The 72,089-nt window shown below is 45.3% G+C and overlaps 2 protein-coding genes across 2 annotated transcripts; both read right to left on the bottom strand.

Annotated features, from left to right (window-relative positions):
* Window positions 1–23,184: 23,184 nt before the first annotated feature.
* LOC142922850 (exosome complex exonuclease RRP44-like) lies at window positions 23,185–30,072 on the bottom strand. The gene is made up of 4 exons (XM_076063793.1): window positions 29,715–30,072; window positions 29,037–29,180; window positions 27,332–27,454; window positions 23,185–25,330 (listed from the first exon to the last, which is right to left on the bottom strand). Exons 1-4 carry the CDS (start codon window positions 29,757–29,759, stop codon window positions 25,253–25,255), a joined length of 390 nt encoding a protein of 129 aa, XP_075919908.1. The 5' UTR covers window positions 29,760–30,072; the 3' UTR covers window positions 23,185–25,252.
* A 4,502-nt stretch (window positions 30,073–34,574) lies between these two features.
* Window positions 34,575–41,135, bottom strand: LOC142922864 (exosome complex exonuclease RRP44-like). The gene is made up of 6 exons (XM_076063807.1): window positions 41,091–41,135; window positions 38,566–38,682; window positions 36,809–36,910; window positions 36,080–36,144; window positions 35,343–35,427; window positions 34,575–34,586 (listed from the first exon to the last, which is right to left on the bottom strand). The coding sequence occupies exons 1-6, from the start codon at window positions 41,133–41,135 to the stop codon at window positions 34,575–34,577; spliced, it is 426 nt and encodes a 141-aa protein (XP_075919922.1).
* Between the last annotated feature and the right edge of the window lie 30,954 nt (window positions 41,136–72,089).

The following is a 72,089-nucleotide window of genomic DNA, read 5'->3' as shown; positions in this document are numbered from 1 at the left end:
TCACTAAAGTCGTGGGAATGTGCCTGGAGAAAATGCAGGATTTTAACAATGTTAGTATGTCCAGAAATAAGGTTGTGCGGCGAATTGAAGACTTGTCGGCTAACTTAAAACAGCAAGTGTCAGATAAAGCTTGTGCTTTCGATTTTTACTCGATTGCATGTGATGAGAGCACAGATGCCACGGACACTGCACGGCTGTTAATTTTTTTGCGGGGAGTTGATGAGAATTTTTGCATTACGGAGGAACTGCTTGATCTTCGGAGTCTAAAGGGGACAACAACTGGGAAGGATATGTTTTGAAGCTGTGTCAGATTCAATTAACCAGGCTGGACTTAAATGGGACAAGCTGTGTGGAATTACAACGGATGGGGCTCCAGCAATGACAGGCGAGCGCAAAGGAATGGCTTCTATGGTGAGTGCCAAGGTGCAGGAGAGCGGAGGTGAGACTGTTAAAATGCACTGTATCATCTACCAAGAAGCCCTCTGTGCCAAGATAATCCAGCTTGGCGATGTGATGAACACAGTTGTGAAAAATGTCAAGAAAAATCATGGCCCGAGGGCTTTACCACAGAGAATTGCAAGCGTTCCTCTCTGATGTCGATGCTGAATACGGGGACCTACTCTACCATTCTCAAGTGCGCTGGCTCAGTCGCAGCTCCGTGCTGCAGTGGTTTTATTCCCTGAGATCAAATATCGACAAGTTTTTGAAAGAAAAGGGCAGACCTCTCCATGAGATCAGTGACCCTTTATGGTTGGCAGGCCTGGCTTTTTTAGTTGATCTCACTGATCATCTCAACACCCCGAACAAGAGACTACAAGGCAAAGAGCAGCTGGTACCACAGCTGTATGTGCACATGAAAGCATTCCGTGCAAAGCTCCGTCTCTTCGAGTCACAACTGCGCAACTTCAATGTAGCGCACTTCCCCACGCTGACCGAAATCAATGCGCATTTCCAAATGCCAAGCTCTCTGCAAAAATGGGAGAATATGTGTCTGTGATCACATCTCTCATGACAGAATTCAGTCAGCACTTCCAATATTTTTCTGTCATTGAGAAGGAAATCACAGTTTGCGGCTCCGTTTTCAATGGATGCAAAAGAAGTGGAGGAGAGTCTGCAATTAGAACTGATCGAAATTCAGTGTGATGATTCTCTGAAGAATCAGCATCAGCTTCTCTCCCTACCTGACTTCTACCGGAGTTTGGAAAAGGCCAAGTTTCCTCTGACGAGACGCCATGCAAAACGAATGATGAGTCTGTTCGGCTCAACATACATATGTGAGCAGACATTCTCTCTGTTAACGCTGAACAAAAGCAGGCTGAGAACCAGAACGACCGACAGCCATCTCCGTGACGTCCTTCGCATCTCAACCACCAAACTTACTCCTGACCTGCCAGCTATCCTTCAGACCAAAGCGCAGCATCACTGCTCCCACTGAGCGTAACATTATTCCCATTACAGGTGAGTTAAAAATATACACACCGTTTTCATTTGTTAATAAGCCCAATTACTTCATAAATTCAGTCAATTAAAGTTGATGACAATTTTTTTTTACAAACGTTAGTTGATGTGTTAACAAGCCCAATAATTTATTTGTGTAATAAGCTTGAAATATCCACATCCCCTATTTGTCTTCTTGTCTCTCTCTTCATATGGACAATGAAGGGGGATCAGCACCCTAAGAACAAATCTGAGGCTGTCACTGAGAGAATTACCTGCCAACCTTTTTGTAAAAAATAAAATTAAAATCTACTAATGAAGAGCTATGATGGAGGCTTTTTTTCTTCAAACATGTTCAATAATCAAACGTAATTTACCTGCATTTGATTGATTTTGACAATATTAGTGCATGAGAAGTGAGGCAGTATACCTCACGTCTAGTGAGTGGCCCAATCCTTCGTATATTTTTCTCTATGTGGCCCTGGGGAAAAAAAGTTTGGACACCCCTGCTATAAACCATACCATTGACCGTCGTGTGAAAGGTATTAAGAGGCAGTGGCAGCGAATGGACTGCGATCTGAAAGTCACCATAAAATACAATCAATTAAGTACCAAAATGGTTTATAACGTCTTTCCAATGGTTACTAAGCCAGAATCCATCTTCTCGGTTGAAATTGTTTCTGTGTTTGTATATGTGGATGGCCTCATGAATGAATCTCTCATGGTAGCCGGATGGCTTCCAGAGAACGTCCGTCTTGGAGAAGTCAATGTCATGTGAGCCCACTGAATTATAACAGTGATCTGCCACGGCTGAGGTGCTCGTCCTACCGTGTTTCAAGTCTGCTTTATGTTCACGGATGCGGTCCCAGATATGTCGTTTGGTTTCTCCAATGTAACTGCTACCACAGAGGCAACTTAATTTGTAGACGCCCGGGTACTGTATGTCTGGAACCACATCTTTTACAGCCGGGACCAGATCACGGATTTTATGTACTGTGTTGAATCGGACCTGGATCTTGTGTTTATTCAGGATTTTGGAGATCTTTTTTGTGACCCCCGCAATGTAGGGTAAGGTGATGGTTTTGAATGGCTCCTCAAGAGGATCCTTCTTCATGGCTGGAGTGATGGCTTTGCGGATTGTGTAGTCGGAGTAACCATTAGCCTTGAGAGCTTGGTGTACGTGCTTAAGTTCACTGGCAATATGTTCCTGGTCGGAAATGCATTGGGCTCTATGGTATAGAGTCTTGATGAGGGAGTTCTTCTGGCATGGATGGTGGTGGGAATCCGGTTTTAAGAAAGCATTCGTATGCGTAGCTTTCCTGTCGACAGAGTGGCTCATTGAACCATCAGGTCTCCTTTTAATTAGGACATCCAAAAAGGGTAGCTTGCCATCTTTTTCGACCTCCATGGTGAATCTGATGGCTGGGTGTATGGAGTTGATGTGGTCGAGGAATTGGTTTGTGTTATGGTCGAAACGTCGTGAGAATTTGTATTGTTTTATATATATTTTATTATTTTGTTGTTTCCCTTCAACATGACTTTACCGAAAGAACTAAGATTATGAATCAGTTTAACACGTAGGCTTTCGCGACCAATATTATTCATAATAACGGTTTTTGGGTTAGATCGCGTTTATTTATAAATGTGTCGTAACCCTCCACCACCCGACACGGTCAATCAGCAAAAAAAAGTGTCACGTTGACAAAAGACAAATAATTCACAACTTTAGCCCACCGGTGTGTTGAAGAGTGAATCCACATTTACAGTTTGAGTACGACGTTTCGCTGGTAAATACTTCCAGCATCATCGGGCAATTCGCCAGAATGGTAAAGCCCTCGCTTGCTCCCGGTTTTATATAGAGCAGCAGGGTGACGTCATCACTTAACTCATATCAGGTGCAGTGATTAGAGGCGGAGGGGGGGGTATTGTAATTATATAATCGATTAGTAATCAGTCATTGGTTATGATTAGTAATGAGTTGTAGATTAGTAATTCTTTAAATCAAAATGTAATGTGTATTATTTAATAATACGCTTCCAGGCCGCACTAAGCCGGTAGCTGTCAGAGCGATTAAAGTTATTCTTGTTCCTCTCAATTTCAATGGATTCTCTAATTAGTCTTTGCCAGTAATAATTAGTTTTACACACCACTGCAACATTGTCAAAATCAATTGAGTATCCTTGTTGACAAGCATGTTCTGCCACTGCCGACAGTTGTGTTTGAGATAATTTAATATTTCTCTGATGTTCTTTTAGTCTTACACTGATGTTACGTCCCGTCTGCCCAATGTAGCAGCTGCCACATGAACAATTAATCCGATATACACCTTCTGTTGATGGTTTAGGTAATGCGTCTTTAGTGCAAGATACTAGTTTTTGAATTTTGTGTACTGTACCAAATCTTACTGTAATGTTTTGTTTTTGCAAAACGCGGGCTAATTTGTCAGTTACTCCTGAGATATATGGAATTTTTATTGTTTTAACAATCTGGTCGCTTTCAGCAGTATTGCTTTGCGATCGTGATTTGGCATTCAGTGCTCTGTTAATTTGAGCATTATTGTAGCCATTCTGTCGTAGTGCGTCTTTAACGTGTTTAATCTCTCTCACTAGACTCTCACCATCTGACACTGTTTTAGCCCTCTCCATAAGAAGTAAGTGTTATTTAAACAATGGCCAGCAAGTTTAGGAATATCTTTTGGTAAACCGGTATTCTTTACTGGTGTATCAAGTAATTTAAGCAATTCGTCCACTGGAACCTTAGTGAATAGAGAAATCACATCAAAACTTACCAGAATATCATCAGGAGTAAGTTTAATATCTTTAATCACATTCACAAGATGTTCTGAATTTTTTATGAATGAAGATGTCTTACCGATGTAGGGCTGTATTTGTTTGGTTATATATTTTGCTAATTGATATGTGGCAGAGCCAATTGTACTGACTATGGGTCGTAATGGGATGCCGATTTTATGAATCTTTGGTAGCCCATAGAGTCTAGGTGGTTTTGAGGCCCTTGGCTTAATTAGGTATTGCTCATTTTTAGGGATTAATGAATTTGCAATTATTGCAGTGTCTTACGTTCTAAAGTATTAGTTGGATCTCGTTTAATTTTAATATAGGTACTTTCCTCTAGTAAATTTCTAATTTTATTATCATAATCGGCTCGTGACATCACTACAGTAGTGCGGCCTTTATCAGCTGCTAGGATTTGGATATCCTTATTTACACGCAGCTCTCTTAAGGCTTTTGCCTCGTTAGAGCTAATATTTACTTTTGGAACTTTGCTATTCTCAATTATTTTAGCAACCTCATGTCTAGTCATCTCTGCCTCATTATGTGGAAGGAGTCTAACTGCTGATTCTACCTCAGCAATTATCTCATCCACTGCAATTTTGCTGATTGGCCGTGTCGGGTGGTGGAGGGTTACGACACATTTATAAATAAACGCGATCTAACCCAAAAACCGTTATTATGAATAAGATTATGAATTACTGCAGTCACGAAAGCTTTAAATCAAAATTTCATTGGAAAGACGTTATAAACAATTTCAGTTCTTAATTGATTGTATTTTATGGTGACATTCAGACTGCAGTCCATTCGCTGGCACTGCCTCTTCACACGACGGTCAATGGTATGGCTTATAGCATGTTATATAATAATAAATAGTATAACATTGTAATGTTTAACATAATTCATAAGGCAATATATAGTATTGTAATTGTATTGTGAATATACAGCAGTGTGGTATACAGTAGGGTTGGTAGAATAATACATAGTGTAATATTACAAGTCTAACATTTTAAAGTCTAAAGTATAGGGTAGTCTAAAGTAACGCATTGTGTAATTCAAGGGTGGGTTTGTCTATGGTAGTGTATATTACGGTGTATAGTCGTGTAATGTAGGAAAAAGTTTAGTTGAAGACATATAAATATACTGCATAATGTTCGAGCTTACATTGGGCTGTGTATACGATATTATACAATGTAGTTTGGATTGGAAGGTATAACGTTACAATGTATAGTAGTCTAGTTTATGGCATGGTTGTAACGCAACACAGGACAGAGCAGCATACGTGGCTGTTTCTCCCCCCTCCTCCGTTCCGAGCATGGATGGACTCGTCCGTCTGAACGAGGCTCGTCGCTCTCCGTGGTGCTAACGTTGGAAAGAAGGAAAAAACCGCCACCCATTTTTTCGCCATATGGCATTGTAATGTATAATGACTTATTGTTAGTAGCTCAGCTGATTGGAGAGTATATAGAGTTTGTTGATAACATTGATGTAGTTTATATTTTAGTTTTATTAATTCGTTTACTATATGGTATTCATTATATAGTGTAGTGTATACTCAGTTACTTTATGTTTATAGCTCAACGTATTGAAGAACATATTGAGTACATTTATTATATTGATGTAGTTTATACTTAGTTTTTTTCACATCGGTTAATTGTATAATAGTTGGGTAGTTGCAGTCCTTTAGCGTCCATATACTAAATGCATCTGTTGAGATGTAAACTTTGACTTTAACATAGCTATTTCCGTGACCAGTCACATGTTAATCACTCACATTAACATGATGCTAATCTCCCAGTTACATGCTAATTTCTGACTTTAACACCCTGCTGATCCAACACTCTAACACAGCGATTTCAATGCTAAATTCTCCTGTTTGATATGTAAACTCCTTTGTCAAGGCGCTTTACCTCTCCCACCTAGCTTAAAAGACGCTGCGAATTTTAGCAGCAGTTATTGAAGCGCTGTCGTCCCGACAGTTCTGTTCCTTAACCTGAAGAAGGCTACTTGTGTTGTGGCCGAAACGTCGTGAGAATTTTATTTTATATTATGTTTTATTTTTATTATTTTATTTCCATTCTATGTGACTTTACCGAAAGAACCATGAAGTTGCATAAAGTTGTTGCATGCTTGGGCTCCAGACGCCGAAATTACCTTTTAAAAAACGGCTACCAGTCTCATCAGATCTCAGAAGCTAAGCTTGCAGCGCCCAGCCCTGATGGTAACCCGGGGATACAAATTAATGTGGAGAAACAAATGTTCGCTTGTGACGACCAAGACTTCGCCTGTCCTCCCAAGGACAGGCCTCACTGATTCCGAAGACTTTTATTTTTAGGAGGGTCCTGCCGAGTTTTTTCCAGTAGGGAGGCGATGTTGTGCTGTGCAGTGCCGGAGAGTAAGCTCATGCAGCCGGTCCACCCTGTCCTCTCTCCTCCCGTCGGGACGGGTCGGTCATAATAGCGTTCAGAAACACCCTCCACGTCACAACACAGTTCAATTTCTCAATCCGGAGGTCAGTTCAAATCTGTACTGTGGGCGTTCCCTTGTACTCTACTGTGTACGTGGGGCTCTGGGTCCAATCTCCTGATCACCATTGCATTCACTTAAATAATAAATTATCCTGGCTACCCAGAGAAAATGAGTGCATTATACGTGTGATCCATCACAGTCGAGCTCACACTGGGGGGGCTCTAAATACGAAACAAGAAATGGACACGAGGTTTCGAGTTTTAACATAATTTTTAAAAAATAAAGATCGGTGGGAAAAAAAGACTCTCCAAAGCAGTTATTTTCATTCTGCTGACAAAAATATACAGTCATTCATAGAAGGGGCCTCTTAAACTTTACAATGGCATAGGGCCCCAGCAATGCCATCATCCGCCTCTGCTGCCGAGTGTCATCCCAATGAAGTAATTTGCAGGTAACTTTAGCATTGGGATGCTTGGCCAATACCCAGTTACATTGTGATTGTGTGTTTTCTAGCTATATCAGCAAACTGGATAACCCATACAGAACAAAGGGGAGAACGTAGAAAACTCCGCAAAGTGCCAGTCGGATAATTAACCAAGGCCCTTCTTGATGCTGTTCCAGACATACAGTACACGGGCGTTTACAAACTAAAGTGCCTCTGTGGTAGTAGCTACATTTGAGAAACCAAACGACATATCTCGGACCTCATCCGCGAACATAAAGCAGACTTGAAACACGGTAGAACGAACTCCTCTGCCGTGGTAGATCACTGTTATAATTCAGTGGGCTCACATGACATTGACTTCTCCAAGACGGAGGTTCTTTGCAAACCAACCGACTACCATGAGAGATTCGTTCATGAGGCCATTCACATATACAAGCACAGAGCCAATTTCAACCGAGAAGATGGATTCTGGCTTAGTAACCATTGGAAAGATGTTTTAAACCATTTCGGTTCTTAATTAATTGTATTTTACGATGAGCTTCAGACCACAGCTCTTTCGCTGGCATTGACTCTTAATACCTCTCACACCACGGTTAATGGTATGTTTTACATCATGGAGTATAACAGCGCGTCGCAGCTGTCTCTCTCCCCCTCCTCCGTTCCGACCATGGATGAACTCGTCCGTCTGAACGGGGCTCGTAGCTATCCGTGGTGCTAAAGTTGAGGGTAATAATCCACCCATTTTTTCGCCATATAGCATTGTGACATATAACGACTTATTGTTGGTAGCTTAGCTGATTGGAGAATATATAGAGTTTATTGATAACATTGAGGTAGTTTATATTTTAGTTTTTTATTGGTTTACTATATGGTATTCATTATATAGTGTAGTGTATATCCAGTTACTGTTAATAGCTCAGCTAATTGAAGAATATATTGAGTACATTTATTATATTGATGTAATTTAGACTTAGGTTTTTTCACATCGGTTTACTATATGATAGTCGATTGGATGCAGCCCCCTTTGGCGTCCATGTACTAGGTGCCTCTGTAGATGTGTAGGCTTTGACTTTAACATAGCTATTTCTATGACCAGTCACAAGCTAATCCCTCAGTTATTTCAATGCTAAATTATCCTGTTTGATTTGTACTAGGTGCCTCTGTGGATGTGTAGGCTTTGACTTTAACATAGCCATCTCTGTGACCAGTCACAAGCTAATCACGCAGCTATTTCAATGCTAAATTATCCGAACCAAACATTAAACTAATTTTCAATGGTACAGTATCTTTTTCAAGTAATGGTATCCCAAACTTTCGCAGCAGCTTAAATTCCCTTTTCACACCATCAATATGTAAACTACCCCTCCCCCCCTCGCCTGTCCGCACATGTTCACCCCCTCTACACCGTGCATCATGCTAAGTCCGCCAATTAAATGCTAACTTTTTATGCTAATTCCTTTGTCAAGGCGCTCTGTTTCTTCTCACACAGCTTAAAGGTCGCGGTCTGAGCTTGGCTGTGTTCGCTCCAGCGCTCTCCTCCAGACAGTCTCGTCCCTTCACCTGATGAAGGCCACTTGTGTTGTGGCCGAAACGTCGTGAGAATTTTATTGTGTTATTTTATTTTATTAATTTATTGCTTTATTCTCATTCTACGTGACTTTACCGACAGAACCAAAGAAGAAGGCCCTTCTTGTTGCGAGGGTCAAAGATCACCGCTGCACAACCCTGCCACCTGAAACGACAATAGTTCGCTTATAATTATGATTTTTTTTATTTTAGTGTGCACATTTACACGCGATAATCACATCTCATCTCAAGCATTTGAAAAGAGCACCCTAAGTGGCAACTGTTCTCTGTGTGACACACGGTTATTCAGCACCTAACCTGCAAGCAGGTCAAGTGCTGTCTGCTGCGAGCAATCCCAATTGAGTGTTTCGCAGTGAAGTTTTTTTTTACATGACAATTTTCGCCTGTGATGCTGACACACGATGGCCATACTTTATTTTAAATAATGTCTTGGGATCGTTTTTATTTTTTACGTTGAACTTTATTGAGTAAATCACGAGCCCGTTAGTGCGCCACGGGACTGCACGTCATTCGAGTGGTGCATTCACAATGCAACCGGACCATTTATTAGGGGGGGCTGACGCGAAGGGGGGAGTGAGGCCCGCGGCTCCCCATAAACGGGGGGGGGGGGGGGAGAGGGGGGCATTGTGACAGGCGTAGAAGAGTTGTAGTTGTAATCTGCTCCACGTTTGTCTTGATAAAGGAGACCTGTGCAACCTGCTCGGTGTGTGACGTGCGTGCCGCTGGATGTGTGATGTGCGTGCTCCTTGGTTTGACGTGTGTGCTCCTCGGTGTGACGTGTGTGCCGCTCAGTGTGATGTGTGTGGGTGGTGGAGAGGCCCATTACCCTGGCGAATGGCAGTCGATGACAAGTTCTACTGCTTGATCTGCGATGGCTACTGCATCCAGCCACCCCCCTGCTGTCCACCGCAAGTGTAAGCCGCCCCCCCCCATACCTCCCACGCCAGGTTTTATCCACTGCTGGACTGATGCGTTTCTATTGTCGATGCAGGTGGCTGACGGAGGAGAGTGCGAAGTGTTTGTTCTGGGAGATTCTTTGGTTTTAATTGTAGTGATTCAATTAATTGATTGAACAATTGCTTGAGTGAATTATGTGATATGTGTTATTGGCGGTGAGTTTTGCTGGCTGGTTCAGTGCCGTTGACATTGCCATCATGAACCCTCTTAGTCTGGAATGTCCTACTTCCAGCCGTACGTGATGTTGCGACCCACAGACTCCTCACATACAGTGAGGGAAAAAAGTATTTGATCCCCTGCTAATTTTGTACGTTTGCCCATTGACGAAGAAATAATCAGTCTATAATTTTAATGGTAGGTTTATTTGAACAGTGAGAGACAGAATAACAGCAAAATCCAGAAAAACGCATGTATAAAATGTTATAAATTGAGTTGCATTTTAATCAGGGAAATAAGTATTTGACCCCTCTGCAAAACATGACTTAGTACTTGGTGGCAAAAGCCTTGTTGGCAATCACAGAGGTCAGACATTTCTTGTAGTTGGACCACCAGGTTTGCAAACATCTCAGGAGGGATTTTGTCCCACTCCTCTTTGCAGATCTTCTCCAAGTCATTAACGTTTCGAGCCTGACGTTTGGCAACTCGAACCTTCATTTCCCTCCACAGATTTTCTATGGGATTAAGGTCTGGAGACTGGCTAGGCCACTCCAGGACCTTAATGTGCTTCTTCTTGAGCCACTCCTTTGTTGCCTTGGCCGTGTGTTTTGGGTCATTGTCATGCTGGAATACCCATCCACGACCCATTTTCAATGCCCTGGCTGAGGGAAGGAGGTTCTCACCCAAGATTTGATAGTACATGGCCCCGTCCATCGTCCTTTTGATGCGGTGAAGTTGTCCTGTCCCCTTGGCAGAAAAACACCCCCAAAGCATAATGTTTCCACCTCCATGTTTGACGGTGGGGATGGTGTTCTTGTGGTCATAGGCAGCATTCCTCCTCCTCCAAACACGGTGAGTTGAGTTGATGCCAAAGAGCTCCATTTTGGTCTCATCTGACCACAACACTTTCACCCAGTTGTCCTCTGAATCATTCAGATGTTCATTGGCAAACTTCAGGCGGGCATGTATATGAGCTTTCTTGAGCAGGGGGATCTTGCGGGCGCTGCAGGATTTCATTCCTTCACGGCGTAGTGTGTTACCAATTGTTTTCTTGGTGACTATGGTCCCAGCTGCCTTGAGATCATTGACAAGGTCCTCCCGTGTAGTTCTGGGCTGATTCCTCACCGTTCTCATGATCATTGCAACTCCACAAGGTGAGATCTTGCATGGAGCCCCCAGGCCGAGGGAGATTGACAGTTCTTTTATGTTTCTTCCATTTGCGAATAATCACACCAACTGTTGTCACCTTCGCACCAAGCTGCTTGGCAATGGTCTTGTAGCCCATTCCAGCCTTGTGTAGGTCTACAATCTTGTCCCTGACATCCTTGGAGAGCTCTTTGGTCTTGGCCATGATGGAGAGTTTGGAATCTGATTGATTGATTGCTTCTGTGGACAGGTGTTTTTATACAGGTAACAAGCTGAGATTAGGAGCACTCCCTTTAAGAGTGTGCTCAAAATCTCAGCTCATTACCTGTATAAAATACATCTGGGAGCCAGAAATCTTTATTATTGAGAGGGGGTCGAATACTTACTTCCCTCATTAAAATGCAAATCAATTTATAACATTTTTGACATGCGTTTTTCTGGATTTTGTTGTTGTTATTCTGTCGATCACTGTTCAAATAAACCTACCATTAAAATTATAGACTGATGATTTATTTGTCAGTGGGCAAACGTACAAATCAGCAGGGGATCAAATACTTTTTTTCCTCACTGTAGATCCCTGTCACACCCCACTGTAAACAGGAAATTGCTCTGACTCCCGGGCACGCAACTTTATCCGGGCCTGCCCACCATCGTGAAGGTCCTTAATCATTGTGAGCAGAGGGTAAGGAACTCTGAAAACACGAATAACAATCCAGAGCCCTGGCCTACTGATTGTATCATTGGCCTTGCCCAGGTCGACGCTGCAACACTACACATGTAACGCATGGATTTGTTACACTGTTCAACCACACACACAGACACATTTTAATTAAAACAAGTCCCTTATTTGCAAAAAATAATCAGAGTACCAGTCATCAAATAGGCAATTGACACTTGGTCCAAAGAATATGTGATACTGTAATAGAAATACATGAAAAGCTAAATTCAGAATTTAGGTTAATAAGGCATAACCCAGTGCCAATATGACATTTATGAAAAGACAAAGTGCAGTATCCAACGTATAGAGGTGTCTTCACCATGAATATTATTCACAAGCTTGTTGGTTTACAGTCACGTTTTTTAAACTCATGTGATTCATGGCACGTGACCTTGCAGCACAGTTTTGAGCAATGCCTTTCCTTCTCCAAGAGGCACACATGTATCCTCTTTCCTCCAAGATTTTTTTAGCAACACACTTCAAGTCTTCTTTATTTCACTTGCCATATGGATCGGCTCAATATAATTTGACAACTGCAAATCTTAAACTTTGCTTCAGAAATCTTCACTGTTTTTCTACTATACCGTCTCCACTGCTTAACCACTATACCTCTGAGTGGTTACTCAGCGTTTCAGCCATTCTCGTGCAAGGAACGACTTCTGTTGAGAGCAACCTCACATGCACGGGAGCACATGCTATCCAGCCAACATAAACATCAGGGTTGCCCCTGGCTCTCTGGCCCCTCTGGGCACTCTCTGGGCTCCGGGCACCCCGGCCCTCCTCTTCTCCTCTCCTCCCTTTATCTTCTCTAATGTAGCCCACTAATATACTAATTGTATGAATGGACCAGTGTATAAGAATTAATAGTGTATTTCTTTTCCGATTCATGCTATCTCTTGTGAAACAATGGACATCTTATAAATTTAGGCAGACCTCCACAGCTTGGTCATCAATCCATCTTACTTTTTCGGAGATAACGGAAGTTTATTTATGTTTGGCCTGGAGTTTCAGACCTCGCAAACTTAATATGGCCTCCCCAACCAGCCAATAAATTTAATGAAGTTCCGAAATGGTTTAAAACATCTTTCCAATGGTTCTTAATTAATTGTATTTTACGGTTACTGTCAGACCGCAGCTCTTTCGCTGATATTGCCTCTTAATACCTCTCACACCACGGTTAATGGTATGGTTTATAACATGGAGTATAACAACGCATTATGGCTGTCTCTCTCCCTCTTCCGTTCCCGAGCATGGATTGAGTCGTCCGTTTGAACGAAGCTCGTTCGTTGTCCGTGGTGCTGGTCGTTGATGGGAAGAAAAAACGCCATTTTTTGCCATATGGCATTGTGATATATAACGACTTATTGTTGGTGGCTCAGCTGATTGGAGAGTATATAGAGTTTATTGATAACATTGAGGTAGTTTATATTTTGGTTTTCATTGGTTTTACTATATGGTATTCATTATATAGTGTAGTGTATACCCAGTTGCTTGGTGATTAATAGCTCAGCTTATTGAAGAATATATCAAGTACAATTATTATACTGATGTAATATACACTTAGTTTTTTCTTACATTGGTTTACTGTATGATAGTTGGGTAGTTGGAGGCCCTTTAGCGTCCATATACTAAATGCCTCTGTTGATATGTAAACTTTGACTTTAACACAGCTATTTTTTGTCACAAGCTAATCCCTAGCTATTTCAATGCTAAATTCTCTTGCTTTCTAGGTTATTCACACCTATCACCGAGCTTGAAAGACGCCACGAATCTCAGCAGCACTCATTGAAGCACTGTCGTCCCGACAGTTCTGTTCTTTCACCTGAAGAAGGCCGCTTGTGTTGCGGCCGAAACGTCGTGAGAATTGTATTGTCTTCTTTTTATTTTATTATTTTATTCTCATTCTACGTGTCTTTTCCGAAAGAACCAAAGAAGATAAACAGACACTTTAAACACCTTCATTTGGAAGTGCACTCTGCAGTTTACTATTTGCAAAACATAAACCAGGATCAATCCACTGCTGGATGAAGCCCTCTCCATGCTGCGATTCCTTGCGTCCCTGTGATGTGGCAATCCATTCAGCTCCTGTAAGCGACCTATTTTTATTTGACCAGGTAAGGCCCACTGAGATATATAGCTCTTTTCCAGAAGCAGCCTGGCCACATATGATTGCTCAACGAAGTGGCTTATGTAAATATTTATAGCAGTAATTATCCTAACGCATGTTTTTAGATGTGGAGAAAAAAACCGGAGGACCTGGAGAAAAGGATACGTGACCATGGGGAGAACATGCACACTCCAAATACGGGAGACCCTTGAATATCACGAGTTCATAGTTCGTGGCTTAGACCTATCGCCGGCAAGCTCTATGTATATCAATTTACCTATCATGGGGATTAGTTTTGGTCTTTAGCGGGTATACTGCACAAGGAAGTACTGTATCATTGTGTGATATCGTTGTGGGGAACGGGCGAGGTGATTATTTGTTTACCAGCCTTTTGCCCGTCCAAGGATGGGTGTATTACAGTAAATCTATTGCAGTAAATCAGACCGCGAAGTGATATTCATTGCATCCATTTGTGTTCAAATTGTAAGGCCGTGGTGACAGACCTATTTCGTGAACACAAAGCAGACCTTAAAGCAGATCATTGTTATAATTCAGTAGGCTCACATGACATTGACTTTTCCAAGACAGAGGTTCTTTGTAAGCCATCTGGCTACCATGAGAGATTCGTTCATGAGGCTATCCACATATACAAGCACAGAGACAATTTCAACCGAGAAGATGGATTCTGGCTTAGCAATCATTGGAAAGATTTGATAAACCATTTCAGGTCTTAATTGATTGTTCACGCTTACAGTGGCTTTCAGACAGCATACATTACATTTTTCGTCTCCCCCCTCCTCTTTTCAGAACATAGATGGACTAGTCCTTCTAAATAAACTGCCAAATCACTGCACGTGGCGCTAACGTTTTTAATAAATAAATACACCGTTTAAAAATAAATAAATTTATGCAAACCGACACACCTGATGACGACCGTTTGTGTTATGGTCGAAACGTCGTGATAATTTTTATTGTTTCATATATTTTATTATTTTATTGTTTCCCTTCAACGTGACTTTACCGAAAGAACTAAGAATAAGACCTATTTCATTTAAAGGTTATAATCCCTTGTTCATCATGACTTCCTTTTTACTTCGATGTCTCAATAGCGTTAGGGAGATCGCGTGACGTGAGGGTTCTGCCTTTGTAGTGAGTTTCTAAGTTGACGCTGAGGAGGGGGGAGGAGGCACCTCGCCCCCCCCCCCCCCCCATGTGGAGTGACGTCACCCGAAAGTTGCTGAGACAAGGTCTTACATAGGCCTGAGATGAGTGCATCAAGGTAGGTGGGTGGAGCTAGAGATGGTCCAACCACAGAGGCTGGGGCAGTGGCCTTTGTATTGTGAGATTAGCATGTCAATGGCTGTGGCAGTGGCGTTTGTATTGTAAGGGATTAGTCTATTCATGAGTATTAATGAGGGGGCCTGCTCGACGTGGAGTGACGTCACGTGCGGGACACAGACATTCTTGGCTCATTATAGTAGTAAATTTGGCATTCAGTACAGCACATTTCTATTGTGATGTGTCTATTTTTGGTTACGTGTATGTAAACTCATTATTTAGGTCAAGCTTAAGTATTGAATATCACGCTTTTGGCTTTTGCTACACTTTCCAAAAATTTAACCACCTCGATATCCAAGGTACTCCTTATAAAGGCATCAGGGTCGGGATCAAACCCTCGGCCTCCTCCATACCAGGTGAGGTAGTTAACATCTCTTAGCCACCGAGCTGATTCTTGCACTGTGGCAATGATTGTCCATGCTTTGCACAAGCAAATACTGTAGAAGCATAACTCGCTTTTTGTGTCTCCACATAAATCAGAATACGATGTTTAAATACATCAGCCTAATGGCTTTTCCCACCAACAGTCCCCAGCAGCATTTGTTTTAAGCAATATAATTATACCGGCTTCCATTTGGGTTTCATCAGTTAGGCTTGTTAAACTAATGGTGGTTGTTATTCAAAAAAGAGCCGGCCATTTGCGTCAGTGCCACAGTCCAAATTTACCAGACTTTAAATAATACTTTCCAATTATCCAATTGGTTAAAACCACAGAGCAGCATTACCCTTAATGTGAAACCATGGCACACTCTACCCGTCTGTAAAACATATCACCTTCGTGAGAGCCTTGCATTGTAGGAATGGTGCAAATACATCTGGTAATGATTTCATCTAATTAGATCTGAGGAAGAGTCATTACTATAAATCTTGAATTAAAGCTTTCGTGACTGCAGGAATTCATATTATTTGGGTCTTTCGGTGAAGTCACGTAGATAGGTTCAAATTAATAAAAATAAAATAAACAAAAAACTCTGACGTTTTAATCACAACACAAGTGATCGTCATCAGGAAGAAGAAAGAGGAGGAAAGCTGCTGAGGCAGACTGTTTTAAAGGTTGAAAATGTGTGTAGCCCAAGGGTCATAAACGACGTGGCTAGTGATGTTAATGCGAGAAATTAGCACATTAATGTAAGATCAGAGAGCGGCCTCCATGACGAGGGCACGGAGGTGGCTATGTTAATGTGAGAGATTGGCATGTTAATGTAAGATCGCAGAGCTGCTGCCACCTCGAGGTCAGCACGCGGAAGGGGCTATGTTGGTGTGAAATTTGTTTCACCTGTTAATGTAAGATCGGAGAGCCGAACCTACGGGGAAAATAAAAACTAACATCGGAAGGTGGCAGGATGAGAACAACACCAGTTATGACTTAAACTGGTTGATGACGTTCTTCCAATGATTGCTGAGTTTGTACCCATCCTCTCGGTTGAAATTGTGACTGTGTCTGTATATGTGGATGGCTTCATGAACGAATTTTTTTGAGAGCCAGTGGGCTTACAAAGTACCTTTGTCTTAGAGAAATCAAATGGCGTGTGAGCCAATCGCATTAAAACAATGATCAGCCGAGGCTACCGTGTTGGTCCTACCGTGTTTCAAATCTTCCTTATGCTCATGAACACAGTCCGAGACATGCCGGTTAGTTTCCCCAATGTAACTACTGCCACAGACACGGCTTAGTTTGTAGACGCCAGGGTATTGTATATCAGGGACCCAGCGCGTCCGCAGGTGGTGGATAGTGGAACGACCTTCTGTGAACGTTAGCTGCAAAATAAGCAGTGGCAACCCTGGCGGATAAGCAGTTGTGGACCAAGCAGTGACAGCACCACCAGGGTGTGGTTAGGACTGAAAATGCCTATGGTTTTCCTCTTGAAAAGCAACATATACCCTTTAACGATGCTGCCACATGGCGAGTATAGGCCGCCATTATAATAAGCATGTCTGCCACCAGCCATGGGTTAACAAGTCCTCAACGGCAGAGCAGGAGGAAGAAGATGTTAGCATCTCAACAGCTGTGAAGGCGGACCAAGACTGTAGCAGAACGATATCTCCAATCGTACTGGTCTCCTTGCCATTGGTTTCATGGTCCCATTCTCTAAAGAACTGTGGAAGCTACTGTACAACAGCTTTTTGGCGTCATCTGGTCCAACACCATGTGAGACTAGGCTCTAAGGAAAGCTGTCTTGGGTGTGGACCATTCAATTTCAAGGACAGTGCATACATTATCAGAGTTATGTTTTTTGTTTGCATTCTGACCGCAGGTATTGTGGTCAATGCAAACATGACTCCTTGTAAAAAAAACTGTCAGTTTTGTTGCCAGATAACAGGGTAAAAAAACAATTATCAGCTTCTCCACAATACATAAATCATGCACAGGCATGTTTCATTAAAGGAACAACATCTTGTGGCCCATTCGAAACAATGTTTTTGGTGACCAGCTAGTGACGACGGGAGCATGATTGTTAAGTCTGGAAGCTTCTAGTGGCAGCTACAAGAAGGTCGTCTAACACTCAGCAGAAACAAGAGTGTGTTTCTGCAGCTGTGCCTGCGACTAAGAAGTCCTTTCCAATGATCCACTCTGCTCACCCCACGTGGGGAAGGAGCTAGGAAAGTGGCCCTAAACATAGTCTGTCTCACTCCTTCCCGACTGGATAACCACGTTCAGAAGGATCCCCATTACTGTGGTGGAAAAAAAACTAAAATTCAGATAATTACCTTTGGGAACTGGAATGTCAGGACCCTTATGGACAACACTAAAAGTGAACGCCCAGAATGCTGCACCTTAATCGTGGCCCGGAAACTCAGACGACACAACACTGACGTAGCTGCCCTCAATGATACTCGACGAGAAGAGGAGGGGCAGCTCAAGGAACAAGGAGCTGGCTGTACCCTCTTCTGTAAAGGCAGACAGGAAGAACAGCGGCGGCTGCATAGAGTTGGTTTCTCCATCAAGAATTAACTTGATGATTGAGCGCCTCATGACTCTATGTCTCAAATTGGTGGGGAGCCAATATTCTACTGTCATCAGCGTATATGCCCTGATTCTTCACTCCGATTATGAATGTTATGTCAACCTTGATCAGGTCCTTTCTACTGTTCCTGTGGGAGACACACTTATTCTGCTCGGTGATATGCATGCCAAAGTTGGAAGAAACATAAACCTCTGTAATGGAACCATCGGGAAAGAAGGAGTGGGTAAAGTCAATTCCAACGGCATCCTTCCCTTGACTAAATGCACGGAAAATGGAGTCATCATCATCAACACCCTGTTACGCCAGAATAACAAATACAAAACATCATAGCATCATCCGTGATCTAAGCACTGCCACTTGATCGATTACGTCATTGTCCATGCCCAGGATCCCAAAGATGTCTGCATCATCCAGGCTGTTCTAGTAGCTGCTGGTGGCTGGACTGATCATCGACTCATCTGCTCAACCATGCTCATAAAACTGGCTCCCAAGTGACGGCTTCATCGGAAGAGATGTCTACAGAAGATTAACATTAAAGCTTTATAGGACTCCATTAAGCAAGACCTCTTCCACCAATGCCTCAATGAAAAACTGTCAAACTTGATTAACCAGAAGTGGGAGAATGTAGTTCGTCAGAGAAAGTGTTTCAAGGATGTCCTCAAGTCCAACATGAAGAAGTGCTCCATCGACACTAACTCAAGGGAGTATCTTTCCCAGGATCACCTCAGATGTAGACAGTCTATTTCAAGAAGCCAAACATTTTAAAACTTAACAGCAGAAACAGAAAAAGTGGGAATGGCGGAAACAACAACCTGCAGCCCGACTAATGCAGTTCCACCCACCACTATTTCTGGACACATGTGCCAGAGTTGCGGCAGAATCTGTCGATCCCAGATTGGCCATCTTTGGACCCACAGAAAATCAAAACTTTCTCTGGAAGGCAATCCTCGATTGCGAGGGAAAGCCTATGATGACACTTGGGTCCCTGGTTCCATTGAAAAGGACGCAGTTGGGTTCATATTTTCACTACCACCACACCGTTCCGGGCCCTATCCACTGCTATTTGTAACTCAGTCTATGGGCCTCTGAGTCTATGAGTTGTATGTACAACGTTAGTTCATGGGCTTCTCTGGACAGGCAAGATATTGGTAATACGAAGCCGTAATTTTCACAGCCCGATGTGTTATATGTAATTTTTGTTGTGACTGAAATGATGTGCATTATATGAGCGATATACTTTTAAGAGTTGCGATGATTAGAAGGCTCGTGTAGGGGCTAATGTTGACCAAACTGTCGATGATTTCCCTGCACTCAAGTATACAAACGGGAGAATGTGGAGCGCCATCTGCAGTTGGAAATGATGCGTCGATAGCTCAAGGAGCTGGAGAAAGCCACGGCCACGGTCTCCACCAACACCACCAATGCCTCCAACGCCATCCTTGCAGCCACATGCAGTTCCGCCGCCACCACCAGGGATGCTGTTGGGAGATGCATCGACACCCCCACCCGGACTGCAGCTGGCATCTCCAACACCGCCACCACCACCCCGGCTGCTGCCGGGAGATCCAACGTTGTCATCCCAACCCAGCTCATGCTGGCAGATGCACCACTGCCTCCCCAGCTTTTGCTGGGAGATCCACCACCACCACCGCCTGTGCCAAAGCCACCAGGTTCGGAAAATTGCGTAAATTTATTCGAGAACTTCACTGGTCGGCTACTGCTGGAAGATCCACCGCCGCTACCCCTACATCTGTAGGCCGATCTACCGCCGACACCCCTCGGTCTGTAGGCCGATCCACCACCGACACCCCTGCGTCTGCAGGCCGATCTACCGCCGCCACCCCAGCGTCTGCAGGCCAATCCACCACCACCCCAACGTCTGCAGGCCAATCCACCACCACCCCAACGTCTGCAGGCCAATCCACCGCTGCCACCTGTGGGTCTGCAGGCTGATGCACCTTCACCACTCCTGGGACTTCATATTCAATACCCGTTGAGAAATACAACTGAGATTCTTGCATTACGTGTAGTCATTACACTTTCGGTATTTTGCTTTCAATAGTGTTTGTCACGCCAAAACAAAGGTCACATGTTGCTTTCGGGAGGTTATAGCTGGGAGGGAGAGGACAAGTTTGGCAGAAAAGAACCAGAGCTTTGTATGAAGTGATAGGCCATGTAACTTTTATACAGCGCTATGCAGCTGAAAAAAGGGATATGCCACTGAACTAATTCAGAGTAAGACCTCCGCTCTGAAATCGGAGCTGGTCATAAACAACTGCCCAGATATGGGAATACCTCCACTCTTTCCACAACTACCTATCATGCGGAGTTGAGGGGGTGGAGTCCTTGAAGACATACAAAATATCAAGGCAGGTACTGCTTTGATTTATTTGGTAGGGCGAATGGTAAGGCCCTACCTCTTATTGGCACGATCCAGGTTCACCATCAGACTCTCCCACTCCTCGAAGTGAACAGCCATTACGAGATCATCACCAACATCATCAGCACACAGATCATCCGTTGTTCTCTCCTTCCAGATAAAAAAAAAACCGTGGGGCATGTTACACGTTAACATTATTGATACATTACGATTCGTAGATCAAAGTAGATTTTAATACAATCAGTCCTCGCTTAGAATGCCCCCGTAGAACACTGATTCGTTACAGTGATAGGTGTGGGGCCAAATGTTCTGGACTGACTTCTACCACCAAGCCAGCTTCACAACATTTGCGCGTTTCTCCGGTTTCCTCCTATGTGCCGAACCCTGATGCTTGAAATTGTCCAAACATCTTAATGCAGCTCGGAGCTAATAATGAGTCTCGAGACTCAATGTGGCTCTCCTGGGTACATAAAGGATATTTCTAGATTTGATTGTTTATTCATATGATTCAGCCTAGCAGCTGCACTCCTCTCTACTTCCGCATAGATGTAGCGTAATAAATGCACATCCTATACCGTCGGTATACTTACCTGCAGTTGCGGGCACAGGCCTATAGGGGGTGCCACCCTGAGCTGGGGAAGGACAGAGAGAGCCAGGCCCCAGGTGAGGGGTTGGGGGGTTCTTCCAGAGCCCCCTGGAAGGTTCTAGAGAGGGAGCGGTACCGGGGGCGGAGAGCCCCCGAGAGGTGTATTAAAGGGGCACCTCTTGGACAGCTCGGGGCAGTGCTCCGAAGACGAAGAACAGAAGACCAGCCTAGCTAGGACCCTGGGACCCGACATCCTTATAAGGGTCGGGGCCGAGCGCGGACCAGTGGTCAGGACCCGCACCTTGGCTGGGTCGGGTCAGAGTAGCCTCCCTAGCTAGGACCCTGGGACCTCGAGCCCGACGTCCTTGTAAGGAGCGGGCCGAGCTCGGACCAGTGGTCAGGACCCGTACCTTGGCTGGGTCGGGTCAGAGTAGCCTCCCTAGCTAGGACCCTGGGACCTCGAGCCCGACGTCCTTGTAAGGACCGGGCCGAGCTTGGACCAGTGGTCAGGACCCGTACCTTGGCTGGGTCGGGTCAGTTAGCCTCCCCTAGGGCACAGATAGCCAGAGGGCTGAGAGCCAGGTTTGATCAGTGCGAGGGCACGCTAGCCCGGAGGCTGTACCTCCCTAGATAGTGGGAGTTAAGGGGAGTTCTGTTCATAGTTACAAATAAACCGTGTTGCCTCTAAAGACGTCTCCAGTCTCCGTGGAACCCACTACATATATATGTATTTTTATATTTTGACCACTGTGTGATAAACACGTTGCCTGCGTGCGGCGACGCTGGATGCTTTTCCCTCTTCCTTTTCCTCATCCCTTCACCACAGAATGAACACGGTAACGCGGTCATGCACCTTGGGGGGGGGGGTCAGACATTTGTGACGATGTGTGACGAGGGGGAGGGGGGGGTTTGAGAAATGTGACGTCACATCAAAATGCGCAACTTTAAGTATAGAATTGTTATAACACTAATTGTTATAACACTCCTACATCAGTGCAGCACCACGCACGACAATGACAATAGTTGAAGCATGTTTTATTTTCAAGATGGAAATATGGTTTTGGGGGGGGGGCAGAGCTTTGTGACGTCATATTTGAGGGGGGGGTCTGACTTTTTTGTGACGCCGAGTGACGAGAGGTCAAAAATTGCGTGACGTCATTTATGGACGGCCCCTCAAGTGAATGGCAAAATTGGTTTCGATTTACGTTGTTTCACTTACCGTCGTGTTTTTCAATGTACTAAATCGATAACTTCAGTGCTTGGGGGATTTTGGAGCTGGCTCACCGCCTGGGCTGCTGCTGCCTTCCCACTCGGCTGTGGTTGCTCGAACCTCCGAGTCGTTCATAGCTCGTGGCTTCTAATATCGGAAGGAAGCGGTGGTCGTCTTTGCTCGATGGCCAAGAGCTGCTGCTGCGAGGATGACCGGAGTTTGCGTGATGATCGTTTATGCTCCTGGACACGAGATCAGCAAGGTGTGATGTTTCATTTGTGGGAGTTGCACCGCCTGTACGCGATCAACCGTCGACGCGCCCACCCGGGCCCCACGTTTGCCGTGAGGCACCATGAGGGCCTCCCCGACGGCCAGGGCCTCCGCACGGTCGGAGTGGGCAGAGGCCGGCATTCGATTGGTGGTTTGAAAAGAACACGGACAAACATTCGAGCTCACGCTTTTGCTTTGGCAACAATTTTTGTTAATTGGGCTCCGAGCGGCCCAACAAGCCTGGAAGCCGGCGCATTTAATCACCTCCGAGATCGAAATGTGGCAAATCGCATGCAAATTAGGAGCAAGTTGGCCCAGGGATTGAGAATCAAATTTGCATGTGAAACGGCGGTGCAGGACTCGATTCGAAGGCGAGTGAATACTGCGCGGTGGTGCATTGCAAGTGGACATTATTATCATCCAACAGTGACCAGCATGGTGAAGTATGGTCAAACTAAACCTGACATCCAACATCACGTGGTGAGATGTTCATCCAGCAGTGGGAAACGTAACTTAGAGTAACCAAAATAACAGAAGATGCATGGAAAATAAATCGGTTTAATTTTGTATATAAACGTGTATAACTCATGTGCACATGCTTGTAAATATACGATTCAGCTAAAAAATGTTAAACACATTTACACAAAGTCGCAAAGACATCAACTCGCTTAAATCTTTACCACTACTCCAGGAGCTTAGAATTATTGCCCAAGTACTGTATATACGTGAGCAAAGTTATAACCAATTACGAAACAATTTGAAAACGTGTCAATATTTTGTCAGAAATTATCTTTGCACGTCTAAAGGACAAGAGAAGCTGTAACGAAATGCACATTTGTAAACGATTAAACCTTATAATTTTCTGACACCGACATTTTTTCCAAAAACATTCCTTGTGTGATTGCACAGAGTCCGATGAGGGGTGGGGCAGCTGTGTAAAAAAACCTGAGGTGAAATTCTCCGTTAAACCGACGATTTAAACAGCAACAGCTCGGGGAATTTTATACTCTGTTCTATACAGCTGACCGCTGCCCCTTCATACAGTAAATGGCATCCTCACAAGAATAAGTAACCTAACATCCCTTGCAGGGAATCCTCTCGCGATAAAAAATCTTCCATTTGCCATCCATCACGAGACCCCTGCGGGTTTCACCGTGCACAATCATACTTCGAAGCTCTTGCTCGGATTCCCCAGAGCTTTGCCCTCCGAGTGGCCACCCTAATGGCCCACTCCGACAGGCCAAACCTGGCACAATTGTAGGTTTTCAACTATAATACACGTTTTATGGGTTAGATCGTTTAAATATAGAAATGTGTTGTTAAACCCACCACCACCCGACAGCCAATTAGTAAGGTTTGTCACGTAAACAGAACATGTCAATTCGTTACTAGTACAGTCCACTAGTGTGTTGGAGAGCAAAGCCACACCATTTACAATCTAAGTACAACATTTCGCCAGCACTAACTAGCTTCATCAGGCGACAGCCATCACTTGTGAGCACTTCTTTCGCGAATTGGGAGGGGAATCAATGAATGCATATGACTACGGGTATCCATTGCCGATTGGGTTATTTATATGTTAATCAACACACATTATGCATGCGCATTAAGGAACGAGGATTCTCCACGAATCTGGCTGTTGCCTGATGAAGCTGGTTGTAATTACTGGTGAAACATTGTACTCAGATTGTAAATGTTGTGGCTTTGCTCTCCAAGATACCTGGTGTGATGTTACTAGTAACGAATTGGCACGTTCTGTTAATGTGACAAACCTTTCAAATTGGCTGTGTCGGGTGGTGGCGGGTTTACCGACACATTTAAATATTTATTACGTGATCTAACCAAAAAAACCTGTGTTATGGATATTGGTCGCGAAAGCCTACGTGTTAAACTGGTTTTCAACTGTTAGATCAGTGGTAGCTGATATGTGAATCGCGATCCATGGGTGGATGATCACAAAAGATTGTGATTGTGGATCTCGGGACAAATAGGAATAAACACCTCTAATATAAAGCAATTCTTGTTATAGCAGACGGCAAAACAAAATCCCCGACTAAGAATTAATGGATTAATAATATATATTTTAAACCAATAGATCGCACTAGCACTTGGCATGTCTACAGTGTTCTATTAGTCAGTTAAATCCATCCGGGTAACTGTTGGTCATATATTGCTGGTAGATCACGGAACATGTTGAGATATACCAGAATGGATCACAGTGCTTTGTGGGTTGGACACTGCTGCGTTAGTCAATAAACACCACCGATTCAGTAACCAATATTTTTGTGAAATCACCTTCATCACAAGGGGGTCAGTATCTTGGCTGGCAAAGAAGTGGGCCATAAGATATCCTAAACCTTTCATACATCTTGACGCGTATACACCTTAATTGTCTGATTGTACTGGTTGGCAAGGTAAAAATTCTAAATTAAAAAAAAAATTGCGCTACCATTTGAACCGCTGCGACAGGAGAACGAAGAACCGGTGACCTCTGGATTGCAAGTTCAGAGTGCAAACCGTCTGTTACTTCAGGGTAGCATTTCTCATAACCGCCACTACTTTTTTTTCAATTGTTCACCTCTGCTTGCGAGCACAATGTACACTTAATTAACTCTGCAGATGTAAAACCCAGAGTGTGTGCCGACTCATGCACCTCCTCCGACATCTTGTTGACACCGCATCCACGATACACTAGTGCTGTCTGGGTTTCTTAGGCCGGGGAGAAGGCGAGCCCCATGGGGTGGACTCCGCAGGGTTGTAGCCTGGAATCTGTGACAGCGGACACACAAATGGCACAAATGTACAACGAAAGATAGTCACCCAAATAAGCCTTTAACAGACTGTGCTGCTGTTAGGCGGCATGGCCCACGAGGGGGTAAGTGGCCAACACCTCTCCCCAGTGCTGATATTTACACACTGCACCAGGTACTCATTTAAGAAAGAGTTGACCTTGGGTAGGCAAAACAGCAGTTCAGATAATCCTCATTGGTGTTGGCGGTGAGTGGGAATTGGGTTGCCGGGTTCATAGCGCAGCGTGCTAACCACTACACCAATGCTCTCACACACACACATGTGAGTATTTCCAACACAAGTGATACGTTATTATTACACTTAATAACACTGAAAAACTTCGCCAAGTCTGAACAGGGGGAGAGAAGATGACAACTCCACGCAGTAACACACTCTAGTTGGGAATCAAACCCAGTTTTCTTGCTGCAAGATGCAAGGGTTTACCAATGTGCCACCCTGCCGCCCATGGCGATACGTAAACTACCTTAATACCAGTTTCAACGCATGCTTATTTTTAGATATGGGAGGAAACCAGAGAACCCGGAGGAAACCCATGCAGAACAGACTCATGGAGTTTTGTTAAGAAATCTGATATCTACCAAGGCTCCCACACCCTGACTTAGCTTGGTATCTTGAGAACTCGCATTCATCAACAACTGCCCCTAACGATCATTTAAATAGGTCACGTTTCAGATAATGGCCCTTCTTGTACAATGAACTAGGGCCATAATAATAATCTATTTCATACAACACCTTGCATATCGAAACATCTCAAAAAAGCACTGGACATTAAAAAACTACTCAAGTATAGATACAAGCCAATAGAAATGAAGTAAAAGCCGATAATAACAATAATGACAGTGATACTGACACTTTACACAGCATGCAAAATGCAAAAAAAGCTAATCATAATGATTCCCCTCACAGTAATAACCAATCAGAATCCAGGAAAAGCCAATTAATAACGACGTTTTCAAGCTGGATTTAAACACACGGACAGTCACAACTGATATAGGTAGGGATAGTATCCCATAGTCTTTGGATATATAGTCTGTTCTATAATACAGTAGTTGCGTACCTCAAGAACACCGCGTTTTGGAAAAATCGTGATATAATAAATAATATATATATTATATGGGGTAAAGCGCAGTCCGCAATAACGCGTGAGATGCGTAACACAGGCTGAACAAAGACTAAGGAACGTGGGTAGCATCTAGAAGCATCCAGCAGCATCCCGCCTTGTGCGATGCTACGCCGAGGCAGCCGTTACGACCGCTTATTCCTACTCGCGCGACGTAGTTCCATTCATTCAACCGAGTTATATCCAGTTCGGATCCGCGTTACACAAAAAATGCGTTCCTTCATACATTCATCATCGCGTTATATCCAATTTGCCAGTTACAGGAGGTATAGGACAACAGACTGCAGCTCAAAATGCTAGCTATACATATATTTTTTCCATCCAAGACCAGAGTTTATATTTTATTCCTGTGTTATAAGGGTATTACGTTCAGGGGCTAAATGCCAATGGATGGGTCTGATAGCCACGGGAGAGCCTCAGGAGAGAGTTTGTGTCATCTTGCCACCCCCTCCATTGAAGGAGCGCAGACTACAGTGGTGTAAAATGTGGTCCATAGTTTGGGTTGCATGGCCACAATCGTACAGTAGCTTGTTTTTAATGCACTGCTATGTATCTGCTGGAGTCTCTATGAATCTCTAGGAATCATAATGGGTCGCTCTGTATCTCCTATGTATCTCTGTGTCTCTATGGGTTTCCGATACGGTTCCACAGTTTGGGTTGCATGGCAACAAGCGCTATGCTGTGGCTTGTGTCATTAATTTTCGGCCCGCTGACGTTCCGATGCGGCGAGCGTTTGTTTTCTGTGCACTACTGCTGGCGCAGCAAGCAGCAACAGCAGCATGGTCACAATACAAATCGGTGGTATTCCGAGGTTTCGCGTCGCGCCGCACGGTGAGTACCTCCGGGCGGACGAGGTGCATGCGGATCCGCTGGTGCTGCAGGTTGGACGAATCCAGCGACACGCGCACGCACACGCGGTCGAACATGTTCAGCGCGATGCCCTCCACGCACAGCGTGGGGCCCTACACAAAACACAAAGACATATCTCCAATGTAGCCTTAACAGACTGTTGGGGCAAGTGCTGTTGGCGAGGAGCACAGATGAAGGCCGGCACGGCACACAAGGGGGTGGGTCGCCGGCGCCATGCCCGGCCGCCTTTGTCTCCCCAGTGGCGATGTTTACACACCGCACCAGGCGTTCAATTGAGTTCCGAGTCAACCTAGGGGAGGCCCAGGACCGGTTCAGATAATCATCACTGGTGTTGACTGTGCGAAGGAATCGAACCCATGTCGCTGGGATCGTAGCGCAGAGCGCTAACCGCTACACTACCGCTGACTGCTCTCTACCAAGTGCCCTGCACACAAGCACGGATTGACGTAAACCCAACCTTATTATTCCAACTATTACTGGGTCACTCAGAAAAGTCTCACTGATTCTCAAAACGTTTGCATTCAAGGTCACTGCTACGTCTTTGTAAAAGGAGGCGAACGATTGATATGTGCTCCCCAAATAAGTCATTTGCATGTAATTTGCCAACCTTGGAACATGATGCTGGCACACGAATAATGTTACAGGATCTTTTAACGTCCACTGTTAAAGCGGATAGCCTATAAATATTTTACGCTTAATACACACCACAGTATTAACCGGAGAGGCCACCGAGTTTGAAACGCAAACCTCCACAACACACAGCGAATGCAATACCGCTTGGGCCACCTCACCGCGAGCTGAAAACCAGGCATGAGAAGCCGATGGCTGCAATGACCAAACCAACCGAGGGATCGTGATGTGCGGGCCAGCCAAGGAATTTTAAAGCCTTATTTGGCCATCATTAAGGAGTAGATGCAACCCCCCTTAGGTTATATGGAGTGTACAATTGCAGTTAAGAACATACCTAAAATATGGCTGCAAATGTTGACCCTTTTGAGCTTCTGGTCCAAATTAGGCTGTGTGCATTATCCACTTATCCACGCAGAGTGACAATGTAATGCGGCATGCAAGGCATGCTGGAAAGGACTGGATCCAATGGTCACAAATGTGCTTTTTGCCATCTAGAGATCACTTTTTGCATCAACTACTATTTCCCTCATTTGTTTTTATTCTACAAGTACTTTTCTGCCCTTCGAGTTTCTCATTGTTTACAGAAAGCATTCGATTTTCTCTCTAATTCTTCCGGACCTGAGGGATTTTACTGTATTTTTAATGTGGTGTCCTCTCCGTGACAATACGGGCTCAGTCATGGCAGTTATTTCCAAAGCATATTTAATTGTGACCGTTGTACATTTTAAACGCATTTACATCATTTAATTCAGTTTCAGTTTATTTTGGTATAGCCCTGTGAGCCATCCGGCTCTAATGTATCCACCGGTGTAACTTCCTCTGTAATAGTCCACACTGCCAAATGGCAAAAAAAAACGGAGCTTCGTATCTCACTGCGTTCTTCCACCTTAAACCAAGTGTCTGTGTGTCTGATAGAAACCTAATCGTAGAGAGATGGTCAGGGGGCTTGGGTCCCAGTGCATTAAGCCAGTCCTGGGTTTAAATGCAGAATTCAGCCGTTCGGGAAATGCCAATGCCTCCCGGTTAAGTGAACACATGCCCTACCTCCTCGTCGAAGGTAACGTTGAGCTTGAGATCTTTGGAGTCAAAGAAAACCGTCCCCTCCAAGTCGTACTTGGGAATGAGCACCACCACGGCGTTCTTGCGCACAAACAGCACGACGCCCTCTTCGCTCACCACTCCCTTGCTCTTGAAGAACAATTGAGACCACAACAACAACAGCCGTTAATCACCGCTACGTGGCCAAGAGCAGACACACGCGCATCACTTACCAAGCCCATAATTAGTTAACAAAATTTAAGGTAATTTTCCGCATCCCCCCGCTAATTTATTCCAGTTGTGCTATTGGCATCATGTCATGGGGATTATTTTGAGTTCAATCGTGAAGGTACAATGTCAATTGTATTGACTATAATCCTCCATCACCTGACAGAGCCAATCAAATAAAGTTGTCACATCATGGGCAAATGTGCCAAGTGACTAGGTTTTTCAGCAAACACAGAAGAATGCTGAAAAGCAATGTCAAGTGTAGCCAACCAGTACAGCCACGGCACCACCACACGTAAGCGTGTGAATAGAAAACAATTGATTCTTACTACACGCACAATACGATGCCTGCTTTCGTGGCCTTAAAAATGGTTTTCAAGAGACGAATGGACGCATTATCAGGTGCCTAAGCACACGCCGTGCAAGCTCCACGTGGCCCACACTTCCGCCTCCCACCTGCGTGTGGAAAGCTACAGACGAGCGTTGGGCGTACTGCGCCATCTTGTGGCGGTAGTTGAGGTTGTTGCAGAGCTGTTGCTGCTTCTGCTTGTCGGTGAGCGCCGGGTACGTGGGGTCGGCGCCCACGCACACGGCCAGCAGCCGGTGCACAATCACATCCGAGTATCTGTAACGGTACAGGGAGACAACAACAACAATATTCACATTTGTTGTAGCCTCTATTTAATATGAAGATTAAATTTACAGTAGATACAGGCTGCGGTATGGCCACGAGATGCCAACGGAGCAGCGGTATTAATCCACCAAGCACCGCGATTCATTCTGGTGGATCTCAGCGGGTTTCACGATCCACCAGAAAGCTACTCAAACAATGACTCAGATGGATTTAACGCTGTGATAGAATACTGTACTCTGGACATACCACGTTCTAGCACCATCTGCTTGTGGAAATTAGCTTTATTAATGTATGAATTTAATTCTTTGTTGAGGATTTTTTTTATTTGTCATCAGATGTAACGCAAATTGCTGCCTGCTCATATCTGTGTTCTTATTTAAGATCCACAACAAAATCGTTAGCGATCCATGGCAGAATTGCAATTCACTTTTGGCCGCCGCTGCAACACGGCAATGGATTCTTGATTCTGCACGTGGAACACTGTCACCCTCCTTGTAGGCGTTGGTGTTCTTTGGATCCTCTAGTTTTTCTCCAACACAAGCCAAACAACCATTTAAGGAATTGGCCAAACTTCCCGTTTATAGGACCTTTTAGAAAAATAAGTCAAAATCTGAATCTTTATCCTGGAGAAATCCGATTCGCGATAAAAGCTCTTTTTGACAGATGTCCAGTAGGTAGATGATAGGAGTGCTAAGAATAGGAAAGGTAAACAAATCACTAAAAGTAAATAATAGAAAAAAGATATACAAGTACGTAGCCAATCGTGCTAATCGGAGGTGTGCCATAATGACAAATTAACATTGCATAAGTACATCAATTAATGAATAAATTCCTAAACTTGGGAAAGGCAGCACAGTCCCAGACCACACCAAGACAACAACATAGTCCCCTCAATAATCGCGAAGGTCGATTTCACGCGTGTGCCTGACGCCAGAGCACGTCACCGTCGAATGGGCAACGTGAAGTGGGTGTAGATGGCGGTGGCGAGCCCGTAGTGGTGGGTGTCGGGATCCATGCTGGAGTAGAAGTAAATGGCCTGCATCATGCAGCGCGTGGCCAGGATGCGCAGCAGAGTGTTGAGGTATGGTGGCGCTCCCGGCACCGCCGCCCGGTCCAGGGACTCGGCCAACGCCTTAGCCGAGTCCACCTGGATCTCGATGTTCTGCGCAAAAAAATCGGGCACACCGGCGTTTGTGAGGTGACTATCCCGCACGTGGCTTGTAGTTCAGTGCTGGGGAAGCAGCAAGGGTTGTGGTGTATTGGAAAGAAAACGTTATTCAGCGCACTTCCTGTAGGCATTCAGGTTTCCATAACCTGGCTTGCCAGGAGAAGGCAGTATGGCAAGTGGATTAATCTACATCTGGCACAGTGCCTGGCTGCCTTCCAGCGTTGTCTGTGGTTCGTCACACCTTTTGAGTTGTTCTGCCTCTAAGGGCGAGTGGAAACTATACGGCTACATCTCAAGATAAAGGTAAAAGGTGCAGCCCTGCAATTGCTCGCTCAGGCCAATACTGACATCGTTTCAAGACACCTCTGCTTCACAGTAGAGGGTAGCACATTCCCACCCATTTTGAGCATAATGTTCATCACAATAAGTCGACCTGATATTTCAACATTTCAGTGCTGGAATTTCTCTAAAATTAAATACAGTACTACATTTATCGTGATGGTTTTTTGTTGCTTCTTTCTGTGGAGTAGCTGGGAAACGAGCCGAGTCCTTCAACTCCCTACACTTGATAACACAGTATGTTCAATGCGGCTGCTGGATTTTGAAGCCAGGGTCCCAGCTGTAATCTCTGGGTCATAGGGTGACCCAGGTGACCCTTGCAAATGAGACTATTATGGTCTCTTGAGTTCCCACCCGGTTAAACCAAAAGACCTCAAACAAAAATTTGAGCCACCCGGCGACCTCTGAATTCCTTGCGAGGAGGATGATATTGAAGGAAGGTTAACAGCAATCTAGAGACAGTAGAAACCCTCTTAAAGACGGTAATTGGTTCCACGAACCCGAGCATTAAAGGATTTGGTCATTAAGCGAGTATAGGAAATACGTGTTAAAAGCTTAATTCGTTCCGATAGCATCAAAAGTTTCCCTTGTTCACCCAAAAAACGTACTTTATAATATTTAAACAATGGATATAAATACATAAAGATACTAACATTATAAACACATCATATTAAAATAAACACTGTTAATAAATGCATTAATTCATTTTGATTTAAAGCTTTCGTGACTGCAGGGATTCATATTCTTGGTTCTTTCGGTAAATTCACGTAGAAGGGAAACAATAAAATAATAAACATTTAAAACAATAAAATTCTCACGACGTTTCGACTGCAACACAAGTAATCATCATCAGGTGTGAAAACCACAACAATAAAATTTGAAAAAAGTGGCGGTTATTTTAACGTTAGCACCACGGAGAGAGATTTCATAAACCATTTCGGGTCTTAATTGATTGATCACGCTTAAGGTGGCTTTCAGACCGCATCCATTATTTTTCGTCTCCCCCCTCCTCTTTTCCGAACATAGATGGACTCGTCCATCTGAACAAACTGTCAAATCTCTCTCCGTGGTGCTAACGTTAAAAATAACTGCCACTTTTTTCAAATTTTCTTGTTGTGGTTTTCACACCTGATGATTATTGCTTGTGTTGCAGTCGAAACGTCGTGATAATTTTATTGTTTTATATTTTTATTATTTTATTGTTTCCCTTCTACGTGGCATTAATTCATATTTACTGTACCTACAACAGCCCGTCGTTAACAGGGAAATGGTCGGTTAAGCCTACACATTGAGCTCTATGGAGGCCCGTTGTTAAGCGATTAGTTAACAAGGGTGGTCGTTAAAAGGGGTTCTAACTCTACCTTTGATTTGGCCGCATTCACCAAGATGTCGTAGTTGGAAGGCGGAGGTGCCGGGTGGCGTCGGAGCAGCGCACACTCGGGGAATTCGCCTACGATGCGCTCCGCCACGGAGATGTTGGCGAGCAACATGAACTCCTCCACCATCGAGTTGGTCTCCCTGTGTACACGCACCAGTTTCCGCCAACACAACACATCAATCACAAGGGTCAAGAATCTTTATCTTAGATTATTTTGCTGATAATAAATTTCCCACGTGATAAGCCACTTTGTTCAGCTATCATTTGTGGTCAGGGTTTTACTTGGTAAGATAAAAATAGTTTAGTTGTATTTGTATATTTGTTTAAGTTATTTGTTTACCTTTCCAATACTTTGCAATCCTAACGTGTGCTTGTATTGTTTGTTGTTGTAACGTTGTTACCTGCCCCAACTGGACATCTGTGAAAAAAGAGCTTTATAGCTCATCGGATTCTTCCAGTAGAAATATATATTTTGATTCTGATAGAGAGATCTGCACAACAGTCGGATTGCAGTCATGGGAGGTGTCTTGTTGACGAGACTCACTTGAGTTCCTTGGTCTGCAGGTCGATCGGGTCGTGGGTTTCGCTGTCCATGTGGAATCGGACCTCAAGGGGATGCCAGAGTCAATGGCCTACGGGTGGAGAAGGGACATGAGCGATTATCATGTCCAGCCAAAACAACACAGAATCTTAATATAAGACACTTCACAAACTCAGATATTTGAGTTGAACATGCACAGCTCGTTAAGTCAATCCACTGCTGGATGAGGGCCGCCCCATGTCATGCGGGTCGTGGGGTGGTTTTACCGTACTTAACCGTGGTGGTCAGTACGCGTTGGCAAAGGTGGGGGAGCACAGACATGGGAGCATTAAGTAGAGTAAAACAATTTATGTCACTGCATTGTCCTCTATTGCCCACAATGTAGCCCCGCAGCAGCCTGTAACACTCCAATCTAGAAGGATGTTATTAACCAGGTAAAACCTTAACTTCTTTATTGTTGCCTTCATTTCTGCATCTCCAGCTTCTTCAGCCTCCCACTCCCAGCCCCGCTCACTTCCCCCCCCCCCTGGCATTTTGCCGTGCTCGCCCGTTTAATCCCTCTAGCAGCACCCCACTTCCCCTATCCCACACCCCCCCTCTCTATCTCTCCCCCCTTGCTCCCCCCCACTCTCTTACCTATATAGCCTCTTGTTACAACAGCCCTTTTTTGCCCACTTCAGCAATTGTTTCTGGCTGTGGTTGTCCCACCTGAAGAAGGACGCTTGTGTTGCGCCCGAAACGTCGTTATTTAATTTAGTTGTTATTTTATTTTATAGTTTTACATACGTGACTTTACTGAAAAAAACAAAGAGTATGAATCCTGTAACACTTCTTTGTGCATGGTATTCACCCAAGCCTCATGCATCATGGGGTCAAAAAAAGCTACAGGTGCAGCCTTGCAATTGCTTGCTCAAGCCACTGCTGGAAGAAGGGGGCTCCCATAAGAGGGGGCCCCTCTAGAGATACACCCTTTGACAGTCCCTCTCAATGTATTTTAGCCTACTCTTCCACGCTGGCCGGAAGTCTTAGAAGACACGGGAGTAACCACACTTTACCGCGCCACAGGCGACCTGCCGATCGACTAAATGTTGTGCACCTATTAATACTGCTCAGCGCTCCAGAGGCGGTGGAGGGGATGAGGATCTTGACAATGAGTTACCCGTTTTGAATGCGCCTCTGCTTGAGGATCTTGGCCAGGGAGTGGAGGCCACGCAAGCTGCTGGTGACCGGGTCCTTCCGCCCGGCGTCGTCCATCATTAGCTGAGCCTCTGCGTATGTCAGAGACGCTTGCGGGGATACGATGAACACACCACGGGTGAACCATGGGGTCCTCGCAATTACACAATGCCCACGCCTGATCCAAGCCCAAGCCAGAACTCAACAGATGTCTACGTGGCTTCCGATGACCACTGAGGGTTACGCTCACCCAAAGACAGCAAAATTGATATTTTTTGAATTCTCAAAGCTGGAATTTAACCAAATTTAGTGCAATGTAATTTGGTGGTCTTTTGTGCAGTGAGTTTAACACGTAGGCTTTCGTGACCAATATCATCCATAATACAGGTTTTTTTGGGTTAGATTGTGTAAATACATAAATGTCGTTAAACCCGCCACCACCCCACAGTGGACTAGTAAGGGTTGTCACATAAACAGAACGTGGCCAATTCGTCACTGGTACAACACACCGGTGTGCTGTACTCGTGACGAATTGGTATGTTCTGTGTTTTGTGCAGTGATTGTTGACTGGACAGAGACCATCAACTCACTACTTTCATGTCCTACCTCGCACCTCCGATTAGCACAGTTGGCTACGTACGGTGCAAAAGAAGTTCAACATACATACTACCACTTGTGAACCCGGTTCATCTCGCTACACTTGTGAACCCAGAGGTGCAAGCTCAATGCTCTGACCTCTCAGCCATCCGGAAACCTCAACTGCACTAACATAGCAAGGCACCGATACAATACACGTGAAAGCAAACGAGAGTTTTACAAAAACTGAACGTCTGTGGGGGGGAAATCACCTTGGAATTGATGATGCTCTTGGTAAAACGTGTGCTCACGATCTCAGCCTTTGGAGTCATCTCCCATATGCACGAGAACGCCAGCCTGCACGCGCACAGCACATGCACCGTCGCCATTCACCGTCGAGTGGCGGAGTCGTCGTCATTGGAGTGGTGCAGGGTGTTCACTCAGGAAAGCCTCGCAAAGTCTCGAGACTCTTTTTCAGGAGGGTCTTGCCAAGTTTTTGGTAGTCGAGTCATTCTTTCAGCAGTGGGATGTTTGACCAAATACCGGTTTGGGTTGTTACAAATTACTCAACTGAAATATATATGTAGCAACCATTGTTCGACTACAAAAGCTTTGCAGTACCCTACCGAAGTTATGAGATTCAGTGAGGCTTTTCTTGGTTAAGGATCATAGTAGTAATAACACGTTTATGTTAGCGATGAGAGGAAACCTGATAACCTGGAGTCAACCCATGCTAAATAGGGGGAGAACATACAAAAGCTACATGGAAAGGCAACCAAGTCGGGCATCAATCCTAGGCCATTCTTGCTGTGAGACACGTGTTACCATTGTGCCATCCTGGTTTGGCTGCTTATGTATGTACACATGCTAGTGTGGATCTGTACAATGACACTTTAACAGTGCCACGCATCATGGGATTACATGTGCACCTGGCAACAACGCACGTTAGCTGCTGAGTATGGGTTGCAATGTGCGCACTCGCGAGTTAACAGTTGTTGGTGCATCTCACCGGTCGACGTTGGATCTCAAGGAACACAGGTTTGAGCTCAATAACTCTGGCACCATATCAATCCTCTGCAGGCGCACAAACACAAACGCAACAACTTCTCTGTCAATAAACACAATCTGGCAAATACATATGCACCAACTCAACGAGTGTTTTGCAAGCAAACCCACACATGATTAAGTCACCTGCAGGTAACTGTTCAGCAAGGAGATGTTTTCGCGAATGCCAGTAAAGATTGTATGGGTTTTATTTAGAGGAAATCTGATGAATCCAGAGGAAACCCATTCACTAACAGGGGGGAGAATAAACAAAACTGCAAGCAAAAAGGCACAAGAGTTGAGTAATCAAACCCAGCGTCTCCTTGCTGCAAGGCACGAGTGTTACCACTGCGCCGATAGCCTGCCGCTCATGATGTCACGGTACATCATATGATAAGAAATCCGCAAAAATCAACTCGTTTAAAACATCATGAGATATATTTAGCATTGTTGTTGCACATTTTTTTATTCTAATTCATTTTTAAGTTATCGTTATTCATACGGGAAGTACTGAAAAGCACACAAAAAAATGTGGTGAAAATGTCAAATACAATTACAGTTGTGGGGAAACTGGTACCGCAATGATCGTTACATCATAATATTTTACATCATGTCGTAAAGTTAAGAATGAAAAGATGAAATCGGCAGGTCGTAAAACACTTGATATTGTGGCAAGAAGAAATCCACATCTCACCTTCTCACACAGGTAAACTGTGGTACCACGCAGAGATGCCTCCTTATCCAAGGCATTCCCCGGCCGGATAAAGTAGCTCACATCGGCGATGTGTACCCCAACCTAGAACACACATTAATACACCGTCACCACCCTCACATGCATGGATGTGTAATGACAGGGTGATACCTGCCGGCCTGTAAGGGTAATTAAGGTTATAGCTGCATTACATAATGCCTTATTATGATGGGGCGTATCTGGGGTAAAGGTCAACGGCGGAGTCAGTCGAGAAGCTCCGGGAACCATCCCGAAGGGCCTAGAAGATTCTAGAAAGGGGGCGTGGCCAGAGGTGGAGCTTGGCCACTCCAGGCAGATATAAAGAGCACCGAATCAGAACTTCGGGGCTGTTAGCGTGGGGTCTGGGTCCTGGTTGCGTCGCTACCGTCATCATCTCTTCGTCTTCGACCACGTGGCTGGTTCTTCTGCAAGAGCAGCTCTGTCTCCGCCGCTACGCTCGTTAACCAGCCAGCGTAGCTACGCAGGACGCAGATGGGCTGCGTGTTTGTACAGCCTAGGTGTAGCCGCGTTACGAAGTGTATCGCCCTGTGTGCTTTTAATAAATAAGACGCCTTCTACTAGACGTCTGTCGGAAGTCGCTCACTCCACATGCATGCATAACCTCCACCATAGCCACTCCAACCAAAGCAGAATAATGTGAAATGAAATGCACACCCATTACTACCTGGTGCATTCATTGTGAACCAGGCATTCGGCCAGTGACGTGGACACTTAGGCCAGTGGGGTCTTAGCCATGGCTTGGCTCAGGCTTGGCTCTCGCGCAACATGCATTGAGATTATTTCTATTATTTTGGCTGCTATAAATGTCCAAATGATGGGCCACTTTGTTGAGCTATTCATTTGTGGCCAGGTCACTAATCAAAAATAAATCAATACCTCAGTGGGCTTTGCCTGGTAGGATGGGGATGGTTTCGTTGTATTTGTTTGTGTTTGGGTTATTTGTTTATCTTTCTTGTACTTTGCACTATTATGTTTTTGTACTGTTTGTTGTTGTAACGTTCTTACCCGCCTCTGCTGGACATGTGAAAAATAGCTTTATAGCTCATCGGATTCCTCCAGTATAAATATTATGATTATAATTCTCAATAATCCACATCAAAGCAACGCTTAAAACCCGAGCTGCCTCTAAGCATGGTTCCAGCCCTGAGCCTCTGTGTCTCTTGTGCCTCCTCGTATATCTCTGCATGCTCCCAGCCACGCTCAGAATTTCCGTGAGCTAAGCCTGAGCCAAGGCACAGCTGAGCCACTCATGCTTCTTTGGAGGCAACGGAGCAGATCAAGCCAGAACCGAGCCATGTTGAAGTCAGTCCTGAGCCGAGCAGAGACCAAGAATACGGGCACTAAGGCAACAATGTTTGGAAACTTAATAACAGGAATATTGTCCACCCCTTTGTCAATCCACTGCAGGATGAGGGCTTCTCCATGCCGTAATGGGTCGCGATTGTCATTTGACCTTGCTTTATTACGATGGTCAATGCATGTGGTGAAGGGGAGAACTTGGGCAGTTTTTTTAGATATCACTCTGTACCGGTGTTAGCCATGACTGGAACTAAACCAGCTTGACAGGATGAATGTGCAGTGCACTTATCATTGTGCCACTAAACTCCCCTTGTCACCTCCGCTAGCATTGACAAAACCATGAAAGGAATAGGCACGAATTACCGCGACCGTGACCACGATTACCACCACCAAATGAATACCTCGGTGTTCCCATTGTCGAGCGGTTTGCAGTGTAGGACATCGTCGATGTCTGTGCAGCCTGGAGGATCCACACTGCAGATGGACAACGCACGGAGGTCCTCCCTGGCAGCCTGGTCCTTGTACGGGACACACACAGCACCAGGTTCAACAAAACGCTGCCTTACAACAAACAAAACACAGGGTGAGCCATACATGGGTAAACCAACTTCATTCTAATGGCGTTCTATCTTCTCAATAGGCGACTGAATATTTTCAAAGTACAGTCCGTTCTCCTATAACTCTGCGTGTTTTCATATCGTGAATTAGATATAATGCGATGAATGCATTAGGGAACACATTTTTTTCATAACATGGATGCGAATTGGATAAAAGGCGATCGAGTGAACAGAACTGCGTTGTGCGAGGCAGAATAAGCGGTTGTACGGTTGCCTCGGTGTAGCATCACACAAGGCGGGATGCTTCTGGATGCTTCTAGATGCTACTCACGTACCCAAAGTCTTTGTTAAGCCTGCGTACGCATCTCACGTGTTATCGCGGACTGTGCTTTACCCTATATTATTTATTATGCGATTTTTCCACAATTCGGTGTTCTTCAGGAACGCAAGTACAGCTTTATAGGAAAAAAGTTTGTAGTCCCCTTGCTCCATTCATTTCTGTACTGGACCATCTCCACGGCTACTGCAGAGTCCTCCACATCCTGGCTCACCACTTTGATCCGCATCTCTCGAGGCCTGCCTCTCGGGTCTCCGCCCTGGTGCTTCCATAAGTCCGTCGCCTTCCTTCCTCCGATGTGAATTTCCTCTCTTCTTACGATGATGTGTCCGAGCCATCGACTTTCTTTCAGGTCGACGGCTTTTCTATATCCGGTCTGCGGTAAAGGTGTAGAGCCCCGTGGCTTCTCGTTCATGCCAGTGCAGCGGAAGGACCTCGACTGGAGGGAGAGCTCCAGAGAGGCCCTCTAGAAGGTATTCTACGCAGGCCAAACATCTTGAAACTATTGAGGTTTGACAGCACGATGATGATGATGGGGGGTGTTTTCGCATTTGTCTATTGTCGGGGGCCACACGTCATGGGCCACACCAAAGGCCACCCAGAGGCTACGAGTGGCCCGTGGGCCTTGTAATAAAGAACATTGAAGTAAAGGATTCTCACATGCACGACCAAACACACCAACACACCGCAGGCATAAGAATTGAACTCAATCGATGAATTGACATATCGTCACACGTCTCATGCGTACCTCTGCTGTGATGCTGAACGTGGGAGGGGACAGGCATGCAAGTACGGCCTGGCTGAAGGGCTGGTGTGGCACGTCGTGCTCCAGCAGCAGCACCTCTGTCTCCGTCTCCTTATCCCCACATTCGCCCAGAGAGCGCGCAAAATGGCCCTGCACAAGCACACCGACGATTAGCACGGTTGTCTACGTATGGTACGGAAGAAGTTCAACATGCATATGCACATACGTGGCCAATCGTCACCGGTATCCCTTTTCCAATGATACATTGGAACCCAGACGGCGCAGATCTCTCGAGGTGTCTGTGGTCACCCACTGGCTTTTTGCCGTGTCGAACCGGAACCAAACCGTGATATGCTGGCCCCACAAGGCATCCAAATCTATCCGGGGGCCGAGCAGGGACAGGGGCGGGGCTAGCGACACGTTAATTGGGTGACGGCAGTCGGTACACCACGGGGACGTGGCACCACAGCGTCATCTGCACGTGCCTAGACTTGTTCAAAGCATTGACCGTTCATGGCAAGGATCCGCTTTTGCAGTGAATAAACAACCTGCAGCCTACTAAACCGTGCCAGCCATGGTGCCGCTCGGTTGTGCAGTGGCAAATAGGTATGAAAAGCACAACCACAATGCCAACCTTGTACCTAACGTTCATGATGTAGAATATTAACCGGCATCTGTTTAAACAAAGATACAACCCAAATAATCCATCTTAACAATATATTTAGCTTTTCCCCATTTTTTTTTCTCATTGTGTTAATGGTATCACACAAGACAAGCAATCTATACCACCCTTCGTGGTCAAGGACGACCCACAGGAGCACACATAACAGAGCTACTTCTAAGATCCAATGAAGTGAAATGCGGTCCAAATTGTAGGGGGGCAGTGCTTTTCCAACCACTCTGCCAATCAAAGTAATGTTCATCACATGGCAGTCAAAAGCAGTAGTTTTCTCAGAGATGGAAATTAAACAATCGAAGTGCACGACCAAATTTAATATCGTTTTTGGTGCAGTTATTGGTGACTGGGCTGAGACTATCAACTTACAACACCTTAATAACCTAGGTCGAATCACAGGTGAGTTTGCCATGCTTTCAAACAAAAAAATCACAGTGGTGCCAGCTCATCCACCCTGACTTCCAATTCACCGTGTCACCGTTCGTGTTTTGGGTTCGACGGCTGTATTGCATACAGAGCCGCGTGGCCGTGCGTCAAGAGACAGAAGGATGAGCCCGACGATGCCGACCACGGGACGGACGGATGAGGTGTCACGGCGTGCGGGGCGTCACGGTGCAGTCGAACGTTCGGGTAGCAGGAGTGTCGCAGCCAGCCATCGATGGCCACCACGATGCGGTGGGCCTGCAAGGACGCTGCTTGTCTTGTCTCCACCCGCACTCGTGGCATGCGGCGGTCCACGGGCGTGAACAGGTGGCGGGTGGCCTGCAACACGCACAAAGAGCCCCCAGTAAGGCATTCAACAAACTGTTTGGGCGAGTGCCGTCAGCACACACCTATTCAAGCTGGTACGGCAAACGACGGGGTGGGTACGGCCAGCACCATGCCCGACCGCCTTTGTCTCCACAGCGCTGATGTTTATATGCCACATCAGAGACTCATTTATGGCCGAGTCGACCTAGGGAAGGGCCCAAGACAGGTTCAGACATTTGCCGCTGTTTATTGGTTATGAGCGATAAATATAATCCAACTCGGGTCCCAGAATTCGTAGCGCAGCGCGCTAACCGCTACATCACCGCTCCCCACACGTACACACACACATGCAGATCAGCCCACCTCCTTGATTGGGCTGGGCATGAGGATGCCGCACAGCGGCCTCGAGTTCCGCTTGATGATGCCGACCACTTTGCCAGTGGGCCGACGCATCTTCCCACTTTCGGCTTTCAGCTGGAGACCAAAACAAAGGACAAACATCGTGTTGCGTAATCTAAGCAAGAGCGACGACAGCAGCAGCAGCTGGGATAGCACCGGGAGATGACAACGCAAACTCAAATGAGCACTCACCACAGTAGCGTCTCTCTCACACACTGAAATAATGAATTAACTATTTTTTTTCCAACTCACTGCGTAACACAATACAATTTGGCTTGAAGGGGAAGGAGCAATCCAAAACAATAGCGCTTAACCTGCGGATGTGGTTTCATGCTGTGTCTCATCAATGTCAATAATGAGACTGACGCTTTGTTAAAATGACAAAAGATCACAGTGAGGAGTCCTCCGTAAATATTGATAAGTTAAAACAGTTCTGGCAATTGATAGAATCAACCGGAACACGCCCATCAGATACCACACGTTAAAAAAAAACCGCGTAGGCTTTTGCCACCAATATTATCTACAACAAAGGTTACCCTCCCATCTAATTCACAATTTGATGCTTAATCTCTCGATTCTTTATGATTTCACTGATTGACATTTTCTCTTACCTGCTTAGCACATCAGTCACCCTATATGTGTTTAATGTTTACGTAACGTTTTTATAAGTATAACTGTGCAATGATCAGTCTATAAATAATCTGCCCAAGCCAACTTGCACTACATGCGATTTAATATCTAACACTTGTTTATGTTTGTGAAAAATTGTCGACTTTTCATAAACCACGGGTGTTTTCGTGCCAATTTCAATTAACTTCATTGCTGTACTTTATTATGTTTTGCATTTTGTCACTGTGGTATGTATGCATGTAGAACTTATTTCGCACCGTACACAGCCAATCATGCTAATCGGAGGTGCACGGAAAGGACAACAATCTAAATACAAAAAGCAGTTCTAAAGAAATTACTTTTCAATATAGAGGCCACCCTGTGACCCAGCTCAGACCGTGGAAGCGACGCCTTGTTGAGCCTGGATATGCATAACAGGTGGTATAGGCTCTGCGCCAAAATGGCTGGCAGCAGAGCGCAGTACAGCAAAATGAACTGTTGTCCTGTCCTTCTATGCTCCTGATCTATGCCCCCCCCCTTCACCAACCCGCACCGAAGTATGGTCAAATAACCCCTACGTACATACAAAAAAAGAACGAAATGATTAGCACTCCTGACTTGATTTTGAAGTAATGTAAGGTAAAGTCATTTAATAAACGCAAAATCAAGCTAACAGCATCTCTAATGTGGATTGTTGTCTGGTCACACGGTGTTCATTATGTTTAAGGTCTCTCTTGAAGTGGTTGAGTCTTTGTTGTTATTCTTTGTTTAAACTATATTAAAACTATTTAAAAACTATAAACTATTTTAACTTTACCAGGTAAGGACCCTGAGAGCTACATAGCTCTTTTTAAGTGACCTGGCCACAAATGATCGTTCAATGAAGTATCTTATCACATTTGAAATTGATAGCAGCCAAATACTCTAAGTGCATGTCAGACTGTAACTGTGGAGGGAAAAGCCGGAGGACCTGGAGAAAAATCCATGCGACCACGGGGAGAGAGACACGCACACTGCAGGTGTCTGGGTTTGATTTTGGTTCAGCAGTGTTGACGCTCCACTCACCACATCCTCCTCATTCTCTTCTGCAACGTCCCCTGCGACGCCCTCATCGTGCAGGACCAGCGAGGAGGGGGCAACCCAGCGCTCCTCGGGGAACATCTCCACGCACACGATGTCGTCGTGCATCGCGCGGTTTAAATGCTGCAGCCCCTGGATCAACATCTGCACGGAGACAAAAAAGATCCCCCGTATAGCCTGAACAGACCGCTGGGCCAAGTGCTGTTAGAGAGCAGCATATACAGTAAAACCTTGGATTGCGAGTAACTTGGTCTGCGAGTGTTTTACAAGACGAGCAAAATTTTTAATGAATATGAATTTGATAAACGAGCGAGGGTCTTGCAATACGAGCAGCTTTGTACTGCCGAGCGTCACGTGATCACAACTGATATACGAGTGCTTTGATATACGAGTGCTTTGGATTACAAACACGTTTCCGGAACGAATTATGCTCGCAATCCAAGGTTTTACTGTACAAGAGTTTTAATACCACGAATAAACAATTTAAAATGTAGGACTATGAGCCCATCAATCTTCTGAAACCAATGTTTTTCAGTAACATATGTTCAAGCAGGGCGATTTCTGGACTGAGTTTTTTCTCCAACAAAGGGCCAATGTACCTAATTGTTATTTAACGTTACATTTTGGACGTGGAAATAGACCATTCATTTTGTTAACAAAGTAGTCACAACCATCATTAGACCTGCTTTGCCAGGACCAAAATATAATAGGGTTTTTCCCCTTTTTTCTGGCAACAAAACTGAAACCTTTTACAAGGAATCATGTGTGCATTAACCACAATACTTGTGGTCAAAATGCAAAGAAAAACACACTGATAATATTTGCAATATATGCGTATGCCTTTTGGCATCCTCTGGTCTCGCACCAATTGGGTCGAGGCTCAAAAGAAAGCCGTCCCTGGTGTGGACCAATCAGTCTCAAGGACAATGCATATATTATCATAGTGTGTTTAACATGTAGGCTTTCGCGACCAATATTATTCATAATGAAGGTTTTTGGGTTAGATCGCCTTATCATGGATTATCATAGTGTGTTTTTTGTTTGCATTTTGACCACAAGTATTGTGGTTAATGCACACATGATTCCTTGTAAAAGGTTTCAGTTTTGTTGCCAGAAAAAAAGGGAAAACCCGTATTATTAAAGTAGTCACAATAACGTATATACTGTGGTTGTGGTGGCGTAGCTATCGAGTGTGCAGGCAGTGCAACTGCACCAGGACCCACAGGCCGGGGCGGCAGGAGCCAGGCTACGACACCTACGTAGGGTGCAAAAGACGTTAAAAATACAAATATTTTAGCCCAGTAGCTCTTAACCTTTACTGCAGCCTTGCAGTAACCTTTACTGCAGCCTTGCAGTAAAGGTTAAGAGCTACTGCTCATGCCAAGAACGCTATGCCACTGCTTCATTATAAATTTGTTTTTAAAACTCACACAGATACAATCGAACAGCATTGTTCCTTCCAGACGCAGGCTTGTGAAACGTGTACCTCTTTATCACTGTCACCGTCCCCTCGCACCCTCAGAGTCCCCTCCAGGTAATTCTCACGACTCGCAAGGAAGGTTCCCTGGACAAACCGGCCGGAGCGCACACCTTGCTGCAGCTGGGACAGCGGGAGATGTTCGGGGAAGATTACCCGGGACTCCACCACATCCTGCACACGTACACAGCACACGCACGGCACATGCACGCGTCAACAACAATTTTGCAACCGCCATCACGTAACGAGACGAAGGATCCAGTCTGATTTATCTCAGAGCAGTACGGCCATCTGTGTTAGAGAACGTTCCACAAAAGCGGATATCATAGAGCTACCTCTAGAGTTTCACCCTTCCGTCTCTGCTTTTTGCTAAATATTCCACGTTATAAATCTAGGATTTATTTGATTGATTGACCATTGCTGGTGAGGATGAGACGTTCTAAAAGGGAGCTGTTTAACACGTATTCTTTCGCGACCAATATTATCCATAATAAAGGTTTTTTGGGTAAGAGCGCGTAAATGTGTGTAGTTAACCCGGTACAGCCAATTAGTAAGGTTTGCTACGTAAAACAAAACGTGTCAATTAGTTACTACTGCAGCACGCCAGTGTATTGGAGAGTAAACCCACAACACTTACAAATCGAGTATATCGTTTCCCTGGCGATTACAACCAGCGAAACGTCTGACTCAGCGCAAGGCAAGTGTCCCTTTCTTCAGTGAGGCAGCTGGATGCAACGCGGAAGTGAGGGGTCGGACAAGGGTACAGGCCCGCACCATAAATATGAGGGGGGGGGCAGAGCTGATGCACGCATACGGAGTCTCACCTGTTCCGAGGCCAGTGCCAGACGGTCAATCAACTCAGGGTTGTCCAGCAAGCTGCGCACGTATTCCTCCACTGGGGGTACACAGACACGCGCAGATAAACGCAGACATTATAATTGGCGACACGATTTACCGGACGATTTAGAGTGCCACCCAAAATGTAAATTTGTTACTTTTCAAGTCATGCCTGCTGGATTTATTAATGTTCCTGTTTAACTGAAGCACTGTTTAATAAGAGGCACTACAGACTTGATTCAAAGCTTTCGTGACTGCAGGAATTACTCTTTGTTTTTTTTTCGGTAAAGTCACGTATAAATAAGAAATAATGAAATAACATAATAGCGTACGACGTTTCGGTTGCAACACAAGCAGCCATCATCAGGTACAGAAGAGCTAAATTTACGAGAGAGAGGAAACACATAAACCCAGATGTATATACATACACACAAGAAGGGGTGAACTAACACAGATACAACAGGGGACACAGAGAGAGAAGCATACCAAACAAACAGGGTTTAGCAAAATTTGGAAACCATATAAAGCAACACAGACGGTCGGTCAAAACACAATTAACGCATAGTCTGGTTGATTACGCTATTTCAAAGATTGCTAAATTGCAAGTTAAGTATGAAATTTAAAATACAGACCGCGCACACACACATAGACATCCAAGTAGAGTGAACCAGCACAGACATGCACACAGTGAAGTCGCCTTAAATAGGCAGAGAAGGTAAGGCTGAGAGACAATGGGACAATTTAGCATGAGGTATGCATGGAGCAAAGGGGGTGCAGCAGCACACACTCGGAAACACCAAGGCCCACACACAGGCAGAGACAGCACAGAGACACAAATCCAAGCCAAGACACAAAGGCAGATACACAAGCAGAGACAACACAAAGACACAAACCTCATACCTCCCCGTAGAGGTGGTTCAAACTTGATTCGAAGCTTTTGTGACTGCAGGAATTACTCTTTGTTTTTTTCGGTAAAGTCACGTATAAATAAGAAATAATAAAATAACATAATAGCGTACGACGTTTCGGTTGCAACACAAGCAGCCATCATTAGGTACAGAAGAGCTAAATTTACGAGAGGAAACACATAACCCCAGATGTATATACAGACACACAAGTAGGGGGGAACTAACACAGATACAACAGGGGACACAGAGAGAGAAGCATACCAAACAAACAGGGTTTAGCGCCCGAAACGTCGTGATTTGTTTTATTTTATACCTATGTTACTTTACCGAAAGAACCAAAGAGTATGTTTAACTGTGTCTCTGTGACTGTGCGTGTTTAACTGTGTCTTTGTATTTGACTGTGTCTGTGGTGCACGTCTTTGTTGCCCTTAATATGGCTGTCTGGGTAGCGAGTGGTCGCTCAGTGGTTAGTTCACTGTGCTACGAACCCAACGGCCAGAGTTCGATTCCCGCTCACGGCCAACATCAGTGACAATTATCTGAACCGGTCTTGGGCCTCCCCAGGTGGACTCAGTCTCAAATGAGTACCTGGTGCGGTGTGTAAACATCTACACTGGGGAGACAAAGGCGGCCGGGCGTGTTGCTGGGCACCCACCCCGTCGTGTACCGTGGCCGACCTTCACAGAAGTTGCCCCAAGTTTGTTGAAGGCCACACAGGGAATTTTTTTCTTTTTTTTAGTGCATCCACCGCGACCTGGCTGCGAGGAATTTGCTGGTAACGCATGGACACATCGCAAAGATTTGTGACTTTGGGCTGGCACGGGACGTCCAGACTGACCCCAACTACATGGTGAAGGGCAATGTGAGTCCTTCACCTTACTTAGCATCATCAGCATCATTATCAGTATCGCCAATGTCATCACCATCATCGGGATAGAAGGCCCATCACTTTAATTGTACTCAATGTTTTTATTTTATTTTGCACAGCCCCTAAGAAAAAAAGAGTGGGGGTGCTGCCACACACGGTGGTTCAATGGCTCTCCCACCCTGGACTTGCAATCCAGAGGTCGGCAATTGGATTCAATCTCCCTGCTCTGCCGACAGTTCAAAATATGGGGCAATTTCACAAATCCCCTTCCTCCTCCCCCCCCATGTGGTACACGGGGTAACTGGCCCAGAATAACAACCTGTGGTGGTGACCACCAGGCTAACTACACTAATTACAACATGACTAGCTACGACAGAACGGGACCACAGCTCGGGTCCCAGTCCATGTGTTGGAGACTCGGTAGAACGTAGACGTAGACAAAGGTTTCTTCAGGATGAACAACAACGCCGGTCCCTCTGGGGGACCCAGCTTATATTCTCTGTGGCGTGGCTGGCTCCGCCCTTGGCCACGACCACTTTCTAGAATCATCGAGCAGCAGGATCTGGACCCCGACCACGTGACCACCCCTAGCCCCCACTTGGGGCCCCTTTGTAGACTTAACCGGTCACGTGTCCTCTCGGGTCAACCAGAGTGCCATGGCATTTAGTAACCCGTTTCCTACGGTCGGCACTCCCACACCCTATCCTGTTGGGTTGGCACTGCACGCCAAGCGTGATGCCATGCAGCGGGATCAATCAGCGCTGACCGAGCCCCTCTAGGGCCGGTACTACACCCACACCAGAGTGGTATCCGCGATGTCAATACACCGCACGCCGTGCATCTCTAGGCCCGGCACTACACAGTGCCATCCCGTGATGTCACTACACATTTAACCCTTCAGGGTAGTGGAGGGCTAGATGACGCTAATTTGGCCAGATGAATATGGCCTGACGCAAAAAACGTATGACGAATCGCGATGCATCGGCCTGAACTGAATTTACTGAACGTATTGTTGTTGTGCTTGTGGCCATGCGGTCATGTCCATTAGGTGCCTCTGCCTGTAAAGTGGATGTCTTCAGAAAGCATGTTCCATGGGCTCTACAAGGTGCAGAGCGACGTGTGGTCATACGGTATGCTACTGTGAGAAATCTTATATTTTGCTGAGACAAACTTTCACTTGCCACAAACATTCGGGGCCCTGAGTACAGAAGATCCTCACAGAAGACAACGATTGTAGTCTTATCTTACACTATGATTTTTAATTGCGTAAAGTTCAGATTTAAAGCTTTCGTGACTGCAGGGATTCATCTTCTTGGTTCTTTCGGTAAAGTAACGTAGAATGGAAAAAAAAAACGTAATAAAAAATAAAATTTTCACGACGTTTCGGCCAAAACACAAGTAGCCTTCTTCAGGTGAAGGAACAGAACTGTCGGGATGACAGCACTTCAATGACTGCTGCTAAGATTCGCAGTGTCGTTTAAACTAGGTGGGAGAGGTAAAGTGCCTTGACAAAGGAGTTTACATATCAAACAGGAGAATTTAGCATTGAAATCGCTGTGTTAAAGTGTTGGATCAGCAGGGTGTTAAAGTCAGAAATTAGCATGTAACTGGGAGATTAGCATGATGTTAATGTGAGGGATTAGCATGTGACTGGTCACGGAAATAGCTATGTTAAAGTCAAAGTTTCCATCTCAACAGAGGCATTTAGTATATGGACGCTAAAGGACTGCAACTACCCAACTATCATACAATAAACCGATGTGAAAAAAAACTAAGTAGAAACTTCATCAATATAATAAATGTACTCAATATATTCTTCAATAAATTGAGCTATAAACATAAAGTAACTGGGAATACACTACACTATCTAATGAATACCATATAGTAAACTACTAAAAACTAAAATACAAACTACATCAATGTTATCAATAAACTCTATATACTCTCCAATCAGCTGAGCTATTAACAATAAGTCGTTATACATTACAATGCCATATGGCGAAAAAAAATGGGTGGCGGTTTTTTCCGTCTTTCCAACGTTAGCACCACGGAGAGCGACGAGCCTCGTTCAGACGGACGAGTCCATCCATGCTCGGAACGGAGGAGGGGGGAGAAACAGCCACGATGTGCTGCTCTGTCCTGTGTTGCATTACAACCATGCCATAAACTAGACTACTATACATTGTAATGTTATACCTTCCAATCTAAACTACATTGTATAATATCGTATACACAGCCCAATGTAAGCTCTAACATTATGCATTATATTGATATGTCTCCAAATAAACTTTTTCCTACATTACACAACTATACACCGTAATATACACTACCATAGACAAACCCACCCTTGAATTACACAATGCGTTACTTTAGACTACCCTATACTTTAGACTGTAAAATATTAGACTTGTAATATTACACTATGTATTATTCTACCAACCCTACTGTATACCACACAGCTGTATATTCACTATAAAATTACAATACTATATATTGCCTTATGAATTATGTTAAACATTACAATGTTATACTATTTATTATTATTTCCATTCTACGTGACTTTACCAAAATAACCAAGAAGTTGCATAAAGTTGTTGCATGCTTGGGCTCCAGATGCCGAAATTACCTTTAAAAAAACGGCTACCAGTCTCATCAGTTCTCAGAAGCTAAGCTTGCAGCGCCCAGCCCTGATGGTAACCCGGGGATACAAATGCATGTGGAGAAACAAATGTTCGCTTGTGACGACCAAGACTACGCCTGTCCTCCCAAGGACAGGCCTCACTGATTCCGAAGACTTTCATTTTCAGGAGGGTCCTGCCGAGTTTTTTGCAGTAGGGAGGCGATGTTGTGCTGTGCAGTGCCGGAGAGTAAGCTCATGCAGCCCGTCCACCCTGTCCTCTCTCCTCCCGTCGGGACGGGTCGGTCACAATAGCGTTCAGAAACACCCTCCACGTCACAAAACAGTTCAATTTCTCAATCCGCAGGTCAGCTCAAATCTGTATTGTGGGCGTTCCCTTGTACTCTACTGTGTACGTGGGGCTCTGGATCCAATCCCCTGATCACCATTGCATTCACTTAAATAATAATACATTCTCCTGGCCACCCATAGAAAATTAGAGTGCACAATTATACATATGATTCATCACAGGCGAGCTCACACCAGCTACACTTGCAGCTTAGGGCCTCGCAATAAGAGAGGGGGGGGATCTCTAAATACGAAGCAAGAAATGGACACGAGGTTTCGAGTTTTAACATAATTGCTTAATAAATAAAGATCGGTGAGAAAAAAAGACTCTCCAAAGCAGTTATTTTCATTCTGCTGACAAAAATATACAGGCATTCACAGAAGGGGCCTCTTAAGCTTGACAATGGCATAGGGCCCCAGCAATGCCATCATCTGGCTCTGCTGCCGAGTGTCATCCCAATGAAGTAATTTGCAGGAAACTTTAGCATTGGGATGCTTGGCCAATACCCAGTTACATTGTGATTGTGTGTTTTCTAGCTATGTGAGCAAACTGGATAACCGATACAGAACAAAGGGGAGAACGTAGAAAACTCCGCAAAGTGCCAGTCGGATAATTAACCAAGGCCCTTCTTGTTGCGAGGGTCAAAGATCACCGCTGCACCACCCTGCCACCTGAAACGATAATAGTTCGCTTAGTGTGCACAGTTACACGCGATAATCACATCTCATCTCAAGCATTTGAAAAGGGCACCCTCAGTGGCAACTGTTCTCTGTGTCACACACGGTTATTCAGCACCTAACCTGCAAGCAGGTCAAGTCCTGTTTGCTACGAGCAATCCCAATTGAGTGAGTCGCAGTGAAGTGTTTTTTTACATGACAATTGTCGCCTGTGATGCTGACACACGATGGCCATACTTTATTTTAAATAATGTCTTGGGATCGTTTTTATTTTTTTACGTTGAATTTTATTGAGTAAATCACGAGCCCGTTACAGTGCGCCACGGGACTGCACGTCATTCGAGTGGTGCATTCACAATGCAACCGGACCATTTATTAGGGGGGGCTGACGCGAAGGGGGGAGTGAGGCCCGCACCCCCCCATAAACTGGGGGGGGGGGGAGAGAGGGGCATTGTGACAGGCGTAGAAGAGTTGTAGTTGTAATCTGCTCCACGTTTGTCTTGATAAAGGAGACCTGTGCAACCTGCTCGATGTGTGACGTGCGTGCTCCTCGGTGTGTGACGTGCGTGCCGCTGGATGTGTGATGTGCGTGCTCCTTGGTTTGACGTGCGTACTCCTCGGTGTGACGTGTGTGCCGCTCAGTGTGATGTGTGTGGGTGTAGGAGAGGCCCATTACCCTGGCGGATGGCAGTCGATGGCAAGTTCTACTGCTTGATCTGCGATGGCTACTGCATGCAGCCACCCCCCTGCTGTCCACCGAAAGTGTAAGCCGCCCCCCCATACCTCCCACTCCAGGTTTTATCCACTGCTGGACTGATGCGTTTATATTGTGGATGCAGGTGGCTGACGGAGGAGAGTGCGAAGTGTTTGTTCTGGGATATTCTTTGATTTTAATTGTAGTGATTCAATTAATTGATTGAACAATTGCTTAAGGGTGAATTACGTGATGTGTTATTGGCAGTGAGTTGTGCTGGCTGGTTCAGTCTCGTTGACACGGCCATTATGAACCCTCTTAGTCTGGAATGTCCTACTTCCAGCTGTACGTGCTGTTGCGACCCAGAGACTCCTCACATACAATGAGGGAAAAAAGTATTCGATCCCCTGCTGATTTTGTACGTTTGCCCACTGACAAAGAAATGATCAGTCTATAATTTTAATGGTAGGTTTATTTGAACAGTGAGAGACAGAATAACAACAAAAAAATCCAGAAAAACGCATGTTAAAAATGTTATAAATTGATTTGCATTTTAATGAGGGAAATAAGTATTTGACCCCCTCTCAATCAGAAAGATTTCTGGCTCCCAGGTGTCTTTCATACAGGTAACGAGCTGAGATTAGGAGCACACTCTTAAAGGGAGTGCTCCTAATCTCAGCTTGCTACCTGTATAAAAGACACCTGTCCAAAGAAGCAATCAATCAGATTCCAAACTCTTCACAATGGCCAAGACCAAAGAGCTCTCCAAGGATGTCAGGGACAAGATTGTAGACCTACACAAGGCTGGAATGGGCTACAAGACCATTGCCAAGCAGTTTGGTGAGAAGGTGACAACAGTTGGTGCGATTATTCGCAAATGGAAGAAACACAAAAGAAATGTCAATCTCCCTTGGCCTGGGGCTCCATGCAAGATCTCACCTCGTGGAGTTGCAATGATCATGAGAACGGTGAGGAATCAGCCCAGAACTACACGGGAGGATCTTGTCAATGATCTCAAGGCAGCAAGGCAGCTGGGACCATAGTCACCAAGAAAACAATTGGTAACACACTACGCCATGAAGGACTGAAATCCTGCAGCGCACACAAGGTCCGCCTGCTCAAGAAAGCACATATACAGTGAGGGAAAAAAGTATTTGATCCCCTGCTGATTTTGTACGTTTTCCCACTGACAAAGAAATGATCAGTCTATACTTTTAATGGTAGGTTTATTTGAACAGTGAGAGACAGAACAACAAAAAAATCCAGAAAAATGCATGTCAAAAATGAACATCTGAATGATTCAGAGGACAACTGGGTGAAAGTGTTGTGGTCAGATGAGACCAAAATGGAGCTCTTTGGCATCAACTCAACTCGCCGTGTTTGGAGGAGGAGGAATGCTGCCTATGACCCCAAGAACACCATCCCCACCGTCAAGCATGGAGGTGGAACAACTTCACCGCATCAAAGGGACGATGGACGGGGCCATGTACCGTCAAATCTTGGGTGAGAACCTCCTTCGCTCAGCCAGGGCATTGAAAATGGGTCGTGGATGGGTATTCCAGCATGACAATAACCAAAAACACACGGCCAAGGCAACAAAGGAGTGGCTCAAGAAGAAGCACATTAAGGTCCTGGAGTGGCCTAGCCAGTCTCCAGACCTTAATCCCATAGACAATCTGTGGAGGGAGCTGAAGGTTCGAGTTGCCAAACGTCAGCCTCGAAACCTTAATGACTTGGAGAAGATCTGCAAAGAGGAGTGGGACAAAATCCCTCCTGAGATGTGTGCAAACCTGGTGGCCAACTACAAGAAACGTCTGACCTCTGTCATTGCCAACAAGGGTTTTGCCACCAAGTGCTAAGTCATGTTGTGCATAGGGGTCAAATACTTATTTCCCTCATTAAAATGCAAATAAATTTATAACATTTTTGACATGCGTTTTTCTGGATTTTTTTGTTGTTATTCTGTCTCTCACTGTTCAAATAAACCTACCACTAAAATTATAGACTGATCATTTCTTTGTCAGTGGGCAAACGTACAAAATCAGCAGGGGATCAAATACTTTTTTCCCTCACTGTAGAGACCCACAGACTTCTTCTCTCTCTACAAAATAAACATGACCAGTGTTTCTGCACTACTTATGGAGATGCAGTGGCATTTAGACGCCGCTGTGTGAATCCATACTGTAGATATTTTATGCCTTCATGACCCTCTACCTACTCACCCCCCCCTCACCCCCCTCGCCACCTGACCCCCTTATACCCCCCCGTGACGTCATTAACATCATCGGCACTCATTCAACCATTCTGAGAACGAACGCACACTGGAAGAGGTCAAAGCGCAGTCCGAGCTTGTGCGCGATTCGCCTTCCTCGCACCCTCACCGCACCCTCCCCTCGCCCCACAGCCGCAAGGTGATGCACCACTGCTGGAGCTACGCGTCGTTAGAGCGCCCCACGTTTGAGGCGATCCTCGCAGAGCTGAGACCGGTCTCCAACGATGACAAGATCGACAAAGGCGAAGAGGTCGGCTGGGAGCCGTCGTCCGTTCCGTCCGAGCACAGCTCCCTCACTTGCTAGGATCGCCCTCGTTACCCTGTCCACTCTAGGGGTGAATAGTTTATTTTATTACTTCAAAGATTACCGTGCTACATTTGTTTATTCAGGGAAGTCTCACTCTTTTGCAGGAGGGTCCTGTCCAGCTTTCACAGAAGGGGTCGATGTTGCCACGGTGTGTAATCCCTGTTTAAGTAATTTGCAAGTAAAATCTCACTGTTAGAATTGGTTGTTCTTTTTTGAAAGCTCAGAACCCTGAGAAAACGCGTGCACAACAGGGGAAGAACATGCAAAGTCCACAAACTCTCACTTACACGCCAAGACTAAGATCCCCCCATGTAACAGACTGTTGGAGTAAGTGCCGTTATGAGCACTTATGCAGGCCAGCACAGCATATGGGGTCTCTCTCTGCCAGTGCTGATGTTTTCACAATGCACCAAGTACTCATTTGAGGCCGAGGGTAGGTCCAGGAATGGTTCAGATAATTGCCACTGGTGTTGGCCGTGAGCAGGAATTATGCCAGGATTTATGGCTCCATAGTACAGCTCGCTAACCCGCTGCACTAACGCTCCCCGTAAACATCGGTAACATAAACAAACAACAGCTCGTACAAATACAAGAACAAATACAAGAACCCCCCCCCCCCCCATAAGGTACATCGTGTTGTTTTGATTTCACGACTCGGCGCGACTCGTGAATACTCAAAGCGAGATGCTCGTGGTTAGTAAACAGGTGTCCAGTAGTCAATCCGTGTTTACTAAAATCTCGTGGTTGGTAAATTCGCAGTTGGCAAGGGATTCCTGTACATGTATGCCTCTATTTACGAAAGGGATGCGTTCTTCTAAAAACGCACGCAAAACAAAATATCGTAAATCGGAATGGCCTTTTCCATTAATTGAATACGAAAAACTTGCGATGTGTTTCAGACAGTCATTTCTGCTATACTCCTAAACCCAAAATGTACACCAATATTTCACAATACAAAAAATAATAAAGAACAAATATTATAACTGTTGAATAATAATCAATTTAAGACAAAAATAATTAACATCTTCAAGGAACTCACCAAAAGATCTGCATGTTGGAATGACTGGAGAGGTGACGAGGCGTTACTTTTGCACTATGGGGATACCGTGACACTGTCGTGGATGGATGACAGCTTCTTGCTTGATGATCTCATGGTGCGTGCCATGTGATATATTGTTTCCGCTGAAATTCTATTTCGTAAGTCGAAAAGTATCCTTAATTTGTCAATTTCGTTTTCACTAAATTTCGTGAATGGAACATTCGTAAATCAAAACACAAAGATTTCCTGTACAACCAATATAGACTGTTGGGCCAAGTGCTGTCGTCAAGCACCTAATACAGAAAATAAAAACACGTGCATTCATGCACAACCACGTACAAATACACGTGACGATTATAAGCACATGCTTTAAACAGAAATTACAAATGTTATATATTGTGCTTCAATCATTACATTTTATATTAGTGTGTCTTAATATTACACAGTAAATATCTTCAAGGACCACTCATACAGTCCCATCATCACCACCATCATCACCAAATGTATCATTATCATCATCCCAACCATCTGTATAATCAATCACCATCTGTATCATCACCACCAAAGCAAAGACTCCCCATATAGCCCGAATAGACTGTTGGGGCAAGTGCTGTTAGCAAGTACCTGTGAAGGCCAGCATGGCACACGAGGGCCGGGCATTATGGCACACGAGGGGTGGGTGGCCAACACCACGCCCGGCTGCCTTTGTCTCCCCAGGAGTGATGTTCACACCACACCAGGTACTCATTTGAGGCTGAGTCGACCTAGGGGAGGCCCATGACCAGTTCAGAGAGTCGTTACCTGCGTTGGGCATGAGCGAGAATTTAACTCGGGTCGCCGGGTTCGTAGCGCAGCGTGCTAAACGCTACACTACCGCTACCCACCACCTGTATCACCATCATCTTCCAGAGTTAATACATTTCATGTCAATAGCTGGAAATGCTTGTATTTGTAATAAAAAAAATGCATAAGTAGTTGTCACTCACTCACCCACACTCAAACGGTCAGAAAGGACTGAAAGATGAAATATCTTCAGAACCCTACATCCTGAAACTAAATTAATTATTTCAATTTTACCAAGTAAGGCCCACTGAGCTATATCGCACGCTCAGGAGTCCTGATTCCACTTCTGGGAGTCTCAAGTCCAACGCCATGGAATTGTATATGTTTAAACGTGCGTGCACGTGTGTTTGTGTGCACGTATGTGTGCATGCGTGCCTTCATATGCGCATGCGTGTATGCACGTGCGTGTGTAAAAGAACTTTAGCCATTACATTTGGGATATGTTAGGTTTAGGGTTAAGAGCTTTGCACACGCAAACAGGTGGGTGTGTTAAATCACCAGTGTGTAGCTCACCTCACCGGTGAGCTGGTGTGTACGCTATCTAATCTGTAAGCTTACGGACTGTGTGTGTGCACACTAGTGTGTAAGCTCACTGATGTGTAAACCTGCTGGTGTGTGCTCTTTGGTGTGTGGCCTCACTAATGTGCAGCACATTTTGTGGAAGCTCACTAGTGTGCTTGCAAACGAGTGTGCCGGTGAGTGTGAGTGTGTGTGAGTGTGTGGTGAGTGTGTGGAAATGTGTGTGAGTGTGTGTGAGTGTGTGTGAGTGAATGAGTGCGGTGTGAGTGTGTGTGAGTGTGTGAATGCGGTGTGAGTGCGGTGTGTGTGAATGTGCAGTCAGAGTGCCGGTAAGTGAGTGCGTGGTGAGTGTGTGGTAAGTGTGTGTGAATGTGCAGTCAGTGTGCTGGTAAGTAAGTGCGTGGTGAGAGCGGTGAGTGTGTGTGAATGTGCAGTCAGTGTGCCGGTAAGTGAGTGCGTGGTGAGTGTGAGGTGTGAGTGTGCAGTGAGTGCCAGTGTGCGAGTGTGCCGGTAAGTGAGTGTGCGGTGAATGTGGTAAGTGTGTGAGTGTGCCGGTGAGTGTGTGGTGAGTGTGTGGCTTGACGTGTCTCCGTATCAGTTTTACTCAGCCACCCCCTTACTTGCCCACATGTAGATCCGTCCTGCCCACCAGACAGCTACATGCGATTCAAATGTCCACGTACACATGACATCACATTGCGATGCTCATGTGTGACATACATGTGCCACGTGTTGCACACACTACGCACGTCCCATGCACAAAGGGCATGCCTTACAAGTGATGACCACGCGATGCAGGTGCGTGCCTTGTAGATGTCACGTACCCGTGACGCACGTGGCCCGTGCGCGTGACGCGCGTGCTCCGCGCTGCCGTGTGCTTTGACCAGGGCCGTCCATAGGGGGTGCGTGGGGCCCCCCCCGATGCCTTCAAACTAAACCGGAAGCATTACATGTGACACTGATGTCTACACGTGGGGCCTCCCCCGAAGCGCGGGGCCCGGGATAGTCGGTCCAATTTGCCAGACACTCGGGGACGACTCTTGATTTGGCATACCCGACGCGCACGTTGTGTGTGCTGTGCGTGGGGTGACTGGCCCGATGTGCGTGCCAGGCAGGGCAAGGGGGACTGCCATTGATTGTGTCGAGACCTTTTGTATGGGTGACGAGATGAACGCCCAAATTCAACGCAGGCTGCCACACAAGGGCTGCACATTTCAATGTTGAGCAGGTCCCTGTGTGTCCGTGCGTGTCGGTCCCTGTGTGTTGTTTCTGTGTGCGTTATGTGAGGGTAGCAGTGGCGCAGTGGATAGTACGCTACGCTCCGAACCCCGCAAACAAGCGAGTTGGAGTCCCGCTCATGGCCAACACCAATAACGATTATTTATCTGAACTGGTCCTGGGTCGACTCAACCTCAAATGAATACCTGGAGCGGTGTGTGTATACGTCACCGCTTGGGAGACAAAGGCGGCCGGGTGTGGTGTTGGCCACCTACCCCCTGGTATACCATGCCGACCTTCATTGGTGCTTGCAAACAGCACTTGCCACAACAGTCTGTTAAGGCTATATGGGGGATCTTCGTCTCTGTAGTGGGAAACTCGTAGGTGTGTGCATGTGTGGAGGGAAACCTGTACTGCTGTCGTACGTTGTGACCGGGCGAGGCCAATTTCCGTCCTCATGGTCGGCCACGGCGTCCTGGTCTTCGTACTGCTGCTTGTTTTTGGCTGTAATGACACCCAACATGGACAACCCCATCACCTGCGTTCAAACAAGTGTTACACAGTACGTACACACGCGCAATAAAGCAACCACAAAGCACATACACTTTTAAATATAAAAGCACTGGGGGTCTAGTACTGTAGTCACCAATCCGTGTGTATTATTTGTTTATTTGTTGGTCATTCTGATGGCAGCACAAACAGAAGCTGCATCCATAACTTCTCAATCCCCACAGTCCCAGGCCAAGGTCCATTCATGGAATTAATACAAATATTTACTTATTAGAGGGTGTTTTTGTTTGTTTGGGTTAGATCGCGTAAATCTTAGTCAAGTTTGTCACGTAAACAATACATGCCAATTAGTGACTATTTCAGCACATCGGTGTGTTGGAGAGTAAACCCAAAACATTTACAATTCAAGTACCGTGACGTTTCGCCTGTAACTACAACAACAACCCGCCTCGTCAGGTGACAGCCAGAGTTGTGGTGAAATCCTTCCCCTGTTTCGGTCTTTAATAGACGTAGACGGGGGATAAATGTGACGTCGTCGCTTGTAAGCAGATCGGATACGAAGACGGGGGGGGGGTAATGTATTGATGTAAATTACAATGGATATCTGTTATTGATTGGGTTATTCGCAGTTAATCAACATACATAATTGTTACTCCTGCTATTATGGATTGACTCAAGCAGCTAGCGAAGGATGCTAGGTTTAGTAATATATGTTATATATGTCGCTATTGTTAACTTTCAATCACATTTCTTATGATCACTGTTGCATTGTTTTTATAGCATTATTTTAGTAACTTCTAGAAAGGTTTAGTTTAGCCTGATTTTTACATAGTGGACACTGTGTGTGTGTGTGTGCTGCGAGCTGAGTGGTGGAGGTACCTGGCAACAGTTGAACCGAGCCCGCTCGGCCTCTTCATCCGTGGCGACCAGGGTACAATCGTTACTATATTCTTGGTTCTTTCAGGTAAAGTCACGTAGATAGAAAATAATAACAATAAAATAAAAATAAATTAAAATAAAAGCAAAAAACCCACGACGTTTCGATCGCAACACGTGATGAAGACCGCTTGTGTTGCCACCGAAACGTCGTGGGTTTTTTGCCTTAACTTAAAATGTTATTTTCTATCTACGTGACTTTACCGAAAGAACCAAAAATTATGAATTCCTGCAAATTACGAAAGTTTAAAGTAAAAATTTGACAGTCGTGTAACTAATCAGGCCTGGAGGATACAGTGGACCACGTGGTTTCCGGGGTTCGTTACCTTAACAAGTGACGTCACTTCCCTAGCAACGGTCGATCATTACAGACGGAGGTGGACGCGCGCTCTGTGTGCTTAAAGATCGCATTCGGGAGCACACTTCGACAACGTCGTCAGTGAACATCGATAACGCGGTTAAATTACTTGGTAAACCTCATTGACAAACATCCGTGAGGTTGAACACTTCATTAACACAGTTAACGAAATCTATTGACAAAACGTGACCATCCGTGACTTCTCGTTCTGCCTTCAAGGCGATGTCTTCCGTGAGTACATCCACACGCGCGCTGTATCAGGATAACATTAATCTGAGAGAACATCTATATGTGAATGTGTGTCTGTTCGAAATGTTTAATGATGAGGACGGTAATGATGATGGTGGTGGTGGTTGTAAGCTGTGATATGATTAGAGTCTAACGTGCGCTGCTGTGATTTTGTTGCAGGGTGGAGAGATGAGCAAGCCGACGGGAAGTGAGTACTGTAATTCCACACACAGACATACACACAGACACATGCACCTGTATACAAAGACAGATCCCCGTATAGCCTTAACAGACTATTGAGTCAAGTGCTGTTAGCGAGTTAGCACCTATGATGGGGTGGGTGGTCAGCACCGCATCCGGATGCCTTTGTCTCCCCACATTTGATGTTTATACGTTGCACGATGTACTATTTTAAGTTTGAGTAGATGTAGTGGACGCACACGACCGGTTTTATTTATTAGTCACTGATGGTTGTGAATGGGAATCGAACTCAGGTCGATCCCCACAGACACAACTGCTCCCAACCACTCATACAGACACTGCACATAGACACAAACAAAGACAGAAATCTTGTGTATAGCCTTGAAACACTGTAGGAGCAAGTGCTGTTAGTGAGCACCTATGACGGCTGGCACCGCACACGAGGGGTGGGTTGCCAGCACCACACTTGTCCGTCTTTGTCTCCCAAGTGGCGATGTTTACACACCGTATCAGATACTTATTTGAGGCTGAGTGGACCTAGGGGAGGCCCCTAACCGACTCAGATAACAACAACAGCCCTCATTCGCCACTAAGTGACGGAGACGTCACCATGGCGCTTGTGCCAGGCCTGGTGCACTCCGAGGCCACTTCAAGTGTCGAAGGCTTGCCGACAGGAGATCAGGGGACAGACCCCAGTGCGATGGGTTGACTGACTGAGATGACTGGCAGACGCACCACCTTTGCATCCTACTGTGCCAACTTGCTGCGTTTTAGTCATCCAGTGCACCGTCTGTTGTTGTGAGCGTCGCTCCTCTCACCCTCCTTTTTTGCTTGAGGGCAACTGCCACCAACTTCCCATAAGCATCCTTCACGAGCTTCCTCCATAGAGGCAGATCTTGACACCAGTGGTACCAGTCTTTGGCAAGTCCACTTAGTTCCGTATCCTCCTGTACTGCATCAGTCCATCTCTTCTCCAGGCCGTGCCACGCCCATTTAGCCCCCTCTATCTGGAAAAACAGAGGCTGCTTGGGGATGCGGTGGCTGAGCAAGCAGGCTACATGACCCAGGCAATGCAGCCCTGCCCACCAGTGGAGCTCACTGTGAGCTGTTCACACATTCCAGCCTAGTTAAACCCAGGGTGGATCGTAGGCAGGCCAGTCTGAAAGTGTAAAGCTGGTTCAGATTTTTCATTTATTCTATCATTGGCCAAGAAGACCCAGCGTTTTGTGTCTAGTGACAGACCAGGTAGATACCCCAAAGTGTTACGAAGCTGATGAAAATATGCCACTTGACCGATTCGGAGTGAGACCTCTGCTGCCAAACCAGAATTTTTGCATAAGCACACTATCCAGGTACGTAAACTTCTCTCTACAATTACCCCATCACTCAAGAGTAGTTGAGGGGGCGGAGTATTAAATTACACAAAATACTCAGGCGGGTGCTTAGTTTTGGTGGGGCTGATGGTAAGGCACCACCTCTTTGTCACACGCTCCAGGCTTAGCAGCAGAACCTCCAACTATTTTTCAGTGTGAGCATCAACTTCCAAATGATCAGTGTACATAACATGGTTGACCAGTAGGGAGCCATCCCTTGACCTCACCCAGGCATCAAACAGCCTCCCATTGTATCTGTAGCAAATATTAAAAAATCCACCGGTACAGCCATAAAAAAAAAACTTCTCGAACTATGTGGTCGAAGATGATGCTAAATAATGTGTCAGCCAGAGTAGATCCCTGTCGCACCCCACTGTAAACAGGAAATTGCTCTGACTCCTGGGCACGCAACTTTATCCGGGCCTGCCCACCATCGTGAAGGTCCTTAATGATTGTGAGCAGAGGGTTAGGGACTCCGGAAATACGAGTAACAATCCAGAGCCCTGGCCTACTGATTGTATCATAGGCCTTGACCAGGTCGGCGCTGCAACACTACACATGTAACGCATGGATTTGTTACACCGTTCAACCACACACACAGACACATTTTAATTAAAACAAGTCCCTGATTTGTAAAAAAAAGAATCAGAGTACCAGTCATCAAATAGGCAATTGACACTCGGTCCAAAGAATATGTGATACTGTAATAGAAATACATGAATAGCTAAATTCAGAATTTAGGTTAATAAGGCATAACCCAGTGCACAATATGACATTCATGAAAAGACAAACAGTGCAACAAAGGAAATAAGCTTTCAGTCTGTATTAGACGGTCTCAGACGCTAGTGTTGAGAAGGTGACATGGCAGGCGTTTAGAAACCCGCAGTGCCGGCAGATGTAAAGTCGTTACACACAGTGTCTTTCGAACAATACAACAGTCAGGTGCTTGATGCAGCTGGTGACTTTCCAGATGTGGTGGGGTATTGACGATGTGTAGAACGATGCAATTGTACTTCTTTCTCGAATGTCAGGTGTTGTCGGGCTTTGACGATGTGTAGCACGATGGATTTCCTTCAGTATCCAACGTATAGAGGTGTCTTCACCATGATAATTATTCACAGGCTTGTTGGTTTACAGTCACGTTTTTTCTAAACTCATGTGATTCATGGCACGTGACCTTGCAGCACAGTTTTGAGCAATGCCTTTCCTTCTCCAAGAGACACACATGTATCCTCTCTTTCTGTAAAACTCACTTTAAGTCTTCTTAATTTCACTTGCCATATGTATCGGCTCAATATAAAGTGACAAATGCAAATCTTAAACTTTGCTTTTAAAATCTCCACTGTTTTACCACTATACCGTCTCCACTGCTTAACCACTATACCTCTGAGTGGTTACTCAGCGTTTCAGCCATTCTCGTGCAAGGAATGACTTCTGTTGAGAGCAACCTCACATGCACGGGAGCACATGCTATCCAGCCAACATAAACATTAGGGTTGCCCCTGGCTCTCTGGCCCCTTTGGGCACCCTCCTCTTCTCCTCCCTTTATCTTTTCTAACGTAGCCCACTAATATACTAATTGTATGAATGGACCAGTGTATAAGAATTAATAGTGTATTTCTTATCCAATTCATGTTCTCTCTTGTGAAACAATGGACATCTTTTAAATTTAGCCAGACCTCCACAGCTTGCCCATAAATCCATCTTACTTTTTCTGAGATAACGGAAGTTTTTCTATGTTTGGCCTGGAGTTTCCAGACCTCGCAAACTTAATATGGCCTCCCCAACCAGCCCATAATCCTAATGAAGTTATTTGGAGGAGGAGGTGTCTCCGGCACATGAGTCAACCTCCAGACCTCCCTACAGTGTTATCATTGTTACATCGGTCTCAAGTTAAGTTAGATTCCTGTCAATGGTGCCAAGTTTCTTTACCAAAATAACATACAGGAAATACGCCTTTTGGCGTCCTCTGGTCTAACACCGTTTGAGACGAGGCTCAAAAGAAAGCTGTCCCTGGTGTGGACCAATCAGTTTCAAGGACAATGCATATATTATCAGAGTATGTTTTTTGTTTGCATTCTGACCACAAGCATCATGGTTAATGCAGACATGATTCCTTGTAAAAGGTTTCAGTTTGGTGTTTTAACATCTTAACACCTGTTTTGTTGCCAGTAAAAACGGGAAAAACCTATTATCATACAGGAAATACTCAAATACCCATTAACGAATCAATTGTGGTGCTGCTCTCTCCTCCCCATGTGACTCCCCAGACCGTCGCTCGAAGGGGCAGCGAAAGAGGTTCCTCGTTGACACAAGACTAGAAGCTAAGCGCCAGATTCTGGAGCTTGAGATGATCCTGCTGGATCATTGTGCACAGCAGCAGGCCAAATATCAGCGGGAGCTGCTGCAATTCCAGAACAGCACCGAGCTGAAGAGCTTCATCATCCACCACCAGCAGCAGCAGCAAAAGGCAGAAGAGCAGCAGCAGGCAGAAGTCAGCACCAATAATGAGGATGTGAAGCAGACAATGCAGAATAGCAACAAGGTTGAGAACGAGATCGAAGAGATGGAGAAAGTGGGGGAGAGAAATGGTATGAAGAAAAAACGTGGGAGTAGGAAGAAACATAAGAACAAGAAGAAAGTTCTGGAGGAGACAGTGAAAGAAGAGGTGGCTGAGAGAGAGGGGAGTGAGGGAGAGCCCATGCAGGAAGTGGTGGAGGTTGGGACGATTGAGGTAGAGATGATTGAGGCAGTGGCTTTGGAGGATGTGATGAATGAGGTAGAGTTGAATGAGGTAGAGGTGTTAGAAGGAGATGGCAAGCGGGAATTAGCGAAGGAGGCAGAGGTAGCGGTGATTGAGGTAGAAGCAGTGGCCAAGCAGGAAGTGGTGAAATATATAGCGGCCAATGTCATAGAGGGGATTGAGAGAGATGCAAAACAGGTAGTAGCAGAAGAGGTAGAGCCAAATGCGGTCGATCGGAATGAGGGTATGGCCAAACAGGAAGTGGCTAAGAAAGTTGATAATGTTGTGGAGACAAAGAAAGAGGGAGAGGATGGTCTTCAGAGGAAACGTAGGAATAGGAAGCTACGAAGGACTGATATGAAAGTGCGGGAAGTAGAAGAGATGAAGGAAAACGAGATTGAGGGAGAGGGGAATGATGGAGAGCCCAAGAAGGAAGTGGCGAGTGAGGTAGAGGTAGTGGTGATTGAGGTAGATGCAGTGGCCACACAGGAATTTGTGAAAGAGGTAGTGGCCAATGTCGTAGAAAGGATTGAGAGAGATGCCAAGGAGAACTTAGGGAAAGAGGTAGAGGAAAGTGAGGTAAATGGGAATGAGGGAATAGCCAAACAGGAAGTGGCTAAGAAAGTTGATAATGTTGTGGAGACAAAGAAAGAGGGAGAGGATGGTGTTCAGAGGAAACGTAGGAATAGGAAGAAACACAAGAACAAGAAGAAAGTTCTGGAGACAGTGAAAGAAGAGGTGGCTGAGAGAGAGGGGAGTGAGGGAGAGCCCATGCAGGAAGTGGTGGAGGTTGGGACGATTGAGGTAGAGATGATTGAGGCAGTGGCTTTGGAGGATGTGATGAATGGGGTAGAGTTGAATAAGGTAGAGGTGTTAGAAGGAGATGGCAAGCGGGAATTAGCGAATGAGGCAGAGGTAGCGGTGAATGAGGTAGAAGCAGTGGCCAAGCAGGAAGTGGTGAAAGATATAGCGGCCAATGTCATAGAGGGGATTGAGAGAGATGCAAAACAGGTATTAGCAGAAGAGGTAGAGCCAAATGAGGTCGATGGGAATGAGGGAATGTCCAAACAGGAAGTGGCGGAGAAAGTTGAGAATGTTTTGGAAACAAAGAAAGAGGGAGAGGATTGTGTTCAGAGGAAACATAGGAATAGGAAGCTACGAAGGATTGAGATGAAAGTTCGGGAAGTAGGAGAGATGAAGGTAAACGAGATTGAGAGAGAGCGGAATGATGTAGAGCTCAAGAAGGAAGTGGCGAGTGAGGTAGAGGCGAATGAGGTAGAGGTAGCGGTGATTGAGGTAGATGCAGTAGCCACACAGGAATTTGTGAAAGAGGTAGTGGCCAATGTCATAGAAGGGATTGAGAGAGATGCCAAGGAGGACTTAGGGAAAGAGGTAGAAGCAAATGAGGTAGATGGGAATGAGGGAATAGCCAAACAGGAAGTGGCTAAGAAAGTTGATAATGTTGTGGAGACAAAGAAAGAGGGAGAGGATGGTGTTCAGAGGAAACGTAGGAATAGGAAGCTACGAAGGACTGAAACGAAAGTGCGGGAAGTAGAAGAGATGAAGGAAAACGAGATTGACGGAGAGGGGAATGATGGAGAGCCCAAGAAGGAAGTGGCGAGTGAGGTAGAGGTAGCGGTGATTGAGGTAGATGCAGTGGCTACACAGGAATTTGTGAAAGAGGTAGTGGCCAATGTCGTAGAAGTGATTGAGAGAGATGCCAAGGAGAACTTAGGGAAAGAGGTAGAGTCAAGTGAGGTAAATGGGAATAAGGGAATAGCCAAACAGGAAGTGGCTAAGAAAGTTGATAATGTTGTGGAGACAAAGAAAGAGGGAGAGGATGGTGTTCAGAGGAAACGTAGGAATAGGAATAAACACAAGAACAAGAAGAAAGTTCTGGAGACAGTGAAAGAAGAGGTGGCTGAGAGAGAGTGGAGTGAGGGAGAGCCCATGCAGGAAGTGGTGGAGGTTGGGACGATTGAGGTAGAGATGATTGAGGCAGTGGCTTTGGAGGATGTGATGAATGAGGTAGAGTTGAATAAGGTAGAGGTGTTAGAAGGAGATGGCAAGCGGGAATTAGCGAATGAGGCAGAGGTAGCGGTGATTGAGGTAGAAGCAGTGGCCAAGCAGGAAGTGGTGAAAGATATATCAGCCAATGTCATAGAGGGGATTGAGAGAGATGCAAAACAGGTATTAGCAGAAGAGGTAGAGCCAAATGAGGTCGATCGGAATGAGGGAATGGCCAAACAGGAAGTGGCTAAGAAAGTTGATAATGTTGTGGAGACAAAGAAAGAGGGAGAGGATGGTCTTCAGAGGAAACGTAGGAATAGGAAGCTACGAAGGACTGATATGAAAGTGCGGGAAGTAGAAGAGATGAAGGAAAACGAGATTGAGGGAGAGGGGAATGATGGAGAGCCCAAGAAGGAAGTGGCGAGTGAGGTAGAGGTAGCGGTGATTGAGATCGATGCAGTGGCCACACAGGAATTTGTGAAAGAGGTAGTGGCCAATGTCGTAGAAAGGATTGAGAGAGATGCCAAGGAGAACTTAGGGAAAGAGGTAGAGGCAAGTGAGGTAAATGGGAATGAGGGAATAGCCAAACAGGAAGTGGCTAAGAAAGTTGATAATGTTGTGGAGACAAAGATAGAGGGAGAGGATGGTGTTCAGAGGAAACGTAGGAATAGGAAGAAACACAAGAACAAGAAGAAAGTTCTGGAGACATTGAAAGAAGAGGTGGCTGAGAGAGAGGGGAGTGAGGGAGAGCCCATGCAGGAAGTGGTGGAGGTTGGGACGATTGAGGTAGAGATGATTGAGGCAGTGGCTTTGGAGGATGTGATGAATGAGGTAGAGTTGAATAAGGTAGAGGTGTTAGAAGGAGATGGCAAGCGGGAATTAGCGAATGAGGCAGAGGTAGTGATGATTAAGGTAGAAGCAGTGGCCAAGCAGGAAGTGGTGAAAGATATAGCGGCCAATGTCATAGAGGGGATTGAGAGAGATGCAAAACAGGTATTAGCAGAAGAGGTAGAGCCAAATGAGGTCGATGGGAATGAGGGAATGGCCAAACAGGAAGTGGCGGAGAAAGTTGAGAATGTTTTGGTAACAAAGAAAGAGGGAGAGGATTGTGTTCAGAGGAAACATAGGAATAGGAAGCTACGAAGGATTGAGATGAAAGTTCGGGAAGTAGGAGAGATGAAGGTAAACGAGATTGAGAGAGAGCGGAATAATGTAGAGCTCAAGAAGGAAGTGGCGAGTGAGGTAGAGGCAAATGAGGAAGAGGTAGCGGTGATTGAGGTAGATGCAGTAGCCACACAGGAATTTGTGAAAGAGGTAGTGGCCAATGTCATAGAAGGGATTGAGAGAGATGCCAAGGAGAACTTAGGGAAAGAGGTAGAAGCAAATGAGGTAGGTGGGAATGAGGGAATAGCCAAACAGGAAGTGGCTAAGAAAGTTGATGATGTTGTGGAGACAAAGAAAGAAAGAGAGGATGGTGTTCAGAGGAAACGTAGGAATAGGAAGCTACGAAGGATTGAGATGAAAGTTTGGGAAGTAGAAGAGATGAAGGAAAACGAGATTGAGGAAGAGGGGAATCATGGAGAGCCCAAGAAGGAAGTGGCGAGTGAGGTAGAGGTAGCGGTGATTGAGGTAGATGCAGTGGCCAAGCAGGAAGTGGTGAAAGAGGTTGTGGCCAATGTCGTAGAAGGGATTGCGAGACATACAAAGCAGGAATTGGTGAAACAGGTCGAGGCAATTCAGGTCGACACGATCGAAGAAAAGGCCATGCAGGTCTTGATCAATGAGGTAGACAAGAATGAGCTAAAGGCCAAACAGGAAATGGCAACAAAAGTTGAGAACGTGGTGGAGGAAATAAAGCAGGAAGGGGCAAATGAGGTTGAGGCATATGAAGTAGATGCCATCCAGGAAGTGGCAAAAGAGGTAGAGGAGATTGAGGGAGAGGCCAAGCAGGAGGTGGTTATGGAGGTAGAGCCGAATGAGTTAGAGGCGAATGACGTAGAGGTGATTGAGGTAGAAGTGAAGGTAGGGGATATTGAGGTGGAGGAGAGTGAGGCGATTTTGGTAGAGGCGAATGATGTAGAGGCAATAGAGGTAGACGCAAAAGAAGTAGGAGCTATTGAGTTAGAGGCAAATGAGGTAGAGCTGAAGGAGGTCGACACGATTGAAGACGATACAAAGCAGGAAGTGGTGAATGAGGAAGGAAGATGTGAGCAACCTTGGAGGGCAGAGAGTGTTCAGGAAGAGAAGAAAGAGATTAAGCACATCCCATCTTCTAAGGGAGAGAGAAAGAACAGTTTCTGGCCTTGGGCAATTTGGAGCTTCATGTGCTGCACACGGCAGCTGGAGAAAGATGAAGAGGAGAATGAACGAGGAGGAGACAGAGGGAAGGAGCACCAAGACGAGGAGCTGGGAAACAAGAAGAAAGAAAAGTGGTGGAGACTCCACAGAGGGAGAAACTAGCGTGTTCTCCCAGACATAGACATTGAGACGTGGTTGTATGGACATGTATATTTATATATGTATATATACATTTCAGTTGAAATAAAAACGTACTTATGTTTCTTGAACTCGACTTCTGGTATAAAATATGTATTACCTAAGCTATCAACAGAAGGTTTGTACAGGATTAACTGCACTTGTGGCAAATGTTATGTTGGGCAAACAGGACAAATGATCAGCACGAGACTAAAAGAACATCAGAGAAATATTAAATACACACGTTTCAACAAGAACACTCAATCCACTGCTGGATAAAGCCCTCTCCATGCTGCGATTCCTCACAACCCTGTGATGTGGCAATCCATTCAACTCCTGTAAGCAACCTATTTTTATTTGACCAGGTAAGGCCCACTGAGATACATAGCTCTTTTCCAGAAGCAGCCTGGCCACATATGATTGCTCAACGAGTTGGCTTATGTGAAAATTCATAGCAGTCATTATCCCAACGTGACCATGGGGAGAACATGCAAACTCCAAATACGGGAGACCCTTGAATATCACGAGTTCATAGTTCGTGGTTTAGACCTATCGCCGGCAAGCTCTATGTATATCAATTTACCTATCATGGGGATTAGATTTGGTCTTTATTGGGTATACTGTACAAGGAAGTACTATATCATCGTGTGATATCGTGGTGGGGAGCAGGCGAGGGGATTATTTGTTTACTAGCCTTTTGCCCGTCCAAGCATGGGTGTATTGCAGTAAATCTGAAACTTGCAAGCGCAAAGCAGACCGCGAAGTGATATTCATTGCATCCATTTGTGTGCAATTTGTAAGCCCGCGGTGACAGACCTATTTCATTTAAAGGTTATAATCCCTTGTTCATCATGACGTTGTTTTTACTTAGATGTCTCAATAGCGTTATGGAGATCGCGTTATGTGAGGGTTCTGCCTTTGTAGTGAGTTTATAAGTTGACGCTTAGGAGGGGAGAGGAGGCACCTCGCCCCCCCCCCCCATGTGGAGTGATGTCACCCGCTAATTATTATCAATGGAGGGGGGTGTCCATTTGGAGGACGTCACCTGTTCATGATTAATAATGAGGGGGGGGGGGGTCCATGTAGAGGACGTAACCTGTTTATGATTATATGCTATGGGTCCTTTGGTAAAGCCACGTAGATAAAAAATAATAAAAATATCACGACGTTTCGATCGCAACACAAGCAATCGTCTTCAGGTCAGGTGAGAGAGAAAGTTGCTGAGACAAGGTCTTATATAGGCCTGAGATAGGTGCATCAAGGTAGGTTGGTGGAGCTAGAGATGGTCCAACCACAGAGGCTGGGACAGTGGTCTTTGTATTGTGAGTTTAGCAAACTCCTCCGCCATCTCAGTTGAGTACTCTCTATTAAATTATTTAATATTTAAACTTGTTATATACAATAGAACCCCTCTTAACGACCACCCCATGTTAACGAGTAATCCCTTAACGACAGGCCTCCATAGAGCCCAATGTTTACTGTATAGTAGTGGTGTATAATAGTGGAGTGCCTCTGTAGAGCCCAATGTGTTCCCTTACCGATCATTCCCATTGCTAGCGACGAGCTGCTGGTTTATTCTCCTTGACACGAGATCAGCAAGGTATCATGGTTCATGTGTGGCAGTTTCACCACCTGTCCGCGATCACGACAGTCGACGCGGCTGACCGGGCCCCACGTTTGTGGTGAGGCACCACGGGGGCCAACGTTTTCATGGAGAAATTTGAAACTGATGCCATCCAGACTGCCACTCTACGCCCGACGTTATGGAAGAGGTACGTGGATGACACTTTTATCATCTGGCCACATGGCCGGCCTGCTCTAGACCAATTCCTCGACCACATCAATTCCATACACCCAGCCATCAGATTTACCATGGAAGTCGAAAAAGATGGCAAGCTACCCTTTGTGTATGTCCTTATTAAAAGGAGACCTGATGGTTCAATGAGCCACTCTGTCTACAGGAAAGCTACCCATACGGATGCTTACTTAAAACCGGATTCCCACCACCATCCATCCCAGAAGAACTCCCTCATCAAGACTCTATACCATAGTGCCCAATGCATTTCCGACCAGGAACACATTGCCAGTGAACTCAAGCACGTACACCAAGCTCTCAAGGCTAATGGTTACTCCGACTACACAATCCGCAAAGCCATCACTCCAGCAATGAAGAAGAATCCTCTTGAGGAGCCATTCAAAACCATCACCTTACCCTACATTGCGGGGGTCACAAAAAAGATCTCCAAAATCCTGAATAAACACTAGATCCAGGTCCGATTCAACACAGTACATAAAATCCGTGATCTGGTTCCGTCTGTAAAAGATGTGGTTCCAGACATACAGTACCCGGGCGTCTACAAACTAAGTTGCCTCTGTGGTAGCAGTTACATTGGAGAAAACAAACGACATATCTCGGACCGCATCCGTGAACATAAAGCAGACTTGAAACATGGTAGGACGAACACCTCAGCCATGGCAGATCACTGTTATAATTCAGTGGGCTCACATGATATTGACTTCTCCAAGACGGACGTTCTCTGCAAGCCATCCGGCTACCATGAGAGATTCGTTCATGAGGCCATCCACATATACAAACACAGAGACAATTTCAACCGAGAAGATGGATTCTGGCTTAGTAACCATTGGAAAGATGTTATAAACCATTTCGGTTCTTAATTGATTGTATTTTATGGTGACTTTCAGACCGCAGTCCATTCGTTGGCACTGCCTCTTAATAGCTTCCACACGACGGTCAATGGTATGGTTTATAGCATGTTATATAATAATAAATAGTATAACATTGTAATGTTTAACATAATTCATAAAGCAATATATAGTATCGTAATTGTATAGTGAATATACAGCAGTGTGGTATACAGTAGGGTTGGTAGAATAATACATAGTGTAATATTACAAGTCTAACATTTTACAGTCTAAAGTATAGGGTAGTGTAAAGTAACGCATTGTATAATTCAAGGGTGGGTTTGTCTATGGTAGTGTATATTATGGTGAATAGTCGTGTAATGTTGGAAAATTTTAGTTGGAGACATATCAATATCATGCATAATGTTCGAGCTTACATTGGGCTGTGTATACGATATTATACAATGTAGTTTAGATTGGAAGGTATAACATTACAATGTATAGTAGTCTAGTTTATGGCATGGTTGTAACGCAACACAGGACAGAGCAGCGCATCGTGGCTGTTTCTCCCCCCTCCTCCGTTCCGAGCATGGATGGACTCGCCCGTCTGAACGAGGCTCGTCGCTCTCCATGGTGCTAACGTTTGAAAGAAGGAAAAAACCGCCACCCA

This window comes from Petromyzon marinus, unplaced genomic scaffold (genome assembly GCF_048934315.1).
Source record: "Petromyzon marinus isolate PM22_M1 ecotype Great Lakes invasive population unplaced genomic scaffold, UKy_Petmar_22M1.pri1.0 PM_Scaffold_19, whole genome shotgun sequence".
In the NCBI taxonomy this organism is placed as follows: Eukaryota; Metazoa; Chordata; class Hyperoartia; order Petromyzontiformes; family Petromyzontidae; genus Petromyzon; species Petromyzon marinus.
This window is presented reverse-complemented; position numbering and strand designations above follow the sequence as displayed.

Excerpts from the sequence above, each read along its gene's own strand:
- LOC142922850 (XM_076063793.1), bottom strand. The coding sequence starts at position 29,759 with ATGGCGCAGTACGCCCAACGCTCGTCTGTAGCTTTCCACACGCAG. Across the intron at positions 29,181-29,714 it reads CTGTAGCTTTCCACACGCAG|AGCAAGGGAGTGGTGAGCGA; the intron begins GTGGGAGGCGGA and ends TTGTTCTTCAAG. Across the intron at positions 27,455-29,036 it reads ACGTTACCTTCGACGAGGAG|GGCCCCACGCTGTGCGTGGA; the intron begins GTAGGGCATGTG and ends TGTTTTGTGTAG.
- LOC142922864 (XM_076063807.1), bottom strand. The coding sequence starts at position 41,135 with ATGGCTGGCTGCGACACTCCTGCTACCCGAACGTTCGACTGCACC. Across the intron at positions 38,683-41,090 it reads CCCGAACGTTCGACTGCACC|GACCAGGCTGCCAGGGAGGA; the intron begins GTGACGCCCCGC and ends GTCCCGTACAAG. Across the intron at positions 35,428-36,079 it reads TTGAGATCCAACGTCGACCG|GCTGGCGTTCTCGTGCATAT; the intron begins GTGAGATGCACC and ends GTGCGCGTGCAG.